This window comes from Oncorhynchus mykiss, chromosome 4 (assembly GCF_057628025.1).
Source record: "Oncorhynchus mykiss isolate SJ-2025 chromosome 4, ASM5762802v1, whole genome shotgun sequence".
NCBI lineage: Eukaryota > Metazoa > Chordata > Actinopteri > Salmoniformes > Salmonidae > Oncorhynchus > Oncorhynchus mykiss.
Window position 1 is genome coordinate 54241717 of NC_143025.1, and position 72089 is coordinate 54313805.

Consider the following 72089-nt stretch of genomic DNA (forward strand, 5'->3'; position numbering starts at 1 on the left):
AATTCTGGAGCTCTCTCAGAGTGAACATCCATGACCAAGGCCCTTCTACCAGATTGCTCAGTTTGGCCGGACTGCCAGCTCTAGGAAGAGTCTTGGTGGTTCCAAACTTCTTCCATTTAAGGATGATGGAGGCCACTGTGTTTTTGGGGACCTTCAATGTTGTTGAAATGTTTTGGTACCCTTCCCCAGATCAGTGCCTCGACACAATCCTGGCTCGGTTCTCTAAGGACAATTTCTTCGATCTCATGGCTTTGTTTCTGCTCTGACATGTACTGTCAATTGTGGGACCTTTTAAATAGACAGGTCTTTTCAAATCATGTCCAATCAATTGACTCTACCACAGGTGGACTCCATTCAAGTTGTAGAAACATCTCAAGAATTAACAATGGAAACAGGATGCACCTTAGCTCAATATCCTGTCTGAATATTGATGTGTATATAAGGTGTTTCTGTTTTTAGTTTTAATACATTTGCAAAAAATTCTAAAAACCTGTTTATGTTGTATTGTGTACAGAATGATGAAAGAATTATTTTTTTTTGAAAACATTTTAGAATAAGGCTGTTTCGTAAAACAAAATGTGTAAAAAGTCAGTGGGTCTGAATACTTTCCGAATGCACTGTACGGATGAAAATATCCTCAAATAAAAGGTGACATTCTATAACTAAACATTTGATCTCATATCGAAAGTGCTGGAGTAAGGAGACACATTTCTTAAATTGTTTTCCTGCAGAGTGAAACAGAGGATTGCTTTCAGTATGTGCAGATGCCAGAGGAAGGCAATAATAATAATTCACAACCTGTTACTGAGGGATAACTTGACTTATTCTATACTGAAGAAAAATATAAATGCATGCGTTTACTGAGTTACAGTCATATAAGGAAATCCGTCAATTGAAATACAATTGTCAGTCCCTAATCTATGGATTTCACATGATTGGGAATACAGATATGCATCTGTTGGTCACAGATAGACTATAATATACAAAAGTATGGGGACACCCCTTCAAATTAGTGGATCTGGCTATTTCAGCCTCACGAGTTGCTGACATTTTTGAGCTAGTCCACTTAGCTCCAGTGAAGGGAAATCTTAACACATCAGTATACAATGACACCATCGAGCACCTCCTAATCGGCCAACACCAATGGACGACTTCACTAATGCTCCTGTGGCTGAATGGAAGCAAGTCTCCGCAGCAATGTTCCAACATCTAGTGGAAAGCCTTCCCAGAAGAGTGAGGACTGTTATAGCAGCAAAGGGCAGACCAACTCCATATTAATGCCCATGATTTTGGAATGAGATGTTCAGCAGGTGTCCACGAGCAGGTGTCCACATGCTTTAGGTCATGAAGTGTACCTTGAAAAACAAAGTAGAGACGTGGATCAGAAAACCAGTCAATATCTTGTGTGACCACCATTTGCCTCATGCTGTGCGAAACATCTCCTTTGCCTGATCCTACAGGTGAAGAAGCCAATGTGGAGTACCTGAGCTGACATGGTTACACGTGGTCTGCGGTTATTCCAACCTCACAAAAATATTTTTTATCTCAAATGTTGTACAGAAATGTGTTTAAATCCCTTTGGCATGTCAAGAAGCTGATTAAACAGCATGATCGTTATACAGGTGCAACTTATGCAGGGGACAATAAAAGGTCACTCTAAAAAATGCAGTTTTGTCACACACGATGCCACAGATGTCTCAAGTTTTAAGTGAACATGCTAATTGGAATGCTGGCATGCTGACCGCAAGAATGTACACCAGAGCTGTTGACAGAGAATGTAATGTTCATTTCTCTACCATAAGCTGCCTCCAACATAATTTTAGAGAATTTGGCAGTACAATACAACCGACATACTGCCAAAGTTCTCTTAATTCCCACATATGCTGAGAACTTGTTTGCTGATTTTCCTTCACTCTTGCTGTAATGGTAAACACAGTCTTTTGCATGCACAAACTACCACAGCGTTATCCACAGTGGCCTTTATTAAGGTGTTTTATTGAGCTGCCATGGGTGAGCTTCTAGAGTCATCACAGAGTCATCCCAGATGGTTCTTGGAGCTTGCTCATGTGCAGAGTAATTTATAACCCTGTGGTGCCAGGGCAGATCTGATAAGATCTCAGCCTGGCAGATTCTCACACAAGGCTGGAGAGAGAGAGTGCCTAAAATCTTGACACCTTGTCAATTCAAGAAATGTGTTTCTCTCTCTCTGAGATGTAATTTTTAACACTGCTGCTACTCACTGTTTTTTTTAATCTATGAATGGTAAATTTACCTCAACTAACCTGTACCCCAGCACATTGACTCGGTACCGGTAACCCCTGTATGTAGCCTCGTTATTCTTATGTAATTTCATTGTGTTACTTTTTTAAAGATTTTTACTTTAGTTTATTTTGAAAATGTTTCATAACTCTATTTCTTGAACCACATTGTTGGTTAAGGGCTTGGAAGTAAGTATTTGATAGTACTCGACAAATTTGATTGAACTAATACTGTTTACATGTGTGTACATTTTTGCCTTATAGACCCAGATCAATAAGATTCTAAGTCATTCGAATTACCAAAATCATATAAACATCCTCAAATGGAAACAGTTGTGTCTGTGTGTGTGTGTGTGTGTGTGTGTGTAAGGGAACACCCCCCTGAAATGGACAAAAATGAATGGGAAGTCATTGGCACTGGACAAACCATATACACATTGTCTAATACCACTCAATTCGGCATCGTTTCGTTCAAACTTGATTGCAAATGCCATATGGCAAATGCCAGGTGTAACTATTTTACTTGTGCATAATTAAGGCTAGGCAGAATACTGCCCCCTTTGGAGGAATTGCGTGCCCATAGTAAACTGAAAAAAAATCTGTCCAAAATTGCTAATATATGCATATAATAATAATTATTGGATAGAAAACACTCTAAAGCTTCTAAAACCGTTGTAATTATGTCTGTAAGTATAGCAGAACTCACAGGGCAGGCATTCTTCCAAACTAGTTTTGGGATCATGAAAGTTGGGGCAACTTTGACGTGATCGCCCCCACCCTTCCCAACCAGCTATGGATCTTTCTATGTCTTCCACTAGATGTCCTCATTCAGTAGAGCGTTTAATCGTTCAAATCCCACGAGTTTTGGCCCTATGGGAGTGAATTGAGTGAGTGTCGCGAGAAAATACCTGTGCGTTAGGGTGCGAATTGGTCCCATCCATTCCTTTGTTCCAGCACTCCGGAGGAGAACTAACAATGACCGGTTGAATTGAAAATTGTTTTGTACGTTTAGAACATCCTAAAGCTTGATTCTGCACTTAGTTTGACCTGTTTAGTCGACATATAATATGTAATTTTGAAGTTTTGATGCGCAACTTTTCCGGACCAGAGGACATTTTGGGTGCATTTCAGCTGATATTGTTAGCAGATGCTAATACAAAGACACAAGACTTGAAACCAAACAATATTTTGGGTAAGTATGAACCCTTCCAGTACATTCTGAACGAAGACCATCAAAGGTAAGGGAATATTTATGCTGAAATTGTGTGTTTCTGTTGACTCCAACATAGCGGAGAAATATTGCTTATGTCTGAGCGCCGTCTCAGAATATTGAATAGTGAGCGATTTCTGTAACGTTAAAAAGAAATGTAACAAAGCGATTGCATTAAGAAGCAGTGTATCTTTCTAACTATATGTAGAACATGTATATTTAGTCAAAGTTTATGATGTCTATTTACGTTATCTTGCGGCGCTACCTATATTTTCTGCTGACATTTTTCAGTATTTTCTGAACATGAATTCAATGTAAATGGACATTTATGGATATAAATGGCATATTATTGAACAAAAAATGTACTGTGTAACATGGCCTATTACTGTCATCTGATGAAGATTTTCAAAAGGTTAGTGAATTATTTATTTTTTAATCCTGCTTTTATAATTTTATATTTTCTGGGACAAAATGGCTGCCTCTTGTCTTCGTTTCGGTGGTGGTCTAATATAAATATGTGGTGTGTTTTCGCCGTAAAACATTTAAAAAATCTGACATGCTGGGTAGATGAACAAGGTGTTTATCTTTCATTTGAGGTATTGGACTTGTTAATGTGTGGAGGTTAAATATTTCTAAGATAATTTTTACGTTCCATGCGCCACGTTCCAGCTGAACGTGGGAGGGGTCGTTCCCAAAAGGGAACCCTAACCCGTCATCAGGATAAGGCATATGTTTTGTCCATTTGCAATATGATTTCATAGGAAGTCAAAAGTCAAAAGTCAAAAATAGCAGACATTTTTAAAACTTCACACACCCTTAAAAAAGTGCTTTCTGGACCTTTTTTCAAAATTCTTTAGATTTTTGTGTCAATTACACATGTATAAGAACTGTATCAACATACTTTAGTCATATTTTATTATCATCATTTTTTTTTTTTTACTTGTGCATATGTTTTCTCCATTTGCAATATGATTTCATAGGAAGTCAAAAGTCACTTTTTGGGGGCCAAATGCCATAAGAAATGTCCAAATGCAATATGAAAGATTTGAAAATGCCAAATCAGGATGTTATGTCCATTTTACATTTGCCATCACAAATTTGACATGCTCAAAAATACTGCAGAAATGCAAAATTGACTGGCCTGATGAACACAGGATGGCCGGGCAGTGATAGTTGTTCCTTTCCATCACTCGTTGTGTTGATTTCATCATGTCCATTTGGCGATGTTTTTTTCACTGTTGAATCATATTGCAAGTGCACGTGCATTTGCAATATGTTTCAATGGGCATTTACCATCACGAATTTGGCATGCTCAAAAATCCTGCAGGAACGCAAAATTGACTGGCCCGATGAACTCGGGATGGCTGGGCAGTGATTCTGGTTCCTCTCCATCGCTCGTTAGCATTGATTTCAGAATGTCACTTTGGTGATGGTACCTCACTGTTTAAACATATTGCAAATGGACAATAGTCACCAGCAAGTTACCGTCCATCAGTCAATTAGATATCATTCTGACACCAAACTGATACAAACTGACACCAAACCCACTTTTTCCAACTCGTTTAGTAGCCAACTTTCACATACTTCAGAGCTGGCCCAAAATTCACAACGCCTTCTGTTCAAACCATAATAAAAACGTAAAACACATAGTTATGTTCTTGCTGCGGGTCCAGTTCTGATGTTACGTGTAGGCCTAGCTGAGGCGACCCCGAATCCCAAGTTTCGGCTCGATAGGTCATTTGGTGCCCGAGCAAGACCCTAATTGGTGCTGAAAATCCACTTTTTTCCATGCCTTGCTACGGGGTCCTTGAATGAGCTATCGGACAGAAACTTTAGGGTCCGTCTATATGGGCCGAGGCGGTCGCAATGCACCTAGTTTTGCGACTCTGGGACATTTCTAAATGTCGTCATTTTCGTGATGCAAAATGAATTGAAGGTCCGAGAACCTTCTAGAGCCACGTAACTCACCACGCACTATCGACCTGAGGTCTAGAACAGGTTTCTAAAGTTTCAGAACTCTAGGTCTGACGGTTATTTAATAGTTCGAACAAGGTTAACTAATGCAGGCAGTGTATGTCTCTACGCACCCCAATGTGTCCCTCCTTCCAAGCTGTGTGTGTGTGTGTGTGTGTGTGTGTGTGTGAGATTTAGTTTTTATTTGAAATTTTATGGGAGACATGACCGATTTACAGTTCATGAGGGTTGTCTAATCACACATATTAAGTTTTGGAAAGATCTGACTTTTTTAACCCTTCGAAACAGCCCCTGTGACACCAATTATGGCACTTCCGGTTGGCACAGGAAGCTATAAGTAAACACATATCCTCATTGGGGTATGCTCTTACAGAGTTTAAAGTCTTTATGTTAAGAATTGACTGATCTACACAGGGTTGAATGCAGTGATTTTCATAATGACAGGTTATGTGTTTCAAAACACTTTTAGGGTGAATTGAATCACTTCCGGTTGCTCCAGGAAGCTTAGAATCAACACAGGTAGACCTCATAGTGGCCTGATGGATTGTCATCGAAGACAGTTTCATATGGCCTTCATAACCCACATAGGCTTCAGGTTGAATTTAGGGGTGCAGGCAATGTATTCCTATGGGGAGAGAAGTCATTGTAATCGGTGAGATCAAAAAACCCTGTTTTACTATTAAGGGTTAATGCCACACGGTCAAGGTTAGGCTTGCACAGATCGGGAGGACCTCAGGAACGTATCTGAGGTCGAATTGTGCTTCTCACCCAAACGGTTCTCTCACTGTCACCCAAAAGCAAATGACATTTAGGCCATGTTTCATTTTGGGCCTTCTTTTTTTTCAAGGTCGCTGCACTCAGAGCGAGATACGGTCAAGCGGGGCGTCTCGTTGAACTCGGCCCAGTCTGGAGACTATGGTGATGCCATTTTTAGTGTTGATTTCAGAATGCCATTTTGGTGATGGTCCCTACTCCATTTAAACATATTGCAAATGTACAAAAGTCAACTAGCAAGTCAGTGTCCATCAGTCAATTAGATGTCCTTCTGACACGAAACTGATACCAATTGACACCAAACCTACTTATTCCAACACATTTAGAAGCCAACTATCACATATTTCAGAGCAGGCCCATAATTCACAGCGCCATCAGTTTAAAACATAATAAAAACGTAAAACACATAGTTACGTTCTAGCTGTGGGTGAGGCGACCCCGAATCCCGAGTTTCGGCTCGATAGGTCCTTTGGTACCCAAGCTGAAAATCCACTTTTTTCCATGCCTTGCTACGGGGTCCTTGAATGAACTATCGAACAGAAACATTGGGGTCCGTCTCTATGGGCTGAGCCGGTTTCAATGCACCTAGTATTGCGTCTCTGAGACTTTTCTAAATGCCGTCATTTTCGTAATGGTCAAAATGAATTGAAGTCATTGCAAATGTACAAGGCTGTTTCTCGGCCCGAGAACCTTCTAGAGCCAAGTAACTCACCACTATCCACCTGAGGTCTAGAACAGGTTTCTAAAGTTTCAGAACTCTAGGTCTGACGGTTCTTTTTTAGCTCGAACAAAGGTAACTATTGCAGGCACTGTCTGTCTCTACGCATCCCAATACGTCCCTCCTTCCAAGCTGTGTGTGTGTGTGATTTAGTTTTTCTTTGAAATGCACTATGAATGCACTATTTCCGGTTGCTTCAGGAAGCTTAGAATCGACACAGGTAGACCTCATAGTGTCCTGATGGACTGTCATTGAAGACAGATTCATAAGGCATTCATAACCCATATAGGCTTCAGGTTGACTTTAGAGGAGCAGGAAATGTATTCCTATGGGGAGAGATGTCATTGTAATCTGTGAGATCAAAAAAAACAGTTTTACTGTTACGGGTTAATGCCACACGGTCAAGGTTAGGCTTGCACAGATCGGGAGGACCTCAGGATCGTACTTGAGGTCAAATTGTGCTTCTCACCCTAACGGTTCTATCACTGTCACCCAAAAGCAAATGACATTTAGGGCCAGGCTTAATTTTGGGCCAACTTTTTTCACGGTCGCTGAACTCAGAGCGAGCTACGGTCAAGCGGGGCATCTCGTTGAACTCCGCACGGCCTAGAGAATATGGAAATGCCATTGCAGGCTCTGTGTGTCTTTCAGCACTGCACTTTGTCACTCCATCCTTGCTGTGTGTGTGTGTGTGTGTGTGTGTGTGTGTGTGTGTGTATGTGTGTGTGTGTGTGTGTGAGAGAGAGAGAGCTTTTCTTTGACATCTGTTGGGAGAAATGACTGACTTACAGTTCATGGGGGTTGCCTAATCACACACATGAAGTTTTGAAAAGACCTGACCTTTTTAACCCTTCGAAACAGCACCTATGACACCATTTTAACCTCTTGAATCTATAGGGGCGCTATTTCATTATTGGATAAAAAACGTTCCCGTTTTAAGTGCAATATTTTGTCACGAAAAGATGCTCGACTATGCATATTATTGACAGTTTTGGAAAGAAAACACTCTGAAGTTTCAGAATCTGCAAAGATATTGTCTTTGAGTGCCCCAGAACTCATTCTACAGGCGAAACCAAGATGAAACGTCAAACAGGAAATGAGCAGAATTTCCGAAGCTCTGTTTTCCAATGTCTCCTTATATGGCTGTGAATGCGACAGGAATAAGCTTAGACCTTCTGCTGTTTCCCCAAGATGTCGGCTGCATTGTGACGTATTTGTAGGCATATCATTGGAAGATTGACCATAAGAGACTACATTTTCCAAGTGTCCGCCTGGTGTCCTGCGTCGAAATTGGTGCGCAACGCCAGGTGCAAGTATTTTTCCATTTGATAGAGAGGAGAAACCAGGCTTCCACGAACGATATATCATCGAAGAGATATGTGAAAAACACCTTGAGGATTGATTCTAAACAACGTTTGCCATGTTTTCAGTCGATATTATGGAGTTAATTTGGAAAAAAGTTCGCGTTTTGAGGACTGAATTTTCTTTTTTTTTTTGTAGCCAAATGTGATGTACAAAACGGAACTATTTCTAATACACAAAGAATCTTTTTGGAAAAACTGAGCATTTGCTATCTAACTGAGTCTCCTCATTGAAAACATCCGAAGTTCTTCAAAGGTAAATGATTTTATTTGAAGGCTTTTATGTTTTTGTTGAAATGTTGCGTGCTGGATGCTAACGCTAATGCTAACGCTAAATGCTACGCTAGCTAGCTACTTTTACACAAATGATTGTTTTCCTATGGTTGAGAAGCATATTTTGAAAATCTGAGATGACAGTGTTGTTTACAAAAGGCTAAGCTTGAGAGATGGCATATTTATTTCATTTCATTTGCGATTTTCATGAATAGTTAACGTTGTGTTATGCTAATGAGCTTGCTGATAGATTTACACAATCCTGGATACAGGGGTTTTTTCATAGCTAAACGTGACGCAGAAAACGGAGCGATTTGTCCTAAACAAATAATCTTTCAGGAAAAACTGAACATTTGCTATCTGAGAGTCTCCTCATTGAAAACATCTGAAGTTCTTCAAAGGTAAATTATTTTATTTGAATGCTTTTCTGTTTTTTTGTGTAAATGTTGCCAGCTGAATGCTAATGCTAAATGCTATGCTAAATGCTACGTTAGCCATCAATAGTGTTACACAAATGCTTGTTTTGCAATGGTTGAGAAGCATATTTTGAAAATCTGAGATGACAGTGTTGTTAACAAAAGGCTAAGCTTGAGAGCTAGCATATTTATTTCATTTAATTTGCGATTTTCATGAATAGTTAACGTTGCGTTATGGTAATGAGCTTGAGTCTGTATTCACGATCCCGGATCCGGGCTGGGGAGATCAGAAAGGTTAACCAGGTTTCTAGGCTATATAGTATATTCTAGAATTGATCCATGATGTCATAATGATAGTTTAACCAGGTTGCTAGGCTATATAGTATATTATAGAATTCATCCATGTCATAATTATAGTTTAACCAGGTTTCTAGGCTATATAGTATATTTTAGAATTCATCCATGATGTCATAATGATAGTTTAACAAGGTTTCTAGGCTATATAGTTTATTCTAGAATTGCCCGTGTAGATTTCCTGTGGGAGTCAAATTGTCACAGCTGTTGATAAGTAATTGTATAATATTCAGCCAATTTATTATCTTGCTATTATGTTAAAGGCTGAACATACCTAGATTCAGTTACGTTCATGAATTGGTTTTAAAACAAAGGTATCAAACCAATTCATGAATGTAATTGAATCTAGGTATCTAGGCTGTTTGATTAAATAATTAGATACACAAATTACTCAAGGTAGCCAGTCATCAATATAACCTACCAGAAGTAGAAAAACTCTTCCCTCCTCCTCTTCCCGCTGCTGCTGGACTTTGTAAATTCTGCGGTTATGCTCCTGAAGCTTTCAGTAATACACGACACCAGCGGTCGTCAAACTTTTTCCATTTGGAGTGCCAATTTATCTTACCATTTCTACAAATCTACGTGCAAGTTATGGTTTTCATATGCTCATTTTTGTGGAACAGATTCATTTAATTGATAATAGTATCTCACAATCATTGTCTGTGATTAATCTACATTCTATCTAAATGACAATTCTACAAATCTGAAAGTAACTTTTATTGCCATTGCCAACTATGTAAAAATAGCTGACATAAAGCCAACAAATAAAAACATTTCAGCCTGCAGGTTGAAAATATCCTGATTAAAAATAAATATCCTACAAATCACATTGGCTGCACATGACCTGTCTACAACGAACTTTAAACATTGTATCAACTGGGTTGGCCCGAAACTCGTGATAGCAAGCTTGCAACATTGTATAAAATATTCTGGGCCCTCAGATTCTCGCACCAGTGAGTTCGGGACGACACAGCTGTTGGCTATTTGTGTAAAGGATAAGAAGCAATCAGTTATTTTATGACATTCCCACTGGATCAGAGTGTTTCCCTTTTATGCTGAGTGGTTATCGAAAGGGCGAGAGCTGGAAATATTTTATGAAAATAACTATTGTCATTCGTAATGGATTCTAATAAGACTTTGTTTGCTTGCTGTTTGAGGTGAAGAAAAAATTATTTTGAGAAGTTCCATCTCATTAGTGGTGCAGCATTAAGACAATCAGAAATACTATCAGACATCCCCAAATGTAACTTTGACTACTCTTCCCTGAAGGAGGGAAATGAGGTAAAACACCTGTTTAAACCCGCCCCTTCCTGGGTCGGTGAAGAGCGGTATTAAATTTAAGGAATAAATCCGAGCCTCACGCTCATCACCTGTGGAAGGCGGGGTTTCCAGCGAGGCGTGGATTTAATAGTATGTTGTACCTAGTTTCCCTCCTTCAGGGAACAGTAGTTATAGTCATAACATGTGGGTTTAATAGTATGTTGTACCTAGTTTCCCTCCTTCAGGGAACAGTAGTTATAGTCATAACGTGTGGATTTAATAGTATGTTGTACCTAGTTTCCCTCCTTCCGGGAACAGTAATTATAGTCATAACGTGTGGATTTAATAGTATGTTGTACCTAGTTGTTTCCCTCCTTCAGGGAACAGTAATTATAGTCATAACGTGTGGATTTAATAGTATGTTGTACCTAGTTTCCCTCCTTCGGGGAACAGTAGATATAGTCATAACGTGTGGATTTATTAGTATGTTGTACCTAGTTGTTTCTCTCCTTCAGGGAACAGTAGTTATAGTCATAATGTGTGGATTTAATAGTATGTTGTACCTAGTTTCCCTCCTTCAGGGAACAGTAGTTATAGTCATAACGTGTGGATTTAATAGTATGTTGTACCTAGTTTCTCTCCTTCAGGGAACAGTAGTTATAGTCATAACGTGTGGATTTATTAGTATGTTGTACCTAGTTTCCTTCCTTCAGGGAACAGTAGTTATAGTCATAACGTGTGGATTTAATAGTATGTTGTACCTAGTTTCCTTCCTTCAGGGAACAGTAGTTATAGTCATAACGTGTGGATTTATTAGTATGTTGTACCTAGTTTCCCTCCTTCAGGGAACAGTAGTTATAGTCATAACGTGTGGATTTAATAGTATGTTGTACCTAGGTTCCCTCCTTCAGGGAAGAGTAGTTATAGTCATAACGTGTGGATTTAATAGTATGTTGTACCTAGTTTCCCTCCTTCAGGGAACAGTAGTTATAGTCATAACGTGTGGATTTAATAGTATGTTGTACCTAGGTTCCCTCCTTCAGGGAAGAGTAGTTATAGTCATAACGTGTGGATTTAATAGTATGTTGTATCTAGTTTCCCTCCTTCAGGGAACAGTAGTTATAGTCATAACGTTAAGCTTGTCATATGATGAACTTCAACTTAATTACTGAATCTTGCTGTCGGACAGTTTTTTGTATTCAGATCTCTGAAATGCTCTCTAACTACGTAACATTTAGTGTAACATTTAGTGTCTCCTTATGTTATGCTGGGAAAACAGTTTTCATGGGCACATAAATCCTAAATCATTTCAGAGTTTGCAAAATCCAACCGAGAGTCACCTTAACTTTATTGACAACACCCAAATGGCTACTGTCATTAACGCACTTCTTCAATAATTAGACATTCTTAATACTGTAGCTATTTAGTTACAGTCACATGTTCAACTATCATCAGCTGATCCAGGAAATAGTTTTCTGAATTCCAGTCAAATTACAAACATCACGACATGCAACAACAACCAAAGTGCTTCTTCATTCATTACTCTGGTAAAGACAGTTATGCCGTGCTCCATGTTGGATCCAACATCCCTAACAAATTGATGTTTATAATGTGTTATTGTCTGCTTGATTTACAGTAGGGTCTCGTTAGTCTGTTTGGACACAGAGATACTTTGCTCATACATCCTTGATGGATAGGTTGTTGTACAACACACAGAGCTATTGTCCTTTATTCAGGACATTTAGAATGACTACACATTACAGAGTAGCCTAGTGGGATTATTCACAAAATTACCTGGTGATCAGGTTATGAAATGTCATGACAAATACATTTTAGATTCCAAGTTTCACCTGAAATATTAAATTATTATTAAATAAATTATTTAAAGTTCTAGGTCTATGTTGTTAGGTGAAGTTATGGGTCCTACAGTAGGTCTATGTTATTGTTAGGTGAAGTTATGGGTCCTACAGTAGGTCTATGTTATTGTTAGGTGAAGTTATGGGTCCTACACTAGGTTTGTTAGGTGACGTTATGAGTCCTACAGTAGGTCTATGTTATTGTTAGGTGAAGTTATGGGTCCTACAGTAGGTCTATGTTGTTAGGTGAAGTTATGAGTCCTACAGTAGGTCTATGTTATTATTATGGGTCCTACAGTAGGTCTATGTTGTTGGTAGGTGACGTTATGGGTCCTACAGTAGGTCTATGTTATTGTTAGGTGAAGTTATGGGTCCTACAGTAGGTCTATGTTATTAGGTGAAGTTATGGGTCCTACAGTAGGTCTATGTTATTGTTAGGTGAAGTTATGGGTCCTACAGTAGGTCTATGTTATTAGGTGAAGTTATGGGTCCTACAGTAGGTCTATGTTATTGTTAGGTGAAGTTATGGGTCCTACAGTAGGTCTATGTTATTAGGTGAAGTTATGGGTCCTACAGTAGGTCTATGTTATTGTTAGGTGAAGTTATGGGTTAATTTGTTAAACTTTTAGTGTACAAACCCTCATTGTCAGGGAGATGGCAAAGCTAGCCAAAGAGCATTTTACTGGTTGAAGTGCTTTTTAAGTGTAAAACAGTTGATTTTGTGACAACACAAACATATTAGGCAGGAGATTCAAGCGAGCCTTACAATTATAATTCAAAAGTAATGTGAAATGCACTCATAAGCCACCTGTAAATGGAGTCTATTTTTGCAATCAGCCTAAGAGAACTCCCCCACAGTGGTGAATTACTAACTAGCCACGCAGAGCTTCAGTTGAGTTTCGTTGAGTAGCACTAGTAACAACAACTGGGACCTAAAAGACACCCACCATGAGACCCACTAAATCTGCCCAGGAAGAGGAAAACAAAAGAAACACCCACACCAAACTTAGTCAGGAAAGCAAACCAAAAAGGTGGAGCAACTAAAGGTGTTCACTCTCCACATCTATCAAGACAACTGGAACACTGGGCCAGACACTCTATATAACCTGGACCATATTAGCACCTTTTACATATTGCAAAACAAATGAACCCAATGACTGACAATCAACAGATTAATTTTATTGAACCTTTATTCAACTAGGCAAGTCAGTTAAGAACAAATTCTTATTTATAATGATTGCCTACCAGGGAACAGTGTGTTAACTGCCTTGTTCAGGGGCAGAACAACATATTTTTACCTTGTCAGCTCTCTTGCAAAACCAATAAGCACATAATTTGGTCCATCTCAGTATCAATTCAGAAAATCTTCCACTATGTCAATATAGTGCACGGTATGTAAGTTTAGTATCACTTTTCAACCAACCCAGCTCATTTGTTGAAACTGAAAAGTTTTGAAATAAACAATGTCAAAGGATTCAACTACTGAAACAAACAATTGGATCAAACAGATCAATCCCACTGAACACTGGGTTTTATTCAGACCCTGCAGAGACTGGAGTTCTGGAGCCTAAATGATAACGCCTGGGTTAATCCTGATTAGGTTCAGTATGAACACCTGGGTTAATCCTGATTAGGTTCAGTATGAAGACCTGGGTTAATCCTGATTAGGTTCAGTATGAACACCTGGGTTAATCCTGATTAGGTTCAGTATGAACACCTGGGTTAATCCTGATTAGGTTCAGTATGAACACCTGGGTTAATCCTGATTAGGTTCAGTATGAAGACCTGGGTTAATCCTGATTAGGTTCAGTATGAACACCTGGGTTAATCCTGATTAGGTTCAGTATGAACACATGCTGTTGGTCTAATGGTGCTCATTAAAGCCTGGAATAGAAAACACCGTTACTGGTGTGAATCTTGAGACGAAACAATGGCAGAGGTGAAAATAATTTGTAAAAAAAAAAACTTTACTGTGAATGAAAAAACGCTCCAAAACAAATGTTGTTAAACCATCCAGTTATTGAAGGTAAAAACCACACTGCTGCTACTGAGCAGTAGAACAAGCGGGTTGGGCTGCAATTTGCTGTGAATATAATGGAAATGTGACCAGAAGAAGAGCACGACAAATTCAGGTAAGATCTGCATTATTATCAGGATTACAAGAAGAAACAACTAGAGGTGAGATATCTACATGATTATTATTTTTATTTATTTCACCTTTATTTAACCAAGTAGGCTAGTTGAGAACAAGTTGTCATTTGCAACTGCGACCTGGCCAAGATAAAGCAAAGCAGTGTAACACAGACAACACAGAGTTACACATGGAGTAAACAATAAACAAGCCAATAACACAAACAAGTCAATGACACAGTAGAAAAAGAGTCTATATAGTGTGTGCAAAAGGCATGAGGTAGGCAATAAATAGGCCATAGGAGCGAATAATTACAATTTAGCAGATTAACACTGGAGTGATAAATGAGCAGATGATGATGTGCAAGTAGAGATACTGGTGTGCAAAAGAGCAGAAAAGTAAATAAAAACAGTATGGGGGTGAGGTAGGTAGATTGGGTCTGCTATTTACAGATAGACTATATACAGCTGCAGTGATCGGTTAGCTGCTCAGATAGTTGATGTTTAAAGTTGGTGAGGGAAATAAGTCTCCAACTTCAGCGATTTTTGCAATTCGTTCCAGTCACTGGCAGCAGAGAACTGGAAGGAAAAGCGGCCAAATGGGGTGTTGGCTTTGGGGATGATCAGGGAGATATACCTGCTGGAACGTGTGCTACGGGTGGGATTTAACCCAACCACTCTGAATCAGAGGCGCGGCGGGCTGCCTTAATCGACATCCACATCTTCAGTGTCCGGATTTTCTTCTGTGTGTATTCTCTCATGCCTTTTCATTATAGCTAACGCGGAAAAACTCTTTCTATACTGGGAACATTGGAAAGGCTTTTCTTCTGTGTGTGTCCACTCGTGACTTCAGGCTCGCTAACTGAATAAAACTCATTCCACAGTGGGAACAGTGGTAAGGCTTTTCTCCTGTGTGTATTCTCTCATGCCTTCTCAGGTTATTTAACACAGTAAAACTCTTTCCACACTGGTAACAGTGATAAGGCTTTTCTCCTGTGTGCGTCCACTCATGCTCCTTCAGGCTCCCTAACTGAATAAAACTCTTTCCACACTGGGAACATTGGAAAGGCTTTTCTCCTGTGTATGTCCTCCCATGACCTTTTAAGTCCCCTGATCCGGAAAATCTCTTTTCACAGAGGGAGCAGTGGTGTTGTCTCGCTGGTTTGGGCGTCTCTGGGTCTGGTTCCCTTGAAGGACTATTCCTGCTGTCATAGCGAGAGTCTGGTCTCTCTCCTGCCAAAGACAGAGTATCTAGTTAAACAGAGACCTGAATGAAACCTCCACATGATAAAACGGTCTTCCTATGAGGTTTAATCTAGACTAGATCCCTCAATAAAAGAGAAGAACTGGTCATCACAGAGTGGCTGTAGTGCTTTGTAGGCTGGGTAAATCCATTTGAATTCAATACATGTTTGACAGCATCCCTTCTGATTTAAAAAAAAAATGTTCCTTACATGTTTGCCTATGGAAGAAGTGGTAAGACAGTGACTTCATGTAACTGAATGTAAAAACATTCATGAGATATACAGTACCAGTCAAAGGTTTGGACAGACCTACTCATTCAAGGGTTATAATTATTTGTTTGACCATTTTCTACATTGTAGAATAATAGTTTAGACATCAAAACTATGCAATAACACATATGGAATCATGTAGTAACCCAAAGAAGTGGTAAACAATTCTAAATATATTTTTGATTTTTCAAAGTAGCCACCCTTTGCCTTGTCAGCTTTGCACACGCTTGGCATTCTCTCAACCAGCGTCACCTGGAATGCTTTTTCAACAGTCTTGAAGGAGTTCCCATATATGCGGAGCACTTGTTGGCTGCTTTTCCTTCACTCTGTGGTCCAACTCATCCCAAACCATGTCAATTGGGTTGGGGTCGGGTGATTGCGAAGGTCAGTTCATCTGGTGCAGCACTCCATCACTCTCCTTTTTGGTCAAATAGCCCTTACACAGCCTGAAGGTGTGTTGGGTCATTGTCCTGTTGAAAAACAAATGATAGTCCCACTAAGCGCAAACCAGATGGGATGGCGTATCGCTTCATAATGCTGTGGTAGCCAGACAGGTGTGTGCCTTTCCAAATCATGTCCAATCAATTGAATTTACCACAGGTGGGCTCCAATCAAGTTGTAGAAACATCTCAACAATGACCAATGGAAACAGGATGCACCTGAGGTCAATTTCAAGTCTCATAGCAAAGGGTCTGAATACTTATGTAAATAAGTAAATGTGACATTTTTTCTCCAAACCTATTTTCTCTGTCATTATGGGGTATTGTGTGTAGATGAGGATTTTTATTTATTTAATCCATTGTAGAACAAGGCTGTAACATAACAAAATGTGGAAAGACTTAAGTGACAAAAAAAGGGGGTTAAAGATGTGTAAAAAAAAAAAATATATATATATATATATCTCAGCTATCAGACAGACACTTCAGAACTAACTTCCTTTAGATGTTTTGGGGGACTGTTGTTCCATGTTGTGAATGTTATCCAATGTGTTACTATGGTTTCTGTTCCATGTTGTGAATGTTATCCAATGTGTTACTATGGTTACTGTTGTTCCATGTTGTGAATGTTATCCAATGTGTTACTATGGTTACTGTTCCATGTTGTGAATGTTATCCAATATGTTACTTTGGTTACTGTTGTTCCATGTTGTGAATGTTATCCAATGTGTTACTGTTCCATGTTCTGAATGTTATCCAATGTGTTACTATGGTTACTGTTGTTCCATGTTGTGAATGTTATCCAATGTGTTACTATGGGTTACAGCAGTATGGACTAATATTTTTTGTTGATACTTCCATGGGTCTTACAGTTCAAAATTAAATAGCAAAATGATCCTTGGTATAACCTTCTTTAAAACAGTACTGTACTGGGGAAGCCCTTCATGTTGTTTAAACCTTAAAATAATTCAATATAGCTTAGAAGAACCTCCCCCTCAGACAGTTTTAACCCATTACAGTCTAAGCCCTATCTGAGACTTTACATTCCTCTCAGACTAGTTATCCTGGGATCTTACATTACTCTCAGACTAGTTATCCTGGGGAATAGTTTCAATACATTTGCAAAAAATCTAAACCTGCTTTTGCTTTGGCGTTATGGGTTATTGTGATACATTTTAGAATAAAGGGATGCACCGATATTACATTTTTGGACAATACCGATATCCAATATTTTCCTTGACCCAAAAAACAATACCGATAACTAATATTAAACATTTTAGAGGCCCTTTAAGCATTCTAGTACAACATTCTAATAGCTGACGCAACGGTCTAAGCCACTGCATCTCAGTGCAGGCGTCACTACAGTCTCTGGTTTGAATCCAGGCTGTCCGGCCGGGATTGGGAGTCCCACTGTAGTTATTGGTGTAGAGTGGACGACAAAGGAGCGGGATCTCACATGTGGATAGGAAGATACAAATGATCATTATTACTGGAAAATATTCATTTAAAATCCAGGAATTTTACAACTTTAGCTCTCTAGGTCATGCCAGTAGGTTACAGTAGGTTGTATCCAAGTGGTTCTCTCTCGCTAGGTCATGCCAGTAGGCTACAGTAGGTTGTATCCAAGTGGAAACAATTATCAACCCGATGTGGAAAGAGTCGAATTTGGTCAACAACAAAATGAATGGCTTATTTGCTACGTGAGGTTTACTTGATCCAACAGAAGTTTAGTAATGATTAAGTTATGTGGACACGTGACATACCGACAACTTTGATAAAAACACTATAGGAGTTGTCTCCAGATTGCTATCCATATTCATGCTAGTAGTTTAGCATATCTCTCCATTGAATACAGGCGGTTGACGACAACAACCCTCATAGAATATAAATAATAGATTACAATAAGATGTATCCACCAATCCAAAGAAAGAATAGGCTGGAGAAAGACAACCCGCAGTATCGCTTTGTGGACAACAATTCCTCTTGTTAGGGCAGAGAGACATCTTGTCAGTATATCCATAATATTTGGTGTAGTCAACCAAACTCTCACATGGCACTATTGGGGGGCACTGTGTGTAGTAAAACATCACTACATGAAAATCACAACATGCCATGCCCCCCAGTCTACGGTCAGCAGATAGACCCTTCTCAAATATATGTTAAGTCACTTTTTGGAAACGGAAGGGAGAAAACAAGGGGTAGCTTGCTCTCTACGTCGTCTGATTCTAGACATATCAGTCATCATCCCAGGGCCCCCCGTTGAAGAGGTATTGACGAGCCAACTCCGAATATCCAGTTAAACTAATTTAAGAAGGTACTTACTGGTGTTAATCAGATATCCTATCTCCTCCTCTTCATCTTTCAATGGGACAGTAATCGCCCCTTCACTCAAAAAAATGCATCCTCTTTCCCTTCCTCCTCTTCTTTCACTGAAACGTCTTTCTCTTCTTCTGTCATGGTAACAGCCTCAACCTCTACTTCTTTTTTCACAGTAACATCCTCCTCTTCCTTCTCCTCTTTCACGACAAAGTTCAGCCCCAGAGCTTCTTTCTCCGTCCAGCAGACCTCTTCTTTAACAGGAGGGGAGTAGTTTAGGGAGCTCATGTTCGGGGATGTTAGCTAGTTAGCTATAATTAGCGACTAGGCTAGTGCTACCTTAACCAGCAAACTACTATAGCTGACTAATACAAAATAACGTAATATTAAATTAAATAGGTTAACAAGTAGATACGACAGACGTGTGTCTAAAACACAGTAGCTAAAATACACCGAAAGCGTATAAACAGCTTGAATCTTTCGGGTATGTTGGCTAGCAATCTACCGAGGTGGTTGACAAGCTGTTTATGAAGAACCGTCCACTAGATTATACGTCACGCTAGCAGCATCGCCTGAAAGACGCACATCGCCGTCTGCTGACTGGAGGGGAAACGCAGTTGAGAGAAATATTATATTTTCAGACAAAGCTTATTTTACATGGATTTAATTAAATAATACTATTATATTGAGACATACAAAGACAGGAATGTGTTGATTGATTAGTGAGAATATATATTTTTTTACTACAGCACATTTAAGGCAGTTTCATTAAGTCAAACCAAATCTAAATAAGTAGCTAGCTACTGTAGGTCTATACTGCTCCTACATGGTGTAACAATATATCATGTGGGACTTTAAGGTAATGCTGTTGTTACACTGGAGAGTAGAAACTCATGCTTCCTACACTTTAACTTAAATATACTGTAACGACCCTGGGTTTATATGCGCGGAAATCGACTCTGCCGCACGAGCATGCGCCGGTCCTCGGGCTAGAAGGTCGAGGGTTCGAGACCTGCTCCCTGCTGTTTCATAACAATACATTTTACTCAACTGCGTTACCCACTCCAGTCAGCAGATGGCGGTCTTAGACTTTCATGCGATGCTGCTAGCGTGACGTGTGATCTAGTGGACGGAACGCTTCTTTCAACAGCGTCAACAGTTAGTCAGCCACCTCGGTAGCTTGCTAGCCAAAATAGCCGAACCAATTAAACTCTTTAGACGCTTTAGTGTATATTAGCCACTGTGTTTTATACCCACTTCTGTCGTCTAGTTAGTTATCCGATTTAATTTCATATTTACCGTTGTTGTTGTTATTAGTCAGCCAGCGGGCTGGTTAAGTTAGCATTAGCCTAGCTAACTAACATCTCCGACCATGAGTTCACTAAGCTACTCTCCTGCTGAAGAAGAGCGTGTCTGCTGGACGGAGAAAGAGGGTCTGTGGCTAAACGTTGTCGTGAAAGAGGAAGAAGAGGATGTCAAAATACCAAAACAAGTAGGGGGTGAGGCTGTTACAGTGAAAGAAGAAGAGAAAGACGTTTCAGTGAAAGAAGAGGAAGACGCGTTCAGAGTGAAAGAGGAGGAGGACGTTACAGTAAAAGAAGAGGAGGAAGAGAAAGAGGAGGAAGCTGTTTTTGGAGTGAAGGAGGAGGAGGGGGAGATGACTGTCACATTGGAAGAAGAAGATGAAGAGGAAACTGGATATCTGGGCTCGGTTTCCCAAAGGCATGTTAAGGCATCCTATGGTTCTAACGATGAACGGGCCCCGGTTAATACTAGTAAGTACTGTCTTTTTTTAAAATGTATTTTATTTATTTCACCTTTTTTTAACCAAGTAGGCCAGTTGAGAACAAGTTCTCATTTACAACTGCAATCTGGCCAAGATAAAGCAAAGCAGTGTGACAAGAACAACAACACAGTGTTACACATAAACAAACGTACAGTCAATAACACAATAGAAAAATCTGTGTGCAAATGTAGAAGAGTAGGGAGGTAAGGCAATAAATAGGCCATAGAGGCAAAATAATTACAATTTAGCATTAACGCTGGAGTGATAGATGTGCAGATGGTGATGTGCAAATAGAGATACTGGGGTGCAAGAGGATAAATAACAATATAGGGATGAGGTAGTTGGGTGTGCTGTTTACAGATTGGTTGTGTACAGGTACAGTGATCGGTAAGCTGTTCTGACAGCTGATGCTTAAAGTTAGAGAGGGAGATATGTCTCCAGCGTCAGCAATTTTTTCCAGTCATTGGCAACGGAGAACTGGAAGGAAAGACGGCCAAAGGAAGTGTTGGCTTTGGGGATGACCAGTGAAATATATCTGCTGGAGCGCATGCTACGGGTGGGTGTTGCTATGGTGACCAGAGAGCTGAGATAAGGCGGGGCTTTACCTAGCAAGGACGTATAGATGACCTGGAGCCCGTGGGTTTTGCGATGAATTTGTAGTGAGGGCCAGCCAACGAGAGCATACAGGTCGCAGTGATGAGTAGTATATGGGGCTTTGGTGACCAAACAGATGGCACTGTGATAGACTGCATCCAGTTTGCTGAGTAGAGTGTTATGAGGCTATTTTGTAAATTACATCGCCAAAGTCAAGGATCGGTAGGATAGTCAGTTTTACGAGGGTATGTATGGCAGCATGAGTCTGGAGATGCTTAATGTGAGTCTGGAAGGAGAGTTTATTTATAGTTGTCAGAACTGTCCAGAGTAGTGATGCTGGACGGGCAACAATCAGTTGAAGAGCATGCATTTAGTTTTACTAGCATTTCAAAGCAGTCGGAGTCCACGGAAGGAGTGTTGCATGGCATTGAAGCTCGTTTGGAGGTTTGTTAACACAGTGGCCAAAGAAGGTCCAGAAGTATACAGAATGGTGTCGTCTGCGTAGAGGTGGATCAGAGAATCACCAGCAGCAAGAGCGACATCATTGATATATACAGAGAAAAGATTCGGCCTGAGAATTGAACCCTGTGGCACCCACATAGAGACAGCCAGTGGACCAGACAACAGGCCCTCCGATTTGACACACAGAACTCTATTTGAGAAGTAGTTGGTGAACCAGGCGAGTCAGTCATTTGAGAAACCAAGGCTATTGAGTCTGCCGATAAGAATGTGGTGATTGACAGAGTCGAAAGACTTGGCCAGGTCGATGAAGATGGCTGCACAGTACTGTATTTTATCGATGGTGGTTATGATATCGTTTAGGACCTTGAGTGTGGCTGAGGTGCACTCATGACCAGCTCGGAAACCAGATTGCATAGTGGAGAAGGTGTGGTGGGATTAGAAATAGTTGGTGATCTGTTTGTTAACTTGGCTTTCGAAGACTTTAGAAAGGCAGGGCAGGAGGGATATAGGTCTGTAGCAGTTTGGGTCTAGAGTAGAGGTCAACCGATTATGATTTATTTAAAAATAAATGTACATATACACTGCTCAAAAAATTAAGGGAACACTAAAATAACACATCCTAGATCTGAATTAATGAAATATTCTTATTAAATACTTTTTCTTTACATAGCTGAATGTGCTGACAACAAAATCACACAAAAATTATCAATGGAAATCAAATTTATCAACCCATGGAGGTCTGGATTTGGAGTCACACTCAAAATTAAAGTGGAAAACTACACTACAGGCTGATCCAACTTTGATGTAATGTCCTTAAAACAAGTCAAAATGAGGCTCAGTAGTGTGTGGCCTCCACGTGCCTGTTTGACCTCCCTACAACGCCTGGGCATGCTCCTAATGAGGTGGCGGATGGTCTCCTGAGGGATCTCCTCCCAGACCTGGACTAAAGCATCCGCCAACTCCTGGACAGTCTGTGGTGCAACGTGGCGTTGGTGGATGGAGCAAGACATGATGTCCCAGATGTGCTCAATTGGATTCAGGTCTGGGGAACGGGCGGGCCAGTCCATAGCATCAATGCCTTCCTCTTGCAGGAACTGATGACACACTCCAGCCACATGAGGTCTAGCATTGTCTTGCATTAGGAGGAACCCAGGGCCAACCGCACCAGCATATGGTCTCACAAGGCGTCTGAGGATCTCATCTCGGTACCTAATGGCAGTCAGGCTACCTCTGGCGAGCACATGGAGGTGCGGCCCCCCAAAGAAATGCCACCCCACACCATGACTGACCCACCGCCAAACCGGTCATGCTGGAGGATGTTGCAGGCAGCAGAACGTTCTCCACGGTGTCTCCAGACTCTGTCACGTCTGTCACATGTGCTCAGTGTGAACCTGCTTTCATCTGTGAAGAGCACATGGCGCCAGTGGCGAATTTGCCAATCTTGGTGTTCTCTGGCAAATGCCAAACGTCCTGCATGGTGTTGGGCTGTAAGCACAACCCCCACCTGTGGACGTCGGGCCCTCATACCACCCTCATGGAGTCTTTTTCTGACCGTTTGAGCAGACACATGCACATTTGTGGCCTGCTGGAGGTCATTTTGCAGGGCTCTGGCAGTGCTCCTCCTTGCACAAAGGCGGAGGTAGCGGTCCTGCTGCTGGGTTGTTGCCCTCCTATGGCCTCCTCCACGTCTCCTGATGTACTGGCCTGTCTCCTGGTAGCGCCTCCATGCTCTGGACACTACGCTGACAGACACAGCAAACCTTCTTGCCACAGCTCGGATTGATGTGCCATCCTGGATGAGCTGCACTACCTGAGCCACTTGTTTGGGTTGTAGACTCAGTCTCATGCTACCACTAGAGTGAAAGCACCACCAGCATTCAAAAGTGACCAAAACATCAGCCAGGAAGCATAGGAACTGAGAAGTGGTCTGTGGTCAACTCCTGCAGAACCACTCCTTTATTAGGGGTGTCTTGCTAATTGCCTATAATTTCCACCTGTTGTCTATTCCATTTGCACAACAGCATGTGAAATGTATTGTCAATCAGTGTTGATTTCACAGAAGTGTGATTGACTTGGAGTTACATTGTGTTGTTTAAGTGTTTCCTTTATTTTTTTGAGCAGTGTATATATCATACAGAATATACACACCTTTTTGTAATAATGACAATTACAACAATACTCAATGAACACTTTTATTTTAACTTAACATAATACATAAATACACACACACACACACACAGCTCTGAAGTGACAATGATACTGAAGAGTCTGCTTAGGAGACAAACACTCTCAACTGTTTGAATAAAAATAGAGTTTAAGTTACCTGTGATGAATGTTGAAAACAAACTGTAATTCCATTATGCAGGAAATCCTATTTTAATAATGGGCATGGTAAGAATTGACGACCAAAGTGCGAGTCATAATTCCCATGACACCTTCCAGCAAAATCTGAAAAGCGGTTCCTTCATTCATTTATTCCATAGGATATTTTTAGATTCACTTAAAATAAGGTCTGTGTTTCGTGTAGGCTTACACCACCGTGCCAATTTTATAACTGTGTTGATATCCATAGGACAAGGTAACTCTGATCAATATTGGCTAAATATAAGCAAAGATAATTTTTTTGTAGAGTGGATTTATGAAAATATGTTGACAAACGTTACCTTATCCCAGTGAGATTTACACAGGTATCAAAACGCAGAGGTGGTTTAAAGCACGAAACACAGACCTTATTTGAAGCAGATCAAGACATTCTCAATGGAAGACATGAACGGTAAAATAACGAAGGAACCCCTTTCAAGTTCAGCCGCAAGTTATTACAGGAATTATAACGCGTCGACTATTTCTCTCTAAACCATATACCTTTGACTAATCCGGAAACTATCACCTCAAAAACAAAACGTTTATTCCGTTCCGTATTTTAGCTAACGGGTGTCATCCATGAGTCTAAATATTCCTAACACATTGCACAACTTTCAATGTTATGTCATAATTACGTACAATTCCGGCAAATTAGTTCGCAAAGAGCCAGGCGGCCCAAACTGTTGCATATACCCTGACTCTGCGTGCAATGAACGCAAGAGAAATGACACAATTTCACCTGGTTAATATTGCCTCCTAATCTTAATTTTTTTTTTGCTAAATATACAGGTTTAAAAATATATACTTTGTATTGATTTTAAGAAAGACATTGATGTTTATGGTTAAGTACACATTGGAGCAATGACAGTCATTGATTGTTTTTTATAATGCTAGCTAGCAACTTACCTTAGCTTACTACATTTGCGTAACAGGCAGGCTCCTCGTGGAGTGCAATGTTATCAGGTGTTATTGCATTGGACTAGTTAACTGCAGGATTGGATCCCCCAAGCTGACGAGGTTAAAAATCTGTCGTTCTGCCTCGTTCCTAGGCCGTCATTGAAAATAAGAATGTGTTCTTAACTGACTTGCCTAGTCAGATAAAGATTAAATAAAGGTGTAAAAAAAAAAAAATATCTGCAAATCGGAGCCCAAAAATACCGATTAATCAAGGACATTTCTCAGTGACTCCAAACTTTTGAATGGTAGTGTATATTCTTCAAGAATCAATGGGTATATAGTAAATGGGTCTTTCTATAACTGCCAGTGTAGATTTCCTGTGGGGGTCAAATTATTACAGCTGTTGACACGTCATTGTATTCAAAGACCTCAATGTCTTGCCAGGAGGTTGCAAGGTGCTATATTGTTGTTGTCTGCTGCCAGGACTTGTGTGACGGCCTTTTCCTGCTCCAGGACTGTTTCCATAATCTGCAGTGGAGATCCCCACCTTATCAGGGATTCTGTGATGAGCTTGTTGAGGGGCCGGCTCAGTTTATCCTGTGGACTTGTCAGGGCCTTCTGCTTCTTCCAACTATAGGAGAATGTGCTGACCACTTCCTTGCATTTAATCCATCTATAGATTTACATACTACTGTTGTGATTAAGAGAGCTATAGAAAACAGGATAATTTATATAGTAGGATATGTATTATTGAAAGAGAGAATACATTGAAACCAGAGGCTAATGTATTAATTATAAATAAAGGCAATGTAATGTTTGGATATTGCACACATTTACATATTACAAATATGATGGATTTGCATAGCGGTATATATTCTGCTTAACGTATAAGAAGGATCAGGCAGTGTAGTCAGCTATAACTTTAAACAGAGGAGATAAAGAATACAATAGTTATTCTGCAATTTAAGTTATGCTGTTTTTAAGTGAGGTTATTTTTCTACCTGCTCTGTGTTTTGGCCGTTTATACTTACCAATAGCAATGTGTAGCCTGTGTCTTGTCCATTTGTTCAGCTCCAATGCTTTGACCGTGTTCCATCCACAGTTGGTAGTCATACACACTTGACACGACTCTTTTAAGCCCCAGGATGAAAGTGCCTACCTCAGCCCAGCTGAAATGATTTGTCCAATGTGTTCATCTGGGAAATAAGAGGGCTGAAGGTGTTTGCTTTGCAGCTTCCAGTTGTCGTCAATGTAATGAATTATGGGGCTAATGTATGGCTCTGTGGTCCAGCTTGACCGTAAGTCGGCAGTGGTAGAGAAGAATGAAGCGTTACGGATTTTCTTGGCATCTCTGTCCCAACATTCTGTGTAGAGTTCTGGCAGACATGTTTTCCTGAAGTATTTACAGCTCGGAATCTCGTGTCTTAGGTCTAAAGTTCGAATCAACTTACTGAAACCGTCTTTCTCCAGATAGAATTGGTTCCATCTCTTTCGCTATGTGATACGTAATTGAACTTGTTATCTCAATCCACTTCTTGGTCATCTTGTCAAAACTCCCTAGAAAGGCCAAAACCTAGGAAGAAACCTAGAGAGGAACCAGGCTATGAGGGGTGGCCAGTCCTCTTCTGGCTGTGCAAGGTGGAGATTATAACAGAACATGGCCAAGATGTTCAAATGTTCATAAATGACCAGCATGGTCAAATAATAATAATCACAGGCAGAACAGTTGAAACTGGAGCAGCAGCACGGCCAGGTGGACCGGGGACAGCAAGGAGTCATCATGCCAGGTAGTCCCGAGGCATGGTCCTAGGGCTCAGGTCCTCCGAGAGAGAGAAAGAAAGAGAGAATTAGAGAGAGCATGCTTAAATTCACACAGGACACCGGATAAGACAGGAGAAGTACTCCAGATATAACAAACTGACCCTAGCCCCCCGACACAAACTACTGCAGCATAAATACTGGAGGCTAAGACAGGAGGGGTCAGGAGACACTGTGGCCTCTTCCGATGATACCCCAGGACAGGCCAAACAGGAAGGATATACAGTGCCTTGCGAAATTATTCGGCCCCCTTGAACTTTGCGACCTTTTGCCACATTTCAGGCTTCAAACATAAAGATATAAAACTGTATTTTTTTGTGAAGAATCAACAACAAGTGGGACACAATCATGAAGTGGAACGACATTTATTGGATATTTCAAACTTTTTAACAAATCAAAAACTGAAAAATTGGGCGTGCAAAATTATTCAGCCCCTTAAGTTAATACTTTGTAGCGCCACCTTTTGCTGTGATTGCAGCTGTAAGTCGCTTGGGGTATGTCTCTATCAGTTTTGCACATCGAGAGACTGACATTTTTTCCCATTCCTCCTTGCAAAACAACTCGAGCTCAGTGAGGTTGGATGGAGAGCATTTGTGAACAGCAGTTTTCAGTTCTTTCCACAGATTCTCGATTGGATTCAGGTCTGGACTTTGACTTGGCCATTCTAACACCTGGATATGTTTATTTTTGAACCATTCCATTGTAGATTTTGCTTTATGTTTTGGATCATTGTCTTGTTGGAAGACAAATCTCCATCCCAGTCTCAGGTCTTTTGCAGACTCCATCAGGTTTTCTTCCAGAATGGTCCTGTATTTGGCTCCATCCGTCTTCCCATCAATTTTAACCATCTTCCCTGTCCCTGCTGAAGAAAAGCAGGCCCAAACCATGATGCTGCCACCACCATGTTTGACAGTGGGGATGGTGTGATGAGCTGTGTTGCTTTTACGCCAAACATAACGTTTTGCATTGTTGCCAAAAAGTTCAATTTTGGTTTCATCTGACCAGAGCACCTTCTTCCACATGTTTGGTGTGTCTCCCAGGTGGCTTGTGGCAAACTTTAAACAACACTTTTTATGGATATCTTTAAGAAATGGCTTTCTTCTTGCCACTCTTCCATAAAGGCCAGATCTGTGCAATATAGGACTGATTGTTGTCCTATGGACAGAGTGTCCCACCTCAGCTGTAGATCTCTGCAGTTCATCCAGAGTGATCATGGGCCTCTTGGCTGCATCTCTGATCAGTCTTCTCCTTGTATGAGCTGAAAGTTTAGAGGGACGGCCAGGTCTTGGTAGATTTGCAGTGGTCTGATACTCCTTCCATTTCAATATTATCGCTTGCACAGTGCTCCTTGGGATGTTTAAAGCTTGGGAAATCTTTTTGTATCCAAATCCGGCTTTAAACTTCTTCACAACAGTATCTCGGACCTGCCTGGTGTGTTCCTTGTTCTTCATGATGCTCTCTGCGCTTTTAACGGACCTCTGAGACTATCACAGTGCAGGTGCATTTATACGGCGACTTGATTACACACAGGTGGATTGTATTTATCATCATTAGTCATTTAGGTCAACATTGGATCATTCAGAGATCCTCACTGAACTTCTGGAGAGAGTTTGCTGCACTGAAAGTAAAGGGGCTGAATAATTTTGCACGCCCAATTTCAGTTTTTGATTTGTTAAAAAAGTTTGAAATATCCAATAAATGTCGTTCCACTTCATGATTGTGTCCCACTTGTTGATTCTTCACAAAAAAATACAGTTTTATATCTTTATGTTTGAAGCCTGAAATGTGGCAAAAGGTCGCAAAGTTCAAGGGGGCCGAATACTTTCGCAAGGCACTGTAACCCCACCCGTTTTGCCAAAGCATAGAGGGATATCTTCAACCACCAACTTACCATCCTGAGGTGTCCTGCAAATCAACTTCAATACGTTATTTTATTTTACTTCAGGCATCACCTTTTACCTCAAACAGTACATTTCTGTTGTTGTTGGGACTTTAACCATCTGTCTGACTTTTTCACACAGGAGAGAGATGTGACTATCGTGGATCCTCTGGGGAGCCTCAACAACATCATGATGCTGACAAGGCAGAGAAGAGTCTCTCCAGATCAGAACACCTCAAGAAACACCAGCAGAGACCCAGAGGGAAGAAATCTCACTGCTGCTCTGACTGTGGGAAACATTTCAAATTTTCATCAGAACTTAAATTACACCAGAGAACACACACAGGAGAGAAACCTTATAGCTGTACTCAATGTGGGAAGAATTTTACTCAGTCAAGCAGCCTGATAGTGCACCAGAGAACACACACAGGAGAGAAAAGTTATAGCTGTACTCAATGTGGGAAGAGTTTTACTTCATCTGGCTATCTGAAGATACATCAGAGAGCACACACAGGAGAGAAACCATTTAGCTGTACTCAATGTGGGAAGAGTTTTACAACATCTGGCTATCTGAAGATACATTTGAGAGCACACACAGGGGAGAAACGCTATAGTTGTAATCAGTGTGGGAAGTGTTTTACTCAGTCAAAGGGCCTGGTAGTACATCGGAGAACACACACAGGAGAGAAACGTTATAGCTGTGCTCAATGTGGGAAGAGTTTTACTCAGTCAGGCAACCTGAAATCACACCAGAGAACACACACTGGAGAGAAACCTTTTAGCTGTGATCAATGTGGGAAAAGTTTTATCATATCTGGTGATCTGAAGATACACCAGAGAACACACACAGGAGAGAAACCTTATAGCTGTAATCAATGTGGGAAGAATTTTGCTACATCTCGCTATCTGAAGATACACCAGAGAACACACACGGGAGAGAAACCGTATAGCTGTAATCAATGTGGGAAGAATTTTGCTGCGTCTAGCTATCTGAAGATACACCAGAGAACACACACACAGGAGAGAAACCATGTATCTGTTCTCAATGTTTGAAGAGTTTTACTCAAACAGCCTGAAAGCGCACCAGAGAAGACACACAGAAGTGAAATCCCTTAGCTGTACTCAATGTGGGAAGAGTTATACTCAGTCAAGCAGAGTGAAAGTGCACCAGAGAACACACACAGGAGAGAAAAAACCTTATAGCTGCGATCAAATGTGACAAGATACTCTGATTAAAGATCTCTGATCAAACATCAGAAAATGCATACATGAAGGAGTTGTTTCATGATTCAGTGAAATAATGTCACAATGTAGAATGTTTAACATTGTAGAATAAGTATTTTAATGATGTCACAATGTAGACCAGGCTCTGAATTGAAAGAGTACTATTAATGAGATTTAACAAAAAAGAGCTGTATTACTTACCGCGTTGGCGACCCATTTTAATCAAAATGTATCTGGCTGTTTTCTACAAATTGTCCTCTAACCAGGGATGGACACATTATTCCCAGATTCCGTGTGGTTTTTGAGCTGTTAGTTTTAACAGGACTCGGCACAACTGATTTCAACAGGATATCGATGAGTGATGACAAATAAGTGTTGTTTCTCTTTGTTTAGCGACCCCTACATTTAAATGCATCACTCCAAAATGTAGCTGACTGTCTTCTGCAGGTTGTCTTCTAACCAGTGAGGTAAAAGATATCTCCATTTCCATGTGTTTTGTTGTGTAAGTTTCAAGAGCAGGTTCAACCTGATTTCCCCACAAATCGATATGCGTTGCCATGGAGCTTAATTTATTTTCACTGCACATTTTTCCCTATTGGAGATGAGTTTTGTTTGAGCTCGTTCCAAGGGAAAGAGAGTTCTAGAAGCTAGTGAGTTTTAGGACGACGAGAGTTCTAGAAGCTAGTGAGTTTTAAGACGATGAGAGTTCTAGAAGCTAGTGAGTTTTAGGATTCTATAGAAATGATACGATTGTATATTATTATTTAGAAATACATGTTTTTAATTGTTCCCAGCCAGTAGACACCATGTTTATATTGTAGAAGGCAAAGCATTTTAGTTGATTATATTGTGAAATGGAAGTTGTTTTGTTGGTGGTGAGCAAACTTGTCCATCAAAAATATAGGATATATTTGTTGTCTTAAAGGGGAAGATTTTACAGGCTTTGGTTTTTCCATTTATGTTTTGAGGTTGGACTTCTTCCTAAACGTATAGCTCGTTAGCACGTAGGACGCACTGATTGGTGTCACCTCGTTAGTCAGTATGTGTTACACCTGTGCTGGCTTGTCCATCTCATTAGTGGGAAGGTGTTTCACCTGAGCTGGTCCAGGTTCTATTTAAGAGTGTCTGGTCCAGTGCTCCAGTTGTCTTGATCGATGTGGAGAGTCAACACCTTTAGTTGCTCCACCTTTTTGGTGTTTTTTTTTTTTTTTTTGGCCTTTTCTTGGGCAGATTTAGTGGGTCTTGTGGTGGGTGTCTTTTATGTCCCAGTTGTTGTTACTAGTCAATTTTCAGTGGACACCCCCATAGTGTCTTTCAGAGTCACTTCTAAAAAACAAGCTTATATTTTGGGTTGGATGTTGCATCCAATTAATATTTTAATCAATGGACTTTCTTTAGAATGTTCATTAGTTTTTTAGTTGTTAGTCTTCTGTTTCTTGTGTACTAAATATTTCTGTTTATTTTCTTTATTTTTTCCCTGTGAAGCCATTGTGTTGCATCTATGTCTGAAATGTACTGAATTAATAAAGCTTGATTTGATTTCAACAAATGAACCCAATGACTGGCCAATCAACAGACTCTTGGTCCCTCTTAGTATGGAAAAAAAAGTATCAATCCCACTTTTCCAGCCTGCTGAAGGTGTGGTGGAGTGGTAAACACCACCCCTGGCTCTACCAGGGGCTTGAGGTGGTCTCCCACAGCTCTGCTTATGTCATGTATGTTATGTCTTGCTGTTCCATTTTTTGACTGCCCCTGCAACACAGAAAGAAACACATTTAGTCATATTATATAAAACACTCAAAGTAATGGATATAGAGCATCTATGACCTCAGTTACACCTGGCACCTAAATGTGACTTCTGTCATCTGATCACTCCAAGCTGCATTAGGTCTGGATGCACAAAAGTCACAATGTGCTGCATTAGGTTTAGATCTGCCAGGATGGGCAATGTGTTCGGAATTTGAGTGGCCACCGAATATGCATCAGCAATGTAAAGAGATGGGGTGAATGAGTGGGGAAAAGTACATTTGACACAAATTACCTTCATAATATCAAATAAGTGCATGTGCCTGAGGGAAAATTAACTTTCATACAGCCAAAAGGGGTGAGAAATTACACCAAATCAGTGGACAATTTGCACTAATGTAAATAAACATAGATGATGGAACATATTCCCTTTTTGCTGACGTGATGAACCGCTAAGGGGACATAAATATTTACCATCTAAACCATGTGTGACCTCTCACCTCTCTGCCTGTAGAAGTGTTCTTCCTAATCAGTCCCTCAACAGCTCTCTGACTGAGCTCCACCCTCACTAGGTCTTCAGAGGAGAGGAAGGCTGAGGAGGGATGGAAGGATGAATGGATCAGCCAGTCAATAAAGTGCAGAGCTGCTGTCTGACAAAATGACTATTTTATTAGTTCATTAAAGTAAATAAGGCTTTATGACTGCTGAATGCCAACTATTAATCACTTAGATCATGTATTTTCAGGAAAAGATACATCCTTGGGACATCACTAGCGCATTGAAGTTGACATTTTAAATGGTTAAGGTAGGGGTTAAGGTTAGGGTTTAGAGTAAAGATGTCCCAAGGATCCCAGATAGCATTGACCATTGTGCATTCTTCTGTCTCTTTTACATAGCAGGTGTAAAAGAAACACAGACAGACAAGTAGGCACGCAATGGATTATGGTCATTGTAGTTAATTATGTTTTATGCGCGAAACTATGTAGAATATTGGCCTGTTGGAAACTACAACTATCTACTACATCACACAGTTCAGTCTGGGTCTGATTTATCTCTAGATAAACTACAACTCCCTACTACATCACACAGCTCAGTCTGGATCTGATTTATCTCTAGAGAAACTACAACTTCCTACTACATCACACAGTTCAGTCTGGATCTGATGTATCGCTAGAGAAACTATACCTCTCTACTACGTCACACAGTTCAGGCTGGGTTTGATTTATCTGTAGAGAAACTACAACTCCCTACTACATAACACAGTTCAGGCTGGGTCTGATTTATCTCTGTGCAATGTTGTGAGGGAAAATCTATGTTAACCTCTTTAATTGATATGACTTCTAATGTGTTGAATGATCTTTTTAAGGTTGAGAAGTTTATGTGTATGTTTGTGTGGGTGTGCAACCACACACCCTCTCGACAGACAGGCCAAAGGCGCTTGCTTGCCCCAATTCGGGGAACCATTGATCTACTTCAGAGGAACTGTGTCTAGAGAGATTTCCTGTTGTTTTGATACCTCACTAGAAGACTAGAGTAACTAGCTGTAGCTACAGAACGAAATGACCAATTCACAGTTAGTCTGTCTTGTTCTCCACACACCAAGATCACGTGTTTTCTATATGCACAAGATAGTTTGACTATATAAGGCTTCTGAACTCCTTGTGTCATCGAGCTCTCGGCCTTCCACCTCAGAGAGTAGGGCTGACCAGCTACATTATTACAAATCTTATCAAATAAAGGTTGATTGTTTGAAGAAATATAAACGTCTCTCCTGAAAGTTTAGAATTTCCACCACAATGTGCAGTAGGCTTGTTCAATATCAACAACGATAGACCAGACTTTGATTTGATAGACTCGTACAGAATGAATGACTGCCCAGATCAACATCAGTTCACAGTCTCACCTCATACTGTATTGGAGCAGCAGCAGCTGACTGCCCAGTTCAACGTCAGTTCACCGTCTCTCCTCATACTGTATTGGAGCAGCAGCAGCTGACTGCCCAGTTCAACGTCAGTTCACAGTCTCACCTCATACTGTATTGGAGCAGCAGCTGACTGCCCAGTTCAACGACAGTTCACAGTCTCACCTCATACTGTATTGGAGCAGCAGCAGCTGACTGCCCAGTTCACCGTCTCACCTCATACGGTATTGGAGCAGCAGCAGCTGACTGCCCGGTTCAACATCAGTTCACCGTCTCACCTCATACTGTATTGGAGCAGCAGCTGACTGCCCAGTTCAACGTCAGTTCACAGTCTCACCTCATACTGTATTGGAGCAGCAGCTGACTGCCCAGTTCAACGTCAGTTCACAGTCTCACCTCATACTGTATTGGAGCAGCAGCTGACTGCTCAGTTCAACGTCAGTTCACAGTCTCACCTCATACTGTATTGGAGCAGCAGCTGACTGCCCAGTTCAACGTCAGTTCACAGTCTCACCTCATACTGTATTGGAGCAGCAGCAGCTGACTGCCCAGTTCACCGTCTCACCTCATACGGTATTGGAGCAGCAGCAGCTGACTGCCCGGTTCAACATCAGTTCACCGTCTCACCTCATACTGTATTGGAGCAGCAGCAGCAGCTGACTGCCCGGTTCAACATCAGTTCACCGTCTCACCTCATACTGTATTGGAGCAGCAGCAGCTGACTGCCCAGTTCAACATCTGTTCACCGTCTCACCTCATACTGTATTGGATCAGCAGCTGACTTGATCATTGATGCTAATCAGCATGTTTGAATCTGAGAGTAAATAGAGCTGACTACACTCTAAAATGAAGGGTTCAACTGGAGTTGTTCTCAGATCCCCTAAGAACCGTAGGGTTCTTGGTCAATGAAAAACAGACCCAAAAGGTTCTTCAAAGAACTTGTTAGAAGGTGGGTTCATCGAGGAACCTCCGTTCTTGCTGGACTTCTTCCGGGAACTTCGCAATTACAACTGAAAATGATGGTGACAAGTTTGGATGCGACAACAGTTAAAAAGGTTAAGTTGGGTTGATGTTTGGCTCTGAATATGTCTCAAAATAATGTATTATAATAATATAGCATACTAATAATGAATAACGAAGACTATTATGGTTTTCTGTGAATATCTTCCATAACGTTGCTATAGTTAATTAACGTAAATATTAGAAAGCCGGGTTTGACGTCGGCGTTGTATGAGCTACAGTACAGTACCGTTAGTTGGCTAGCTAACGTTATGTCCTAACTAAGCACAACGAGGTTTGGATTATTTCCTCAACTATATTATTTACCATATATTGTGTATAGTTTCCATCAAGCCAACATGGCTTTACACTCATTAACGTAAGTTTCCAATCTAGAGCAGTTCTCACTTTTGTGAGAATGAACTAGCTAACATTAACTAACTAACTAACTAACTAACTAAGGATGGTGACCTGTCCAGACGAGATGTTACAACGAACTGAATCGTCAATGGAGGTCTTCCTCTTTATATAGCCTGCTACAGCATGCAATACTATTAACTCACAAGGGAGCATAACGTTACATGTACAATACTATCCCATTTTGGAAACGTTACATGTACAATACTGTCCCATTTTGGAAATGTTACATGTACAATACTATCCCATTTTGGAAACGTTACATGTACAATACTGTCCCATTTTGGAAACGTTACATGTACAATACTATCCCATTTTGGAAACGTTACATGTACAATACTGTCCCATTTTGGAAATGTTACATGTACAATACTATCCCATTTTGGAAACGTTACAAGTACAATATTATCCCATTTTGGAGATGTTACAAGTACAATACTATCCCATTTTGGAGACGTTACATGTACAATACTATCCCATTTTGGAAACGTTACATGTACAATACTATCCCATTTAGGAAACATTACATGTACAATACTATCCCATTTTGGAGACGTTACATGGACAATACTATCCCATTTTGGAGACGTTACATGTACAATACTATCCCATTTTGGAGACGTTACATGTACAATACTATCCCATTTTGGAGACGTTACATGTACAATACTATCCCATTTTGGAAACGTTACATGTACAATACTATCCCATTTAGGAAACATTACATGGACAATACTATCCCATTTTGGAGACGTTACATGTACAATACTATCCCATTTTGGAAACGTTACATGTACAATACTATCCCATTTAGGAAACGTTACATGTACAATACTATTCAATTTTGGAAACGTCACATCTACGCCCCCTTGTGGAGGGAAATTAATAGTCAAGATGGTAGCTGTAGATGGGATTCAAATGCATAATGGTATTAATACAGTGTCCAAACACAGTATTGCCACGCAGCAAAATGTTGTGTATAATCTTTCAAGTCAGCCTGATAAAATATTAAACAATTTGTGTACAAAGATATCTTGAAATGTGATATTAGGCCTGTATGGCAGTACTGTAATGGCTAGTGCTTTCTCCAATATGTTATTCTATTTTACATTACATTGTATGTCGATGCCATTTATCTTTCAGTATTTATTTAATATATATATGTTTTAATGCTTGTAAGACTATTCTTCGACACATTTTCTCTTCCTTTGAAATTCTTATAGGACAGAACATGGACACAATGCAATTGGGATCAAGAAGGTACAGATATGTTGTAGGACAGCTGCATTTGAAGTGTACATTTAACCTACTTAGCAGTCAATACAAACTGAAATCTATTAGCATACAAATGTGTGCAAATTATCTTTTCAGATCTTCTCAGAAAAGAATTAAGTCCATGGAATGGATATAGACACAAAGAGAATTCAAGGACTAGCAGAGGTAGAGAGGCGAGGCAGGGGTGAGGACATCATCCTGCTATTTTGACAGTCCCTGAAGGACAATACAATACTTATTTTCCACCATAATTTGCAAATAAATTCATAAAAAATCCTACAATGTGATTTTCTGGATTTTGTTTCTCATTTTGTCTGTCATAGTTTAAATGTACCTATGATGAAAATTACAGGCCTCTCTCATCTTTTTAAGTGGGAGAACTTGCACAATTGGTGGCTAACTAAATAGTTTTTTGCCCCACTGTAGCTGTGTATGTGCAGATAGTTTTACTACATCAAGCCAGCTGGTAGTACCCCAGTGAGTACACACAGGAGAGAAATCTTATAGCTGTAATCAGTGTGGGAAGAGTTTATCTCCGTCAAACAGCCTGAAATCACACCAGAGAACACACCCAGGAGAGAAATCTTATAGCTGTTATCAATGTGACAAAAAATACTCTCATTCAAGTGGTCTGATTAAACATCAGAAAATACATGCAGGATATCCACAGAGTGTAGAATGACCTCCAACACCAGACCTGGGAATGATCTCCAACACCAGACCTGGGTAGTAGAACACAATGTGGAATGATCTCCAACACCAGACCTGGGTAGTAGAACACAGTGTAGAATGACCTCCAACAACAGACCTTTGTAGTAGAACACAGAGTGTAGAATGACCTCCAACACCAGACCTGGGTAGTAGAACACAGAGTGTGGAATGATCTCCAACACCAGACCTATATACAGTTGAAGTCGGAAGTTTACATACACCTTAGCCAAATACATTTAAACTCAGTTTTTCACAATTCCTGACATTTAATCCTAGTAAAAATTCCCTGTCTTCGGTCAGTTAGGATCACCACTTTATTTTTATGTGAAATGTCAGAATAATAGTAGAGAGAATTATTTAGTTCAGCTTTTATTTATTTCGTCAAATTCCCAGTGGGTCAGAAGTTTACATACACTCAATTAGTATTTGGTAGCATTGCCTTTAATTTGTTTAACTTGGGTCAAACGTTTCAGGTAGCCTTCCACAAGCTTCCCACAAATAAGTTGGGTGAATTTTGGCCCATTCCTCCTGACAGAGCTGGTGTAACTGGGTCAGGTTCATAGGCCTCCTTGCTCACACACACTCTATTTATTTTTTATTTTTTTATTTCACCTTTATTTAACCAGGTAGGCTAGTTGAGAACAAGTTCTCATTTGCAACTGTGACCTGGTCAAGATAAAGCAATTCGACACATAAAACAACAAATCAAATCAAATTTATTTATATAGCCCTTCGTACATCAGCTGATATCTCAAAGTGCAGTACAGAAACCCAGCCTAAAACCCCAAACAGCAAGCAATGCAGGTGTAGAAGCACGGTGGCTAGGAAAAACTCCCTAGAAAGGCCAAAACCTAGGAAGAAACCTAGAGAGGAACCAGGCTATGTGGGGTGGCCAGTCCTCTTCTGGCTGTGCCGGGTGGAGATTATAACAGAACATGGTCAAGATGTTCAAATGTTCATAAATGACCAGCATGGTCGAATAATAATAAGGCAGAACAGTTGAAACTGGAGCAGCAGCACGGCCAGGTGGACTGGGGACAGCAAGGAGTCATCGTGTCAGGTAGTCCTGGGGCATGGTCCTAGGGCTCAGGTCCTCCGAGAGAGAGAAAGAAAGAGAGAATTAGAGAGAGCATATGTGGGATGGCCAGTCCTCTTCTGGCTGTGCCGGGTGGAGATTATAACAGAACATGGCCAAGATGTTCAAATGTTCATAAATGACCAGCATGGTCGAATAATAATATGGCAGAACAGTTGAAACTGGAGCAGCAGCACGGCCAGGTGGACTGGGGACAGCAAGGAGTCATCGTGTCAGGTAGTCCTGGGGCATGGCCCTAGGGCTCAGGTCCTCCGAGAGAGAGAAAGAGAGAAGGAGAGAATTAGAGAACGCACACTTAGATTCACACAGGACACCGAATAGGACAGGAGAAGTACTCCAGATATAACAAACTGACCCTAGCCCCCCGACACATAAACTACTGCAGCATAAATACTGGAGGCTGAGACAGGAGGGGTCAGGAGACACTGTGGCCCCATCCGAGGACACCCCCGGACAGGGCCAAACAGGGCCAAACAGGAAGGATATAACCCCACCCACTTTGCCAAAGCACAGCCCCCACACCACTAGAGGGATATCTTCAACCACCAACTTACCATCCTGAGACAAGGCTGAGTATAGCCCACAAAGACCTCCGCCACGGCACAACCCAAGGGGGGGGGGCAACCCAGACAGGATGACCACATCAGTGAATCAACCCACTCAGGTGACGCACCCCCTCCAGGGACGGCATGAGAGAGCCCCAGTAAGCCAGTGACTCAGCCCCTGTAACAGGGTTAGAGGCAGAGAATCCCAGTGGAAAGAGGGGAACCGGCCAGTCAGAGACAGCAAGGGCGGTTCGTTGCTCCAGAGCCTTTCCGTTCACCCTCCCACTCCTGGGCCAGACTACACTCAATCATATGACCCACTGAAGAGATTAGTCTTCAGTAGAGACTTAAAGGTTGAGACCGAGTTTGCGTCTCTGACATGGGTAGGCAGACCGTTCCATAAAAATGGAGCTCTATAGGAGAAAGCCCTGCCTCCAGCTGTTTGCTTAGAAATTCTAGGGACAATTAGGAGGCCTGCGTCTTGTGACCTTAGCGTACGTGTAGGTATGTACGGCAGGACCAAATCAGAGAGATAGGTAGGAGCAAGCCCATGTAATGCTTTGTAGGTTAGCAGTAAAACCTTGAAATCAGCCCTTGCTTTGACAGGAAGCCAGTGTAGAGATGCTAGCACTGGAGTAATATGATCAAATTCTTTGGTTCTAGTCAGGATTCTAGCAGCCGTATTTAGCACTAACTGAAGTTTATTTAGTGCTTTATCCGGGTAGCAACAGAGTTACACATGGATTAAACAAAACATACAGTTAATAATACAGTAGAAGAAATAAAACAAAAAGTATATACAGTGAGTGAGTGCAAATGAGGTAAGATGAGGGAATTAAGTAATTACAATTTAGCAATTAAACACTGTAATGGCAGATGTGCAAGATGAATGTGTAAGTAGAGATACTGGGGTGCAAAGGAGCAAGATAAATAAATAAATTCAGTATGGGGATGAGGTAGATAGATGGGCTGTTTACAGATGGGCTATGTACAGGTGCAGTGATCTGTGAGCTGCTCTTTAAAAATTGTCTATGGGATTGAGGTCAGCGCTTTGTGATAATCACTCCAATACCTTGACTTTGTTGTCCTTAAGCCATTTTGACACAACTTTGGAAATATGCTTGGGTTCACTGTCCTTTTGGAAGACCCGTTTGCGACCAAGCTTTAACTTCCTAACTGATGACTTGATATTGTTTAAAAATATCCACATAATTTTCTTCTCATTATGCCATCTATTTTGTGAAGTGCACCAGTCCCTCCTGCAGTAAAGCACCCCCACAACATGATGCTGCTACCCACATGCTTCACAGTTGGGATGGTGTTCTTCGGCTTGCAGGCCTCCCCCTTTTTCCTCCAAACATAACGATGGTCATTATGGCCAAACAGTTCTATTTTTCTGTCATCGGACCAAAAGACATTTCACCAAAAAGTACGATCTTTGTCCCCATGTGCAGTTGCAAACCGTAGTCTGACTTTTTGGGGGCGGTTTTGGATCCGTGGCTTCTTCCTTGCTGAGCGACCTTTCCTTGCTGTGTCGATATAGGACTTGTTTTACTGTGGATATAGATACTTTTGTACCTGTTCCCTCCAGCATCTTCACAAGGTCCTTTGCTGTTGTTCTGGGATTAATTGGCACTTTTCGCACCAAAGTACGTTAATCTCTAGGAAACAGAACGCGTCTCCTTCCTGAGCAGTGTGAAGGCTGCGTGGTCCCATGGTGTTTATATGTGCATACTATTGTTTGTACAGATGAATGTGGTACCTTCAGGCATTTGAAAATTGCTCCCAAGGATGAACCAGACTTGTGGAGGTTTACAATTTATTTTCTGAGGTTTTGGCTGATTTCTTTTGACTTTCCCATGGTGTCAAGCAAAGAGGCAGTGAGCTTGATGGTAGGCCTTGAAATTCATCCACAGGTACACCTCCAATTGACTCAAATGATGTCAATTAGCCTATCAGAAGCCTCTAAAGCCATGACAACAATTCCTGGAATTTTCCAAGCTGTTGAAAGGCACAGTCAACTTAGTGTATGTAAACTTCTGACCCACTGGAATTGTGAGACAGTGAATTATAGGTGAAATAATCTGTCTGTAAACAATTGTTGGAAAAATGACTTGTGTCATGCACAAAGTAGATGTCCTAACCGACTTGCCAAAACTATAGTTTGTTAAGAAGACATTTGTGGACTCGTTGAAAAACTAGTTTTAATGACTCCAACCTAAGTGTATGTAAACTTCCGACAACTGTACATCCACAGGATGTATTGTTACACCATGTAGGAGCAGTACAGACCTAGTCTGTTGATTATATACATCTACATTATGTATTTTTACACAAAAAAAAATGGGAAATTATATTATTTTATACTAATACAAATGCTCAGAAAAAGAGATTTAGTTCAACATGTAATTATCAAAAGGTAGGGGTCTGAATTATTGCCACCCATGTTTTCAATACTCCAGCACCCTCCCATTGAGAGGATAACAACACTGAAATGTTTTATGAGATTAGAGAACACATTGGGTGGGATCTTAGACCATTCCTCCATACAGAATCTCTCCAGGTCCTTGATTTATTTAGTCTGCGCTTGTGGACTGCCCTGTTCAATTCAAACCACAGGTTTTCAATGGAGTAGAAGACTGAGATGGCCATTGAAAATGTTTATTTTGTGCCCAATTAATAATTTTTTCGTGGATGTTGATGTGTCTTGCTGGAAGATCCACTTATGGCCAAGTTTCAGCCTCCTAGCAGAGAGGAAACCAGATTTTGGGCTAAAATATCCTGGTAGTGGGAGGGTAAAAGTTTATTTATTTATTTTATACAGTAATTTTTGCTCATCTTTATCAAGGGTATCAATAACTAGGTGCTTATTTTGATATATAGTTTATTTAACTGAATCGGAAATACAGATGTGGGGTAGATGTAGAGTTTGTTTTAAATTCTCATAAAAAATCTGAACTAATAAAACAACACTTGTTGCTCTTTGTACGTGTTGATATAATATTCATATTTAATGGAGAGGAAAAAACGTTTCCATAAACTGCTTTATACTATTCTAATTCAATGAAGAAGAAAGAAAGTGTTCCCTGCGTTTCCTCCCTCCAGACTGCAGATGGCGATATGTGTCTTTCAGGCGATGTTTCTAGTGTGACGTTTTATCTAGTGGACGGAACGCTTCTTCAAAAACTGCAGCCACCTCGGTAGCCAACAAAGTCGGAACATTCAAGTTCTTTAGACAATTTCGTGCTTTATTTGTCACTGATTTAAACATACTTATGTGGAAACAACTAGCTACCCCGTTTAATTTAATATTTACGGTGTAAGTCAACTAGCTGGCCGGTTAAGTTAGCACTAGTCTAGTCGCTAATGCTAACTGGCTAACATCCCCGAACATGAGTTCACTAAGCTACTCTCCTCATTCTAAAGAAGAGGAGGTCTGTAGGACGGAGAAAGAAGCTCTCGTGAAAGAAGAAGAGGAAGAGAAGGATGTTACAATACAAAAACAAGTAGAGGGTGAGACTGTTACCGTGAAAGAAGAAGATCAAGACGTTACAGTCAAAGACGCCTTCAGGGTGAAAGAGGAGGAGGATGTTACTGTGAAAGAAAAGGAGGAAGATGCAGTTTTGGGAGTGGAGGATGAAGTGAAAGAAGATGAAGACATTTTTGGAATGAAGGATGAAGAGGGGGAGATCACTGTCACATTAGAGGAGGACGAAGAAGAGAAGACTGGAGATCTGATTAACACCAGTAAATACAGTGAGTACTATCTTAACAGGGGCACAAATTCTGCAGTTGTTGAACTAATGTGTATAAACACACTAAAGGGAAACAGATAAGTGTTTTGAGCAAAATAGTGTTTTTTACAACTGCAAACTTGAAGGAGTGAGTGATGTCATAGTAAGGAGTTGGCTTGATGGGAAGTCGTGATGTCATCCAATAGGCGACAGATCTTCATGTGAATATTCATAATTATTTTTAAAATCCTTCATGTTCTGTCAAGTTGGTTGTTTATCATTGCTAGAAAGCCATTTTCAAGTCTTGCCATAGACTTTCAAGACGATTTAAGTCCAAACTGTATCTAGGCCACTCAAGACATTCAATGTCATCTTGGTAAGCTGCTCCAGTGTAGATTTGGCCTTGTTGTTTATGTTATTTTCCTGTTCCTTCAGTTTTTTGTATTCAGATCTCTGAAATGCACTCTACTTATGTAACATTTAGTGTCTCCTTATATTATGCTGGGGAAACCGTTTTCATGGGCACAGAAATCCTAAATAATTTCAGAGTTTGCTCAATCCAATGGTTTTAACCGAGTGTCTCCTTAACTTTATTGACAACACCCAAGTCGATACTGTCATTAACGTGGTTCTTCAATAATTACACACAATTCTTAATATTGTAGCTGTTTAGTTACAGTCACATGTTCAACTATCATCAGCTGATCCAGGAAATAATTTTCTGAATGACAAACATCACGACATGCAACAACAACCAAAGTGAATCTTCTTTCATTACTCTGGTAAAGACAGTTATGCTGTGCTCCATGTTGGATCCAACATCCCTTACAAATTGATGTTTATAATATGTTATTGTCTGCTTGATTTACAGTCGGGTCTCATTAGTCTGTTTGGACACAGAGATACTTAGCTCATAATGTGTAGAGAACTGTTCCTTGATGGATAGGCTATTGTACAACACACAGAGCTATTTTCCTTAATTCAGGACATTTAGAATGACAACACATTACAGAGTAGCCTAGTGGGATTATTCACAAAATTATCTGGTGATCAGGTTATGAAATGTCATGACAAAGACATTTTAGTTTCCTTGTTTCACCTGAAATATTAAATTATTTATAGTCCGAGGTCCATGTTGTTGTTGTTAGGTGAAGTTATGTGTCCTACAGCAGGCCTGTGTTGTTAGGTGAAGTTATGGGTCCTACAGTAGGTCTATGTTGTTGTTAGGTGAAGTTATGGGTCCTTCTACTGTAGATCTGTGGGTCAGCAGGTCTGTGTTGTTAGGTGAAGTTATGGTCCTACAGTAGGTCTATGTTGTTGTTAGACCTACTGTAGGACCCATAACTTAATCTAACAACAACATAGACCTACTGTTGCACCCATAACTTCATCTATGTTGTTGTTAGGTGAAGGTGTGGGTCCTACAGTGGGTGTATGGCAGGTATCCCCAAACTGGAGTATGCCGTGAGGGGTACGCCAAATAAAAATGTGATTCACATTTTTTAAAATTAACAAATAATACATTTTCTTCACATTATCAAACAGCCTGTTTATATTTTCCAACCGGGTGATGTTTTTTTCTTACCTAGGTAGCCTCGTTTCACTTCCAAAAATGAAATTCAATCATCTCATGTTCAGCGAAATAACAACACAATGTCATACAGGTAGCCCAGTCAAATAATTATAATCCAATCACATTAACCATTAGTCTCTCGCGGGAATTTCACTAACGGTCCGTATGTAGCGAAACGTAGCTGCTTCTCATGTTGGTATCTGTACTGATGGCGCAGGAGACATAGTGGAGTGGTAACGCGCGAGCAAGCAGTTGCTCCCGACGCCACTTGGGTACACTGCAACATCCACTGAAAGGCTCTTGCTACCAAGGGAATGCCTGACAGCTTGAAAGGCGTTTTGGGCACAACAGTGAAAATGGTTAACTTTGTTAAAGCAAGGCCCCTGAATTTGCGTGTATTTTTTGCACTATGCAATGATATGGGCAGCAACCATGTAACTCTTTTACAACACACTGGTTATCAAGGGGCAAAGTATTGACGTGTTTTTTTAAACTGAGAGGCGAGCTTAAAGTTTTCTTTACTGACCATAATTTTCACTTGTCTGACCTCTTGCATGATGACAAGTTTCTCACAAGACTGGCCTATCTGGGTGATGTTTTTTTCTCGCCTGAATGATCTTAATCTAGGATTACAGTTACTCTCCGCAACCATATTCAATGTGCGGGACAAAATTGAGGCTATGATTAAGAAGTAGGAGCTCTTCTCGGTCTGCATTAACAAGGACAACACACAGGTCTTTTCATCATTGTATGATTTTTTGTGTGCAAATGAACTCAAGCTTACGGACAATGTCAAATGTGATAGTGAAGCGCCTGAGTGAGTTGGGTGCGCAATTACGCAGGTACTTTCCCGACACGGATAACACAAACAACTGGATTCGTTATCCCTTTCATGCCCTGCCTCCAGTCCACTTACTGAAATCTGAACAAGATAACCTCATCGAAATTGCAACAAGCGGTTCTGTGAAAATGTTATTTAATCAGAAGCCAGTGCCAGATTTCTGGATTGGGCTGCGCTCAGAGTATCCTGCCTTGGCAAACCGTGCTGTTAAGACACTGATGCCCTTTGCAACCATGTGCCTATGTGAGAGTGGATTCTCGGCCCTCACTAGCATGAAAACTAAATACAGGCACAGACTGTGTGTGGAAAATGATTTAAGACTGAGACTCTCTCCAATACAACCCAACATTGCAGAGTTATGTGCATCCTTTCAAGCACACCCTTCTCATTAACCTGTGGTGAGTTATTCACAAATTTCAATGAACAAAGAAGGTTTTATATGTAAGATAGTTAAATGAAGAGCAAAATTATTGATTATATTATTATTTGTACCCTATTCCTATAAGAGCTCTGTCAATTTCCACAAGCCGGGTTGTGACAAAGTTATGTTTAATAAATGTATGTATAGTGTGTGTGTGTGTCTGGCAGGCTTACAATGATGGCAAAAAAACAATATTTGAGTGTGCTGACCCTGGTGCTAGAGGGGGTACGCAGCTGGAGCTGTCCTCATTAGCAGGAGTTTCTATAACCAAATTGCCCTCATGTTGCAATTTTAACAAACACAGAAAGGGGTCGATATTGGAGACCAAAAGTCATCTGGCACACTGCTTAGGGGTTCAGCAACTTTAACTTATTTCTAGCCTACAATCATCGATGTTACTACTAATGTGAAAACAAGACAAAATATGACTTGTTGCTCACTTGACTGTCTTAAGACAATTGTCAAATAATTTAACAGACGTCAATTGTTGTACAACTTCATGGGTACGCTCTGGGCATCACCTTTTACCTCAAACAGTGGATTTCTGCTGTTCTGGGACTTTAACCATCTGTCTGACTTTGTCGTTCACACAGGAGAGAGACGGGACTATCATGGATCCTCTGGGGAGCTTCAACAACATCATGATGCTGATGAGGCAGAGAAGAGTCTCTCCAAATCAGAACTTCTCAAGAAACACCAGCAGAGACCCACAGGAAAGAAACTTCACTGCTGCTCTGACTGTGGGAAACATTGCAAATCTTCATCAGAACTTAAAAAACACCAGAGAACACACACAGGAGAGAAGCCTTATAGCTGTGATCAATGTGGGAAGAGTTTTACTAATTCAAGTAATCTGAAAACACACCAGAGAACACACACAGGAGAGCAGCCTTACAGCTGTGATCAGTGTGGCAAGAGTTTTACTCAGTTATGCAACCTGGTATCACACCAGAGAACACACACAGGAGAGAAACCTTACAGCTGTGATCAGTGTGGCAAGGGTTTTGCTCAGTCAAGTAGCCTGGTATCACACCAGAGAACACACACAGGAGAGCAGCCATATAGCTGTGATCAGTGTGGCAAGGGTTTTACTCGGTCAACCAACCTGGTATCACACCAGAGAACACACACAGGAGAGCAGCCTTATAGCTGTGATCAATGTGGCAAGGGTTTTATTAATTCAAGAAACCTGGTAACACACCAGAGAACACACACAGGAGAGAAGCCATATAGCTGTGAGCAATGTGGGAAAAGATTTTCTCGGATAGGATACCTTAAAGGACACCAGAGAACACACACAGGACAGAAGCCTTATAGCTGTGATCAGTGTGGCAAGAGTTTTACTCAGTCAAGCAAGCTGCTATCACACCAGAGAACACACACAGGAGGGCAGTCATATAGCTGTGAGCAATGTGGGAAAAGCTTTTCTCGGATTGGACACCTTAAAGGACACCAGAGAACACACACAGGAGAGAAGCCTTACAGCTGTGATCAGTGTGGCAAGAGTTTTACTCAGTCAAGCAACCTGGTATCTCACCAGAGAACACACACAGAAGAGCAGTCATTTAGCTGTGAGCAATGTGGGAAAAACTTTTCTCAAGGAGAAAGCCTTAAAGAGCACCAGAGAATACACACAGGAGAGAAGGCTTATAGCTGTGATCAATGTGGCAAGAGATACTCTCATTCAAGTGGTCTGATTAAACATCAGAAAATACATGCAGGATATCCACAGAGTGTAGAATGACCTCAAACACTAGACCTGGGAATGATCTCCAACACCAGACCTGGGTAGTAGAACACAGAGTGTGGAATGACCAACACCAGACCTATATACAGTGGGGCAAAAAAGTATTTAGTCAGCCACCAATTGTGCAAGTTCTCCCACTTAAAAAGATGAGAGGCCTGTAATTTTCATCATAGGTACACTTCAACTATGACAGACAAAATGAGAAAAGAAAATCCTGAAAATCACATTGTAGGATTTTTTATGAATTCATTTGCAAATTATGGTGGAAAATAAGTATTTGGTCACCTACAAACAAGCAAGATTTCTGGCTCTCACAGACCTGTAACTTCTTTAAGAGGCTCCTCTGTCCTCCACTCGTTACCTGTATTAATGGCACCTGTTTGAACTTGTTATCAGTATAAAAGACACCTGTCCAAAACCTCAAACAGTCACACTCCAAACTCCACTATGGCCAAGACCAAAGAGCTGCACCAGGCTGGGAAGACTGAATCTGCAATAGGTAAGCAGTTTGGTTTGAAGAAATCAACTGTGGGAGCAATTATTAGGAAATGGAAGACATACAAGACCACTAATAATCTCCATCGATCTGGGGCTCCACGCAAGATCTCACCCTGTGGGGTCAAAATGATCACAAGAACGGTGAGCAAAAATCCCAGAACCACACAGGGGGACCTAGTGAATGACCTGCAGAGAGCTGGGACCAAAGTAACAAAGACTACCATCAGTAACACACTACGCCGCCAGGGACTCAAATCCTGCAGTGCCAGACGTGTCCCCCTTTTTAATCCAGTACATGTCCAGGCCCGTCTGAAGTTTGCTAGAGAGCATTTGGATGATCCAGAAGAAGATTGGGAGAATGTCATATGGTCAGATGAAACCAAAATATAACTTTTTGGTAAAAACTCAACTTGTCGTGTTTGGAGGACAGGTCTACAAAGAATGCTGAGTTGCATCCAAAGAACACCATACCTACTGTGAAGCATTGGGGTGGAAACATCATGCTTTGGGGCTGTTTTTCTGCAAAGGGACCAGGATGACTGATCTGTTTAAAGGAAAGAATAAATGGGACCATGTATCGTGATATTTTGAGTGAAAACCTCCTTCCATCAGCAAAGGCATTGAAGATGAAACGTGGCTGGGTCTTTCAGCATGACAATGATCCCAAACACACCGCCCGGGCAACAAAGGAGTGGCTTCGTAAGAAGCATTTCAAGGTCCTGGAGTGGCCTAGCCAGTCTCCAGATCTCAACCCCATAGAAAATCTTTGGAGGGAGTTCAAAGTCCGTGTTGCCCAGCAACATCCCCAAAACATCACTGCTCTAGAGGAGATCTGCATGGAGGAATGGGCCAAAATACCAGCAACGGTGTGTGAAGACTTACAGAAAACTTTGACCTCTGTCATTGCCAACAAAGGGTATATAACAAAGTATTGAGATAAACTTTTGTTATTGACCAAATATTCATTTTCCACCATAATTTGCAAAGAAATTCATAAAAAATCCTACAATGTGATTTTCTGGATTTTTTAAAATAATTTTGTCTGTCATAGTTGAAGTGTACCTATGATGAAAATTGCAGGCCTCTCATCTTTTTAAGTGGGAGAACTTGCACAATTGGTGGCTGACTAAATACTTTTTTGCCCCACTGTACATCAAATCACATTTTATTTGTCACATACAGTTGTTTAACAGATGTTATTGCGGGTGTAGCGAAATGCTTGTGTTTCTAGCTCCAACAGTCCCGTAATATCTAACAAGTAATATCTAACAATTCACACAATCTAAAGGAATGGAATTAAGAATATATAAATATTTGGGTGAGCAATGTCAGAGCGGCATAGTCTAAGATACAGTAGAATAGGACAGAATCTAGTCTGTTCATTATATACATCTACATGATGTGTTGTTACACCATGTAGGAGCAGTGTAGACCTAGTCTGTTCATTATATACATCTACATGATGTGTTGTTACACCATGTAGGAGCAGTATAGACCTAGTCTGTTCATTATATACATCTACGTTATGTATTGTTATGCCATGTAGCAGCAGTATGGAGGTACAGTGGGGGACAATTGTTGACACCCTTGATAAAGATAAGATAAACGACTCTATAAAATAAAGAGTTCAAATACTAAGCTATATTGTATGTAAAAAAAATCAAGGGAAATTATATTATTTTATACTAGTACAATTGCCCAGAGAAAGAGATTTAGTTTAACATGTAATTCTCAAAAGGAATGGGTCTGAATTATTGCCACCCATGTTTTCAATTTTCCAGCACCTTCCCCTTGTGGGGATAACGACATTCAAATGTTTTATGAGATTGGAGAACACATTGGGTGGGATCTTAGACCATTCCTCCAAACACAATCTCTCCAGGTCCTTGATTTATTTAGTCTGCGCTTGTGGACTGCCCTGTTCAATTCAAACCACAGGTTTTCAATGGAGTAGAAGACTGAGATGGCCATTGAAAATGTTGATTTTGTGCCCAATTAACAATTTTTTCGTGGATGTTGATCTGTCTTGCTGGAAGATCCACTTATGGCCAACTTTCATTCTGCTAGCAGAGAGGTAACCAGGTTTTGGGTTAAAATATCCTGGTAGTGGGTAAAGTTGATTTATTTTATACTGTAATTTTTGCTCATCTTTATCAAGGGTATCAATAACCATGTGCTTATTTTGATATCTAGTTATTTGAGTCAGAAATGCAGATGTGGAGTAGATGTAGAGTTGGTTTTAAATTATCATAAAAAATCTGAACTAATAAAACAACACTTGTTGCTCTTTGTACGTGTTGATATAATATTAATATTTAATGGAGAGGAAAAAACGTTTCCATAAACTGCTTTATACTATTCTAATTCAATGAAGAAGAAAGAAAGTGTTCCCTGCGTTTCCTCCCTCCAGACAGCAGATGGCGATATGTGTCTTTCAGGCGATGTTTCTAGTGTGACGTTTTATCTAGTGGATGGAACGCTTCTTCAACAACTGCAGCCACCTCGGTAGCCAACAAAGTCGGAACATTCAAGTTCTTTAGACAATTTCGTGCTTTATTTGCCACTGATTTAAACATACGTATGTGGAAACAACTAGCTACCCCGTTTAATTTAATATTTACGGTGTAAGTCAACTAGCTGGCTGGTTAAGTTAGCACTAGTCTAGTCGCTAATGCTAACTGGCTAACATCCCCGAACATGAGTTCACTAAGCTACTCTCCTCATTCTATAGAAGAGGAGGTCTGCTGGACGGAGAAAGAGGCTCTCGAGGAAGAGAAGGATGTTACAATACAAAAACAAGTAGAGGGTGAGACTGTTACGTGAAAGAAGAAGATCAAGACGTTACAGTCAAAGACGCCTTCAGGGTGAAAGGGGAGGAGGATGTTACTGCGAAAGAAAAGGAGGAAGATGCAGTTTTGGGAGTGGAGGATGAAGTGAAAGAAGAGGAAGACGTTTTTGGAATGAAGGATGAAGAGGGGGAGATCACTGTCACATTAGAGGAGGACGAAGAAGAGAAGACTGGAGATCTGATTAACACCAGTAAATACAGTGAGTACTATCTTAACAGGGGCACAAATTCTGCAGTTGTTGAATTAATGTGTATAAACACACTAAAGGGAAACAGATAAATGTTTTGAGCAAAATAGTGTTTTTTACAACTGCAAACTTGGAGTGAGTGATGTCATAGTAAGGCATTCAAGGAGTTGGCTTGATTGGAAGTCGTGATGTCATCCAATAGGCGACAGATCATCATGTGAATATTCATAATTCTTTTTAAAATCCTTCATGTTCTGTCAAGTTGGTTGTTGACCATTTTTGCTCCAGGCAGAGATATTACATCCATAACTAGCGGTTTCTTCATTAGCAGGGATGAGTTTCTACAACCAAATTGCATGTGTATCGCCATCGTGCGCCAATTTTAGCCAACACAGAAAGGGGCCTATATTGGAGACCAAAAGTTTTCCGGCGCACTGCTTACACGGAACCCAAACCGGCTGCGCGTGTGCGCCATCGTGCATAAATGTATTTTGTTCCCCCACACCAAACGTGACCACAACACAACAACACATCGAGAAGCATTGAACATGTATGCCAATTTAGCTATTTAATTTGTCCTGGGATATAAACATTGAGATGTTATTTTACCTGAAATGCACAAGGTCCTCTACTCCACCAATTAATCCACACATAAACGGTCAACCGAATTGTTTCTAGTCATCTCTCTTCCTTCCAGGCTTGTTCTTCTCTTGACTTTATATTGCGATTGGCAACTTTCATAAATTAGGTTCATTAACGCCACTGACCTTGTTCGTCTTTCAGTCACCCATGTGGGTATAAGCAATGAGGAGATGGCACATGGGGACCTGCTTCTATAAACCAATAAGAAGATGCGAGAGGCAGGACTTGCAGCGCGATCTGCATCACAAATAGAACTGACATCTATTTTAGCCCTTAGCAACACAGACGCTCGTTGGCACGTGCAATCAGTGTGGGTGCAATAATTGAATAATATAGATTTCTAACTTTATTTTGCAACGCTCGCGCACGCCTGTTAGTCAGCCTGTTAGGATTTCAACAACTTTAATAACTTACTACTAATGTGAAAACAAGACAAAATATGACTATTGTTTCTAACTTGACTGTCTTAATTGTCAAATTTAACAGACATCAATTGTTGTACAACTTCATGGGTATGCTCTGGGCATCATCTTTTACCTCAAACAGTGGATTTCTGCTGTTGTTGGTATTTAACCATCTTTCTGACTTTGTGATTCACACAGGAGAGAGACGGGACTATCGTGGATCCTAAACAACGTCATGATGCTGACGAGGCAGAGAAGAGTCTCTCCAGATCAGAACTTCTCAAGAAACACCAGCAGAGACCCACAGGGAAAAAATCAAACTGCTGCTCTAACTGTGGGATATGTTTCATAAGATCAAATTCACTAAAAGTACACCTGAGAATTCACACTGGAGGGAAATCTCACTGCTGCCCTGACTGTGGGAAAAAAATCAATTCTTCAGTAGACCATAAAATAATTCACACTGGAGAGAAACCTTTTGGCTGTGATCACTGTGGGAAGGGTTTTCTTCGGCTACAAACCCTGAAAACACAGCAGAGAATACACACTGGAGAGAAACATTATAGCTGTGATCACTGTGGGAAGAGTTTCATTCGGCTACAAACCCTGAAAACACAGCAGAGAATACACACTGGAGAGAAACATTATAGCTGTAATCAATGTGGGAAGAGTTTTATTCGGCTACAAACCCTGAAAACACAGCAGAGAATACACACTGGAGAGAAACATTATAGCTGTAATCAATGTGGGAAGAGTTTTTCTCGGCCAGACAGCCTGAATATACACAAGCAGACACACAGGAGAGAAACTTTATAGCTGTAGTCAATGTGGGAAGGGTTTTACTCCATCTAGCCAGCTGACTTTAAACCAGAGAACACACACTGGAGAGAAACCTTATAGCTGTGATCAATGTGGGAAGGGTTTTACTCTAATTAACAGCCTGGTGTCACACCACAGAACACACAGGAGATAAATCTCATAGCTGTAATCAATGTGGGAAGAGAGACACTGGTAAAAGATCTCTGATCAAACATCAGAAAATACATGGATTTGTTTCATGATATCAATGAAATAATGTCACAATGTAGAGTATTTTAATGATGTCACAACGTAGAAGCCTAAACGTTTTTTGTTCTGTTGATTTCAGCTATGGATTTTAGCCTCAGGGGAAACATCCAGGCTCTGAATTGAAAGAGTACTATTTATGAGATTTAACAAAAAGTGACGAACAAAAAAAAGAGTTGTGTTACAACTACCACGTTGGTGACACACTTTAATCAAAATGCAACACTTCAAAATGTAGCTAGCTGTTTTCTACAAATTGTCCTCTAACCAGGGATGTACACATTATTCCCAGATTCCGTGTGGTTTTTGAGCTGTTAGTTTTAACAGGACATGCAACCTCATCTCCCTCCTCTCGCACAAACTATTTTAGCATTATATTGATGAGTGATGACAAATAAGTGTTGCGTTCCTTTGTTTAGCGACCCCTACATTTAAATGCATCACTCCAAAATGTAGCTGACTGTCTTCTGCAGGTTGTCCTCTAATCAGTGAGGTAAAAGATATCTCCCATTTCCATGTGTTTTTTTAGTTTCAACAACACGTACAACCTGATTTCCCCCCTAATCGATATCAGTGATTTATTGCTGATTTATCCCAAACTGTTTCTGCATATTGGTTATTGATTTGGACATGTTAAAACTGTGTTTTGACATTGGGCTATCCCACCTAGCAAAATGTAATTGAAAAGACGTTGAAATAAGACTGCAATCAAATATTCGATATTTACATTTCATGTAACATTTAGTAATGGTAATTATTTATGCAACCAAATTATACTTTTTTGGTACAATTATATTAACTTTGTTGCCCTTATTTTAGAATATCAGGGTTCATTTTTAGATGTGCCAACCCAAAGGTACTAGAGCATGACATTGGGGACTGGGCCTCGATCCAACAACATGCCTATCTAGTGAACCCTGAAAAGAGAGAGAAGCTCTGAAGTGAGGTGGAAAGTTACTACGGATATTTCAGGAGTTTCCAAGGGGATGAGAGTTCTAGAAGCTAGTGGGTTTTAGGAAGAAGCGAGTTCTAGAAGCTAGTGGGTAAAAATTTGTTTTATTTCTTGTTTTTAATTGTTGACAGCCAGTAGACACCATGTTAATATTGGTGAAGGTGGAACATTGTAGTTGATTATAATGTGAAATGGAAGTTGTTTTCTGTTGGTGGTGCACCAACTTGTCCAACAAAAATACAGGAAATATTTGTTGTCTTAAGGGGGAAGGTGTTAGTCTTTCCATACATTTTTTGAGTTTGGACTTCAGCACGTATAGCTTGTTAGCATGTAGAGCTCGTTAGCATGTAGGATGCACTGATTGGTGTCACCTTGTTAGTCAGTATGTGTTACACCTGTGCTAGCTTGTCCATCTTGTTAGTGGGAAGGTGTTTCACCTGTGCTGGTCCAGGTTCTATTTAAGAGTGTCTGGCCCAGTGCTCCAGTTGTCTGGATAGATGTGGAGAGTCAACACCTTTAGTTGCTCCACCGTTTTGGTTTGCGTCCTGTTTTTAAGTTTGGTATGGGTTTTTTCTTTTGTTTGCCTCTTCTTGGGCAGATTTAGTGGGTCTCATGGTGGGTAACTTATGTCCCAGTTGTTGTTACTAGTCGCTTTTCAGTGGACACCCCCGTAGTGTTTTTCAGAACCCCTCCTAAAACCCCACCTGTTTAGTTGTGGTTGTTGTCAGTGACTCTTTGTTAGTTCCCGCTTCTATTTAAAAAGGGACATTTTTGGTTTTCTTGCTGGAGAACGTAACAACAAACAATGTAGTAAAACAAGCTTATATTTTGGGTTGGATGTTGCATCAAATTGTTAATATTTTTATCAATGGCTTTTTTTCCTTAGAAGGCTCATTAGTCTTGCAGTTGTTAATCTTCTATTTTTGTTGTGTAGTAAATATTTATGTTTATTTTCATTGTTTTTTTTCCCCCTGTGAAGCCATTGTGTTGCATAAATAAAGCTTTTGAGTCTGGCCACCGAATATGCATACGCAATGTAAAGAGACTCCAACTTCAACTCCAGCCACTTTAATAATGGAAATTGATGTAAAATATATCACTAGCCACTTTAAACAATGCTACTTAATATGTTTACATACCCTACATTACTCATCGTATATGTATATACTGTACTCTATCATCTATTGCATCTTTATGTAATACATGTATCACTAGCCACTTTAAACTATGCCACTTTTGTTTACATACCCTACATTACTCATCTCATATGTATATACTGTCCTCGATACCATCTACTGCATCTTGCCTATGCCGTTCTGTACCATCACTCATTCATATATCTTTATGTACATATTCTTTATCCCTTTACACTTGTGTATAAGGTAGTAGTTTTGGAATTGTTAGGTTAGATTACTCGTTGGTTATTACTGCATTGTCGGAAGTAGAAGCACAAGCATTTCGCTACACTCGCATTAACATCTGCTAAACATGCTGATCCTCAACACAGGGGCCCATCTGGGGTGCGTGCTCAGCCCCCTCCTGTACTCCCTGTTCACTCATGACTGCACGGCCAGGCGCGACTCCAACACCATCATTAAGTTTGCCGATGTCACAGTAGCTGACTTGATCGTTGATGCTAATCAGCATGTTTGAATTTAGAGTAAATAGAGCAGACTACATTCTAAAAATGAAGGGTTCAACTGAAGTTGTTCTCAGATCCCCTAAGAACCGTAGGGTTCTTGTCAATGAAAAACAGCCCCAAAAGGTTCTTCAAAGAACTTGTTAGAAGGTGGGTTCATCGAGGAACCTCCGTTGTTGCTGGACTTCTTCCGGGAACCTCGCAATTACAACTGAAAACGCTGGTGGCAAGTTTGGATGAGACAACAGTTAAAAAGGTAAGTTGGGTTGATGTTTGGCTCTGAATCTGTCTCAAAATAATTGATATAATAATATAACATAACGAAGACAATGATGGTTTTCTGTGAATAGCTTCCTTAACGTTACTATAGTTAATTAAGGTAAATATTAGGAAGCTGGGTTTGACCGTCGGTCTTGTATGAGCTACAGTACAGTACCGTTATCTAGCTAGCTAAAGTTATGTCCTAACTAGGCAGAACTAGGTTTGGATTATTTCCTCAACTATATTCTTTCCCATATATTGTACAGCTGCAGCGATTGGTAAACTGCTCAAATAGTTGATGCCTAGGTGGATTATTTTACCTGCCAGAGCCAGTCTACCTCTGAAAAACATACAATCCTTGGACATTGAGGAGTAACGGGAGCAGCAATCAGCAGTAGAAACAATAACAAAGCGTACTCCCTGACCGTTTTGGTAAACAGCTGAGGGATGGGGCTGGAGAAATGCAACCATCCATGATATCAACATTCTAATTTTAACCATGCTTTGAGGATATACAGTGTTTGTTTCTATTTACTGACAAACATTGGAGTAAAAAAAAATGGGGTTCTGATGGGGTACGACAGTTGAACTAAGCTCATGAGGCATTTATAAGTGAATTCTTCAAGAAACAGATCGGTACATATCATGAATGTGTAAGTCTCAAAATGGATGTAACAACTGCTGATTGCCCCTTTAAGACTACATATTGGGCTAATATAATAAGAGATATTGAGGACTACAGTATTTCAGGCATTGTCATTGGATGCATTTGATCAATTGTTAAAATGTATTGATGGTCCACTCTTGATGTTCTACATTTTACAGTATAGCTTCTGCCATTCCTACAGAACAACATTAAAGTGTTAAACCCCTTTACTGCATATTGGTTCAACAACTGCAGAGACGGTACTTACTGGTGTTAAACAGATCTCCAACCTCCTCTTCTTCCTCCAATGTGACAGTAATCTCCCCCTCCTCCTCTTTCACTCCAAAAACCGCATCTTCCTCTTTTTCTGCCTCCTCTTCTTTTACTGTAACATTATCTTCTTCTTTCACAGTAACAGCCTCACCCTTTACTTGTTTTTGTATTGAACGTCACACCGGCAGCATCGCCTGAAACTAAAAGACGCACATCGCTGATTGGAGTGGGCAAAGCAATTGAGGAACCAAAAGTTTAATATTATATTAATGTGTTGATTGATTCGTTTTTAAAACAAACTTTACACCCACTACATATTTGCATTGAACCATACTCCTGACATGGACATTTTGACCCCAGAGGCATATCTTTTATCATGGCCAAAATGTGGTTTATTAAATTCTTCCAATTTCTGTTGACTTTGTCAATCAACTTGTTCTTAATAAATCTAAATCATGGTTTAGTGTTTCTGTATCAATATGGACTTTTAACAAATTCAAATCCTTTGGAGTCATTTTGACCCCAGCCAAAAGCATCTTTGATAAATAGTGTGTAAATAGTGTGTAAAATAAATGTTTATTTCAAATCAAAATCACATTTTATTGGTCAAATACACGTGTTTGGCAGATGCTATTGCAGGTGTAGCAAAATGCTTGTGGTTCTAGCTCCGACAGTGCAGTAATATCTAACAATTTCACAACATATTCCCAATACACACAAATCTAAGTATTTGAATCTAGGTTTCTCTGTAGACAAGATCCATCCCACCAGAGGGTGGAGGGGCTCCTGTATCAGGGGTTTTGACCAGATAGACACACAGTATAATGTCTCCCATGTACTCTCCTAAGATTGGACTTTTCTGTACCACGTATCACGTAACTGTGCATAAGACTGCTAATGGTAGAAAACTCTGCGAGCGGTAGAAAATTCTGGCATCGGTAGAAAACTATGACAGTGGTATACAGTGTATTAGTTAAGAATTCAGACCCCTTCACTTTTTCCACATTTTGTTACGTTACAGCCTTATTCTAAAATGTTATAATTTAATAATTTAATAATTTAACCACTCATCAATCTACACACAATACCCCACAATGACAAACCAAAAACAGGTTTTTAGACATTTTTGAAAATGTATTTACTTAAGTATTCAGACCCTTTGCTATGAGACTCGAAACTGAGCTCAGCTCAGTGAGCTGTCGGCGCCTTACTTCCGGCGCCGACAGAGATGGCCGCCTCGCTTCGCGTTCCTAGGAAACTATGCATTTTTTTGTTTTTTACGTGTTATTTCTTACATTAGTACCCAGGTCATCTTAGGTTTCATTACATACAGTCGAGAAGAACTACTGAACATAAGAGCAGCGTCAACTCACCATCAGTACGACCAAGAATATGACTTTCGCGAAGCGGATCCTGTGTTCTGCCTTTCACCCAGGACAACGGAATGGATCCCAGCCGGCGACCCCAAAAAACGACTTTGTAAAAGGGGGAAACGGAGCGGTCTTCTGGTCAGACTCCGGAGACGGGCACATCGTGCACCACTCCCTAGCATTCTTCTCGCCAATGTTGAGTATATTGACAACAAGGTTGATGAAATCCGAGCAAGGGTAGCATTCCAGAGGGACATCAGAAACTGTAACGTTCTTTGCTTCACAGAAACATGGCTCACCGGAGAGACGCTATCGGAATCGGTGCAGCCAGCTGGTTTCTCCACGCATCGCGCAGACAGAAACAAACATCTTTCTGGTAAGAAGAGGGGCGGGGGCGTATGCTTCATGGTTAACGTGACGTGGTGTGATCATACCAACATACAGGTACTCAAGTCCTTCTGTTCACCTGATTTAGAATTCCTCACAATCAAATGTCGACCGCACTATCTACCAAGGGAATTCTCTTCGATTATAATCACAGCCGTATATATTCCCCCCCAAGCAGACACATCGATGGCTCTGAACAAACTTTATTTGACTCTTTGCAAACTGGAATCCATTTATCCGGAGGCTGCATTCATTGTAGCTGGGGATTTTAACAAGGCTAATCTGAAAACAAGACTCCCTAAATTTTATCAGCATATCGATTGTGCAAATGGAAAAACCTTGGATCACTGCTATTCTAACTTCCGCGAAGCATATAAGGCCCTGCCCCGCCCTCCTTTCGGAAAAGCTGACCACGACTCCATTTTGTTGATCCCTGCCTACAGACAGAAACTGAAACAAGAAGCTCCCGCGCTGGGGTCTGTTCAACGCTGGGATATGTTTCGTATTGCGTCAGACAACAACATTGACGAATACGCTGATTCGGTGAGCGAGTTCATTAGAACGTGCGTTGAAGATGTCGTTCCCATAGCAACGATTAAAACATTCCCAAACCAGAAACCGTGGATTGATGGCAGCATTCGCGTGAAACTGAAAGCCCGAACCACTGCTTTTAATCAGGGCAAGGTGACCGGAAACATGACTGAATACAAACAGTGTAACTATTCCCTCCGCAAGGCAATCAAACAAGCTAAGCGTCAGTATAGAGACAAAGTAGAATCTCAATTCAACGGCTCAGACACAAGAGGTATGTGGCAGGGTCTACAGTCAATCACGGATTACAAAAAGAAAACCATCCCAGTCACGGACTAGGATGTCTTGCTCCCAGGCAGACTAAATAACTTTTTTGCCCGCTTTGAGGACAATACAGTGCCACTGACACGGCCCGCAACTAAAACATGCGGACTCTCCTTCACTGCAGCCGACGTGAGGAAAATATTTAAACGTGTCAACCCTCGCAAGGCTGCAGGCCCAGACGGCATCCCCAGCCGCGCCCTCAGAGCATGCGCAGACCAGCTGGCTGGTGTGTTTACGAACATATTCAATCAATCCCTATCCCAGTCTGTTGTTCCCACATGCTTCAAGAGGGCCACCATTGTTCCTGTTCCCAAGAAAGCTAAGGTAACTGAGCTAAACGACTACCGCCCCGTAGCACTCACTTCCGTCATCATGAAATGCTTTGAGAGACTAGTCAAGGACCATATCACCTCCACCCTACCTGACACCCTAGACCCACTCCAATTTGCTTACCGCCCAAATAGGTCCACAGACGATGCAATCTCAACCACACTGCACACTGCCCTAACCCATCTGGACAAGAGGAATACCTATGTGAGAATGATGTTCATCGACTACAGCTCGGCATTTAACACCATAGTACCCTCCAAGCTCGTCATCAAGCTTGAGACCCTGGGTCTCGACCCCGCCCTGTGCAACTGGGTACTGGACTTCCTGACGGGCCGCCCCCAGGTGGTGAGGGTAGGCAACAACATTTCCACCCCTCTGATCCTCAACACTGGGGCCCCACAAGGGTGCGTTCTGAGCCCTCTCCTGTACTCCCTGTTCACCCACGACTGCGTGGCCACGCACGCCTCCAACTCAATCATCAAGTTTGCAGACGACACAACAGTGGTAGGCTTGATTACCAACAACGACGAGACGGCCTACAGGGAGGAGGTGAGGGCCCTCGGAGTGTGGTGTCAGGAAAATAACCTCACACTCAACGTCAACAAAACTAAGGAGAAGATTGTGGACTTCAGGAAACAGCAGAGGGAACACCCCCCTATCCACATTGATGGAACAGTAGTGGAGAGGGTAGTAAGTTTTAAGTTCCTCGGCGTACACATCACAGACAAACTGAATTGGTCCAACCACACAGACAGCATCGTGAAGAAGGCGCAGCAGACACCTACACCACCCGATGTCACAGGAAGGCCATAAAGATCATCAAGGACAACAACCACCCGAGCCACTGCCTGTTCACCCCGCTATCATCCAGAAGGCGAGGTCAGTACAGGTGCATCAAAGCTGGGACCGAGAGACTGAAAAACAGCTTCTATCTCAAGGCCATCAGACTGTTAAACAGCCACCACTAACATTGAGTGGCTGCTGCCAACACACTGACTCAACTCCAGCCACTTTAATAATGGGAATTGATGGGAAATGATGTAAAATATATCACTAGCCACTTTAAACAATGCTACCTAATATAATGTTTACATACCCTACATTATTCATCTCATATGTATATGTATATACTGTACTCTATATCATCTACTGCATCTTTATGTAATACATGTATCACTAGCCACTTTAACTATGCCACTTTGTTTACATACTCATCTCATATGTATATACTGCACTCAATACCATCCACTGTATCTTGCCTATGCCGCTCTGTACCATCACTCACTCATATATCTTTATGTACATATTCTTTATCCCTTTACACTTGTGTGTATAAGGTAGTAGTTTTGGAATTGTTAGTTAGATTGCTTGTTGGTTATTACTGCATTGTCGGAACTAGAAGCACAAGCATTTCGCTACACTCGCATTAACATCTGCTAACCATGTGTATGTGACAAATAAAATTTGATTTGATTTGAGATGCATCCTGTTTCCATTGATGATCCTTGAGATGTTTCTACAACTTGATTGGAGTCCACTTGTGGTAAATTCAATTGATTAGACATGATTTGGAAAGGCACACACCTGTCTATATAAGGTCCCACAGTTTACAGTGCATGTCAGAGCAAAAACCAAGCCATGAGGTTGAAGGAATTGTCTGAAATGTCCTACAGATCTGGGGAAAGGTATCAAAAAATGTGTGCAGCATTGAAGCTCCCCAAGAACACAGTGGCCTCCATCATTCTTTAATGGAAGAAGCTTGGAACCACCAAGACTCTTCCTAGAGCTGGCCACCTGGCCAAACTGAGCAATCGGGGGAGATGGGCCTTGGTCAGGGTGGTGAACAAGAACCCGATGTTCACTCTGACAGAGCTCCAGATTTCCTTTTTGGAGACGGGAGAACCTTCCAGAAGGACAACCATCTCTGCAGTTCTCCACCAATCAGGCCTTAATGTAGCAACGATTAAATTGTCAAAATCTATTTCAATGGACAATTCTGTGAACTGTTCTGTGAAAGGTGTCGATTAGAGATGACATGCAGGAGCATTTAGGGATTTGTAGTCTTGCATGTCGTCTACTTTGATGCTAGATTAGCATTTTAGAATCCAAGAGTAAAGAGACACAAATATATTGATAAAGTATTTGCATTTATTATGGATGCCCATTAATTCCTGTCAAGGCAGCAGCTACTCTTCCTGGGGTTTATTATGGATCCCCATTAGTTCCTGCCAAGGCAGACGCTACTCTTCCTGGGGTTTATTATGGATCCCCATTAGTTCCTGCCAAGGCAGACGCTACTCTTCCTGGGGTTTATTATGGTTCTCCATTAGTTCCTGCCAAGTAAGGTCAGGGAGCGTGCCAGCCTGCCTGAACCGTCCCTGAATTAACAGGTATAAATGATGGATTATGAACTAACAGGTATAAATGATGGGTTATGACTTAGCAGGTATAAATGATGGGTCATGAATTAACACATCCCCTCCAGGCATTTCAATACATTCAGGATTTATTATAGTGAGCATAACATGACAACACATGACATCTAAGTAGATGAATATTATTTTGGAATAACAGTCTAACAGTTTGAAGGACACAACTCATGTTATTCTGGTTAAACATTGAGAGACTAGTTGATTAAGGAGTAGGGAATTTTTGACAATTAGGAAATAATATGTCATGTTTTACTCGTACCTCAGCCAGCATTGTGAATGGTTAGGAAATAATAGGTAATGTTTTACTCATACCTCAGCCAGCATTGTGAATGGTTAGGAAATAATATGTCATGTTTTACTCGTACCTCAGCCAGCATTGTGAATGGTTAGGAAATAATATGTCATGTTTTACTCGTACCTCAGCCAGCATTGTGAATGGTTAGGAAATAATATGTCATGTTTTACTCGTACCCCAGCCAGCATTGTGAATGGTTAGGAAATAATATGTCATGTTTTACTCGTACCTCAGCCAGCATTGTGAATGGTTAGGAAATAATATGTAATGTTTTACTCGTACCTCAGGAAGCATTGTGAATGGTTAGGAAATAATATGTAATGTTTTACTCGTACCTCAGCCAGCATTGTGAATGGTTAGGAAATAATATGTCATGTTTTACTCGTACCTCAGCCAGCATTGTGAATGGTATCTGAGGCTGTGACAGACCATGGCAGTAAATCTAATACTTAGGTGCTTTTAGTCGTGCATGAAAGTTCTGTGTTGGTTATAAGTTTGTTTCAGTTTTCAGTAGTTGAATCCTTTGACGTATTGTTGATTTCAACATGAACATGCGTTGGTTGAAGAGTGATACTAAACGTACATACCATGCACACCATGCACTGTATTGACTGTAAGATATACTGAGTTTATACTGTTTTTCATACTAAGATGGACCAAGAAATGATGCTTTTGCACATATTTGTTCATTGGTTTAGCAAGAGTCTGTTGATTGGTCAGTCATTGGGTTCATTTGTTTTACATTATGTTCAAAACAAGTTTTATTTACACAGCACATTTCAGACATGGATGCAACACAATGGCTTCACAGGAAAAAATAAATAAAAAACAATGAACATTAACAAATATTTAGTACACAACAAACATAAGAGGATAAAAAAACAAAAGAATAACAACTGAAAGACTAATGGGCATCCTGAGGAAAATCAATAGATTAAAATATTAACCATTGGATGCAATATTCAACCATAAGGAGATGGACAAGCCAGTACAGGTGTAACACATACTGACTAACGAGGTGACACCAATCGGTGCGCCCTACTTGCTAAGGTCCAACCTCAAAACATAAATGGAAAAACCAAAGCCTGTAACACCTTCCCCCTTAAGACAACAAATATGTCCTATATTTTTTGGGGACAAGTTTGCGCACCATCAACAGAAAACAACTTCCATTTCACATTATTATCAACTACAATGCTTCACCTCCTTCAATTTAACATGGTGTCTACTGGCTGTCAACAATTAAAAACAAGAAAAAACATGTATTTCTAAATGTATATATATATATACAGTGCCTTGCGAAAGTATTCGGCCCCCTTGAACTTTGCGACCTTTTGCCACATTTCAGGCTTCAAACATAAAGATATAAAACTGTATTTTTTGTGAAGAATCAACAACAAGTGGGACACAATCATGAAGTGGAACGACATTTATTGGATATTTCAAACTTTTTTAACAAATCAAAAACTGAAAAATTGGGCGTGCAAAATTATTCAGCCCCCTTAAGTTAATACTTTGTAGCGCCACCTTTTGCTGCGATTACAGCTGTAAGTCGCTTGGGGTATGTCTCTATCAGTTTTGCACATCGAGAGACTGAAATGTTTTCCCATTCCTCCTTGCAAAACAGCTCGAGCTCAGTGAGGTTGGATGGAGAGCATTTGTGAACAGCAGTTTTCAGTTCTTTCCACAGATTCTCGATTGGATTCAGGTCTGGACTTTGACTTGGCCATTCTAACACCTGGATATGTTTATTTTTGAACCATTCCATTGTAGATTTTGCTTTATGTTTTGGATCATTGTCTTGTTGGAAGACAAATCTCCGTCCCAGTCTCAGGTCTTTTGCAGACTCCATCAGGTTTTCTTCCAGAATGGTCCTGTATTTGGCTCCATCTATCTTCCCATTAATTTTAACCATCTTCCCTGTCCCTGCTGAAGAAAAGCAGGCCCAAACCATGATGCTGCCACCACCATGTTTGACAGTGGGGATGGTGTGTTCAGCTGTGTTGCTTTTACGCCAAACATAACGTTTTGCATTGTTGCCAAAAAGTTCAATTTTGGTTTCATCTGACCAGAGCACCTTCTTCCACATGTTTGGTGTGTCTCCCAGGTGGCTTGTGGCAAACTTTAAACAACACTTTTTATGGATATCTTTAAGAAATGGCTTTCTTCTATCCACTCTTCCATAAAGGCCAGATTTGTGCAATATACGACTGATTGTTGTCCTATGGACAGAGTCTCCCACCTCAGCTGTAGATCTCTGCAGTTCATCCAGAGTGATCATGGGCCTCTTGGCTGCATCTCTGATCAGTCTTCTCCTTGTATGAGCTGAAAGTTTAGAGGGACGGCCAGGTCTTGGTAGATTTGCAGTGGTCTGATACTCCTTCCATTTCAATATTATCGCTTGCACAGTGCTCCTTGGGATGTTTAAAGCTTGGGAAATCTTTTTGTATCCAAATCCGGCTTTAAACTTCTTCACAACAGTATCTCGGACCTGCCTGGTGTTTTCGTTGTTCTTCATGATGCTCTCTGCGCTTTTAACGGACCTCTGAGACTATCACAGTGCAGGTGCATTTATACGGAGACTTGATTACACACAGGTGGATTGTATTTATCATCATTAGTCATTTAGGTCAACATTGGATCATTCAGAGATCCTCACTGAACTTCTGGAGAGAGTTTGCTGCACTGAAAGTAAAGGGGCTGAATAATTTTGCACGCCCAATTTTTCAGTATATATACAGTGCCTTGTGAAAGTATTCGGCCCCCTTGAACTTTGCGACCTTTTGCCACATTTCAGGCTTCAAACATAAATATATAAAACTGTATATTTTTGTGAAGAATCAACAACAAGTGGGACACAATCATGAAGTGGAACGACATTTATTGGATATTTCAAACTTTTTTAACTCTCTCCAGAAGTTCAGTGAGGATCTCTGAATGATCCAATGTTGACCTAAATGACTAATGATGATAAATACAATCCACCTGTGTGTAATCAAGTCTCCGTATAAATGCACCTGCACTGTGATAGTCTCAGAGGTCCATTAAAAGCGCAGAGAGCATCATGAAGTACAAGGAACACACCAGGCAGGTCCGAGATACTGTTGTGAAGAAGTTTAAAGCCGGATTTGGATACAAAAAGATTTCCCAAGCTTTAAACATCCCAAGGAGCACTGTGCAAGCGATAATATTGAAATGGAAGGAGTATCAGACCACTGCAAATCTACCAAGACCTGGCCGTCCCTCTAAACTTTCAGCTCATACAAGGAGAGGACTGATCAGAGATGCAGCCAAGAGGCCCATGATCACTCTGGATGAACTGCAGAGATCTACAGCTGAGGAGGGAGACTCTGTCCATAGGACAACAATCAGTCGTATATTGCACAAATCTGGCCTTTATGGAAGAGTGGCAAAAAGAAAGCCATTTCTTAAAGATATCCATAAAAAGTGTTGATTAAAGTTTGCCACAAGCCACCTGGGAGACACACCAAACATGTGGAAGAAGGTGCTCTGGTCAGATGAAACCAAAATTGAACTTTTTGGCAACAATGCAAAATGTTATGTTTGGCGTAAAAGCAACACAGCTGAACACACCATCCCCACTGTCAAACATGGTGGTGGCAGCATCATGGTTTGGGCCTGCTTTTCTTCAGCAGGGACAGGGAAGATGGTTAAAATTGATGGGAAGATGGATGGAGCCAAATACAGGACCATTCTGGAAGAAAACCTGATGGAGTCTGCAAAAGACCTGAGACTGGGACGGAGATTTGTCTTCAAACAAGACAATGATCCAAAACATAAAGCAAAATCTACAATGGAATTGTTCAAAAATAAACATATCCAGGTGTTAGAATGGCCAAGTCAAAGTCCAGACCTGAATCCAATCGAGAATCTGTGGAAAGAACTGAAAACTGCTGTTCACAAATGCTCTCCATCCAACCTCACTGAGCTCGAGCTGTTTTGCAAGGAGGACTGGGGAAAAAATTCAGTCTCTCGATGTGCAAAACTGATAGAGACATACCCCAAGCGACTTACAGCTGTAATCGCAGCAAAAGGTGGCGCTACAAAGTATTAACTTAAGGGGGCTGAATAATTTTGCACGCCCAATTTTTCAGTTTTTGATTTGTTAAAAAAGTTTGAAATATCCAATAAATGTTGTTCCACTTCATGATTGTGTCCCACTTGTTGTTGATTCTTCACAAAAAAATACAGTTTTATATCTTTATGTTTGAAGCCTGAAATGTGGCAAAAGGTCGCAAAGTTCAAGGGGGCCGAATACTTTCGCAAGGCACTGTATATATATATATATATATATATATATATATATATATATATATATATATATACACACATACATACATACAATAGTATTATTTCTCACCTTTTTCTTTCTATAGAACTCATTTTGAAAAAAACTCACTAGCTTCTAGAACTCTCGTCCCCTTGGAACGAGCCCAAACAAAACTAATCTCCAATATGGAAAAACTTGCAATCAAAATTAATTGTGATCCATGGCAACGCATTGGCTAAAAGCAAAACACAAAACTTTTTGACTGCCCACACTTGAGACAATCAGCAAACAAATACTCATTCTACAATATTTGATATAATGAAAAAACTCCTTAATGCATGTAATTTCTGATGTTTAATCAGATATCTTTCATCAGAGTATCTCTTGTGACATTGATAAGATTTCTCTCCTGTATGTGTTCTCTGGTGTGATATCAGGTGGCTTGACAGAGTAAAACTCTTCCCACACTGAGTACAGCTATAAGGATTATTTCCTGTGTGTCTTCTCTGGTGTGTAGTTAGCTGGCTAGATGTAGCAAAACTCTTCCCACATTGAGCACAGCTATGAGTTTCTCTCCTGTGTGTGTTCTCTGGTGTGATATCAGGGTGTGTGGCCAAGTAAAACTCTTTCCAAATTGATTACAGCTATAAGATTTCTCTCCTGTGTGTGTTCTCTGGTGTGATATCAGGGTGTGTGGCCAAGTAAAATTCTTCCCACATTGACCACAGCAAAAGGTTTCTCTCCTGTGTGTGTTCTCTGGTGTGACTTTAATTATCCTGAGAAAAGAAAACTCTTTCCACAGTCAGAGCAGCTAAAAGATTTCTCTCCTGTATGGGTTCTCTGATGTATTTTAACGACTTTTGAGGAGGTGAATCTCTTCCCACATTGAGCACAGCTATAACGTTTCACTCCTGTGTGTGTTCTCTGGTGTGATATCAGGCTGACTGACTGAGTAAAACGCTTCCCACATTGAGTATAATGTATACAATGACCACACGTAGTAGTTCAGACAATAATATACTGTATATAATGACCCCATGTAGTAGTTCAGACAATAATATACTGTATATGTATGTAATGTCGACATGTAGTAGTTCAGACAATAACATACTGTATATAATGACTTTTATTTTTTTGGGTCAGTCTCAGAAATGTATTTTTCTTTGCAACTCTGCCTAGAAGGCATTAAGATGGTCAAAAGAACACAGAACGCTGGACAGAAGAACTCTGGACATATGAACTCTGCCTAGACAGCCAGCATCCAGGAGTCGCATCTTCACTGTTGATATTAAGACTGGTGTTTTGCGGGTACTATTTAATGATGCTGCCAGTTGAGGACTTTTGAGGCGTATGTTTCTCAAACTAGACACTCTAATGTACTTGCCCTCTTACTCAGTTGTGCACCGGGGCCTCCCACTCCTCTTTCTATTCTGGTTAGAGCTAGTTTGCGCTGTTCTGTGTTAGTATACAGCGTTGTACGAGATCTTTAGTTTCTTGGCAATTTCTCGCATGGAATAGCCTTCATTTCTCAGAACAAGAATAGACTGACGAGTTTCAGAAGAAAGTTATTTGTTTCTGGTTGTTTTGAGCCTGTAATTGAGCCCACAAATGCTGACGCTCCAGATACTCAACTAGTCTAAAGAAGGCCAGTTTTATTGCTTCTTTTATCAGAACAACAGTTTTCAGCTGTGCTAACATAATTGCAAAAGGGTTTTCTAATGATAAACTTGGATTGGCTAACACAACGTGCCATTGGAACACAGGAGTGATGGTTGCTGATAATGTGCCTCTGTATACCTATGTAGATATTCCATAAAAAAATCTGCCGTTTCCAGCTACAATAGTAATTCACAACATCTGATGTTATTTTAATGGACAAAAAAAATGTTTTTCTTTCAAAAACAAGGACATTTCTAAGTGACCCCAATCTTTTGAACGGTACTGTATATATCTATATATTATTATATACATGGCTTAATGCATCTTTACATGATCCATTTAGCCCCAACATGAAACTCAACTAGTCTCTCACTGTTTAACCAGAATACCATGAGTGTGTCCTTCAAACTGTTAGACTGTTAGTCCATAATCATATTCAGCTACTTAGATGGCATGTATTGTCATGTTATGCTCTCTATAATGAAACATCTCCATGTGAAATCAAGTTGATAAGATACTCTTAATAGACATAAAACATTTTTTTTCCAGAAATCATTAATTATCATGTTGCTCTTGTCACAGGCCGGCTCATAGCCTGTTGCAAAAATGAGTGGACACGAACAACAGGTATAGTCCAATCAAAAAGGTTCTTTATTGTAAACCAAAACTATTAACTTTAACCTCTTGAAGCTAGGGGACACAATTTTTATGTTTGGAAAAATAACGTTCCCAAAGTAAACAGCCTATTTCTCAGGACCAGATGCTAGAATATCATATAATTGACAGATTTAGGATAGAAAACACTCTAAAGTTTCCAAAACTGTCAAAATATTGTCTGTGAGCATAACAGAACTGATATTGCAGGCGAAACCCTGAGAAAAATCAAACCAGGAAGTGGCTTCTATTTTGAAAACTCCATGTTCCATAGCCTCCCATTGCTCCATTTAAAGGGATATTACCCAGATTCCTTTTCCTATCGCTTCCTCAAGGTGTCAACAGTCTTCAGACATAGTTTAAGGCTTTTATTTTGAAAAATGAGCCAGAACGATAACATCGCGTCAAGTGGTCACATGAGTTTTACTCGCACAACAGAGTTTGGATAGGTATTGCTTTTCCCTCTCAAACTGTGAAAGACGTTTGCGGTTGATATATTATCGATTATATATTTGAAAAACAACCTGAGAATTGATTATAAAAAACGTTTGACATGTTTCTGTAGTTATTATTGATATTATTTGGAATTTGTCTGCGTTGCCATGAGCGCTCTTTCCTGTGGATTTCTGAACATAATGCGCCAAACAAACAGAGGTATTTTGGATATAAAAATAATCTTTATGGAACAAAAGGAACATTTCTTGTGTAACTGGGAGTCTCTTGAGTGAAAACATCTGAAGATCATCAAAGGTAAACAATTAATTTGATTGCTTTTCTGATTTTCATGACCAAGCTACCTGATGCTAAGTGTACTTAATGTTTTGTCATGCGATCGATAAATTTACACAAACGCTTGGATTGCTTTCGCTGTAAAGCATAATTTCAAAATCTGAGACGACAGGATTAACAAAAGGCTAAGCTGTGTTTTGCAATATTGCACTTGTGATTTCATGAATATTAATATTTTTAGTAAAATTATTTGACTGAGGCGCTATGCTATTCAGCGGTTGCTGATGACAATTATCCTGCTTAAGGGATGGGTAGCGTCAAGATTAAACAAATGAAAAAGGAATGAGGTGTGAAAGTATTATAATGTAAGGTGTATGTAAATGTGTGAATCTGTGTGTGTGAATGACTGAGTGAAAACTATGCAAAACTACAAAGGAACAAACAAAACAGGATCATACCTGGAAGAGCAGAGAGAGAGAGAGAGAGACAAGAGTGATTAGTGAAGCCGTTCAAATACCCTGAGCCCAGGTGACTCCAATCACTAACGACCCTCCTCTGCCTGCAGGAGGAACCGCCCCTGCACTGCAGAGGGGCCGTGACACCCCCCTCCTTAAAATGAGGGTCCCACCCTCAACCCAAATTTCGGCCCAACAAATTCAAAACAATAAAATTACCCAACAAGATAAAAAAGGATACCAGTCCCGGCTCCGAGTAGTGGCTCCGTGTCCCCCAACTGACTGTCCGCCCTTCAAACTCGGCAGCCCTGGTACCTGGGGAGCAATTTAAGAGGAAAGAGGCGCAGACAGCCCGTAGGGGTCAGCAGAGAGAAGATACAAACTAGGTTAAAGGAGCAAGGAACAGAGCATCAGCAATGATATTATCCTTACCACTAATGTGTCTAATATCATGGTTGAATGGTTGCAAGCACAAAGCCCAACGCATCAGGCGCTGGTTGGAATTTTGCAGGGACCTCAGAAAAATAAGTGGGTTGTGGTCAGTGAACACAGTTAAAGGGGTCAAACCAGAACCAACATAGACCTCGAAGTGCTGTAAAGCCCAAATGAGACCGAAAGCCTCCTTTTCAATTACAGAATAGTTTTGCTGATACTTATTACATTTCCGGGAGAAGAAACTGACTGGACACTCAACATTGTTATCATTCTCCTGGAGAAGCACAGCCCCAGCACCGATTTGACTGGCGTCTACCTGTAATTTGAAAGGTTTCCCAAATTTTGGTGCTACCAACACAGGTGCCAAACACAAAAGAGCCTTAACCGCATCAAATGCCTCTTGACACTGGGTGGACCAGATAAATTCAGCCTTGGCCTTCAACCGATTGGTCAGTGGGGACACTACTACTGAAAAGTATTTACAGAAAGCACAGTAGTACCCCGCCATTTCCAGGAAGCGCATCAGTTCTTTCTTTGTGGAGGGCTGTGGGAACTGATTCACAGCCTGGACCTTGGCTTCCACGGGACAGGCAAAACCCTGACCAACAACCTTACCTAGGTACTGTATGTGACTGTAGCTGTGGCAAAGTCACATTTTGCCAAATTAATAGTCAACCTGGCCCACACCAGTCTTTCGAACAGGGCTTGCACTCTACAAACATGCTCCTCCCAGGAGTCTCACGGACTCCTCTTTAAATCTGCGTATTCCTTCAAAGCTCAGTTGTCCCGAGTCTGCACAACTCTGCCAGGACCTAGGATCAAGAGAGACACTCAAGTGTTTTAGTACTATATCTCTTGACACAATGATGAACATAATCATGGCCTCTAAACCTTCAAGCTGCATACTGGACCCTATTCCAACTAAACTACTGAAAGAGCTGCTTCCTGTGCTTGGCCCTCCTATGTTGAACATAATAAACGGCTCTCTATCTACCGGATGTGTACCAAACTCACTAAAAGTGGCAGTAATAAAGCCTCTCTTGAAAAAGCCAAACCTTGACCCAGAAAATATAAAAAACGATTGGCCTATATCGAATCTTCCATTCCTCTCAAAGATTTTAGAAAAGGCTGTTGCGCAGCAACTCACTGCCTTCCTGAAGACAAACAATGTATACAAACTGCTTCAGTCTGGTTTTATACCCCATCATAGCACTGAGACTGCACTTGTGAAGGTGGTAAATTACCTTTTAATGGCATCAGACCGAGGCTCTGCATCTGTCCTCGTGCTCCTAGACCTTAGTGCTGCTTTTGATACCATCGATCACCACATTCTTTTGAAGAGATTGGAAACCCAAATTGGTCTACACGGACAAGTTCTGGCCTGGTTTAGATCTTATCTGTCGGAAAGATATCAGTTTGTCTCTGTGAATGGTTTGTCCTCTGACAAATCAACTGTAAATTTCGGTGTTCCTCAAGGTCCCATTTTAGGACCACTATTGTTTTCACTATATATTTTACCTCTTGGGGATGTCATTCAAAAACATAATGTTAACTTTCACTGCTATGCGGATGACACACAGCTGTACATTTCAATGAAACATGGTGAAGCTGTAATGGCAGATTTCCTCTTCGTCTGAAGAGGAGTAAGGATCGGACCAAGATGCAGCGTGGTAAATGTTCATGACGATATTTTAATAAAGACAAATGAACACTCGAACAAAAACAATAAACGATAACGTGAAATCTACAAAAAACGAAACAGTACCGTGTGGCGACAATCACACACACGGAAACAAACACCCACAAACCAACAGTGAAACCCAGGCTACCTAAGTATGATTCTCAATCAGACAACTAACGACACCTGCCTCTGATTGAGAACC

General features: G+C 40.6%; 2 protein-coding genes and 3 long non-coding RNA genes across 6 annotated transcripts; 3 read left to right on the top strand and 2 right to left on the bottom strand.

Annotated features, from left to right (window-relative positions):
* Positions 1-14634: 14634 nt before the first annotated feature.
* LOC149984069 (uncharacterized) lies at positions 14635-19380 on the bottom strand. Of its 2 annotated transcripts, none has more exons than XR_016495331.1 (2): positions 18858-19380; positions 14635-15817 (listed from the first exon to the last, which is right to left on the bottom strand). It is a non-coding gene; the product is annotated as an uncharacterized LOC149984069 (long non-coding RNA). The 2 variants fall into 2 exon arrangements; XR_016495332.1 differs by having other exon boundaries at positions 14635-16568; positions 18858-19125.
* LOC118964422 (uncharacterized) lies at positions 19264-31421 on the top strand. The gene is made up of 2 exons (XM_036975495.2): positions 19264-20626; positions 28791-31421. Exons 1-2 carry the CDS (start codon positions 20224-20226, stop codon positions 29699-29701), a joined length of 1314 nt encoding a protein of 437 aa, XP_036831390.2. The 5' UTR covers positions 19264-20223; the 3' UTR covers positions 29702-31421.
* A 9691-nt stretch (positions 31422-41112) lies between these two features.
* On the top strand, positions 41113-48687 carry LOC118936459 (uncharacterized). Its single transcript, XM_090232277.1, has 2 exons — positions 41113-42338; positions 45745-48687. The coding sequence occupies exons 1-2, from the start codon at positions 41975-41977 to the stop codon at positions 46893-46895; spliced, it is 1515 nt and encodes a 504-aa protein (XP_090088403.1). The 5' UTR covers positions 41113-41974; the 3' UTR covers positions 46896-48687.
* Positions 47814-49690, bottom strand: LOC149984070 (uncharacterized). The gene is made up of 2 exons (XR_016495338.1): positions 48893-49690; positions 47814-48829 (listed from the first exon to the last, which is right to left on the bottom strand). It is a non-coding gene; the product is annotated as an uncharacterized LOC149984070 (long non-coding RNA).
* A 156-nt stretch (positions 49691-49846) lies between these two features.
* Positions 49847-54552, top strand: LOC149984071 (uncharacterized). Its single transcript, XR_016495335.1, has 2 exons — positions 49847-50444; positions 51677-54552. It is a non-coding gene; the product is annotated as an uncharacterized LOC149984071 (long non-coding RNA).
* Positions 54553-72089: the final 17537 nt, after the last annotated feature.

What these genes read in the sequence shown, in the direction of transcription:
- LOC118964422 (XM_036975495.2), top strand. Translation starts at nt 20,224, where the DNA reads ATGAGTTCACTAAGCTACTCTCCTGCTGAAGAAGAGCGTGTCTGCTGG. An exon ending in ACGGGCCCCGGTTAATACTA is followed by an intron (nt 20,627 to 28,790) that starts GTAAGTACTGTC and finishes TTTTTCACACAG; the next exon opens with GAGAGAGATGTGACTATCGT.
- LOC118936459 (XM_090232277.1), top strand. Translation starts at nt 41,975, where the DNA reads ATGAGTTCACTAAGCTACTCTCCTCATTCTAAAGAAGAGGAGGTCTGT. An exon ending in GATTAACACCAGTAAATACA is followed by an intron (nt 42,339 to 45,744) that starts GTGAGTACTATC and finishes TCGTTCACACAG; the next exon opens with GAGAGAGACGGGACTATCAT.